This window comes from Pinus tabuliformis, chromosome 5_1 (assembly GCF_031772625.1).
Source record: "Pinus tabuliformis cultivar Carrire ecotype Pingquan chromosome 5_1, CPIR1, whole genome shotgun sequence".
Taxonomy (NCBI): domain Eukaryota; kingdom Viridiplantae; phylum Streptophyta; class Pinopsida; order Pinales; family Pinaceae; genus Pinus; species Pinus tabuliformis.
Window position 1 is genome coordinate 577,443,451 of NC_142305.1, and position 72,089 is coordinate 577,515,539.

A 72,089-nucleotide genomic window follows, 5' to 3' on the forward strand; every position below is an offset into this window, starting at 1 on the left:
TCAAATTTATAATTTTGTACATTATTTTTATTCAAACAACCCACGTGTGTACGCATTTTTAACTAATTAGATCTGCATATATCCAAATTACTAATTTTTCACAAATTCCATCAATGATTTAACTTAACTAGTGCATCATTATTTTATTAGCCATTAACCATGAGAAGTAAGAGAAAATAAACCATCACACATAATAAACACATCAACACATAAGGACACCGGGATTTTAGGTCAAAACCCAATGTGGGATAAAGCCACTGTTGTTATCTTCTTTGTCTTCTTATTCTTATTATAAAGAAAAATTCATTACATTTTGTATTGGCATAGACTCTTATTAGCACGTAGGCTCCTATCTATAGGAGGATACAACCTCCACTCATTCTCCAACACCCACTGGAAGGGAGCTACAACCCCTTGATCTAGTTTACTGGCTCCTACTGGAAGGAAGCTCCTACTCCCTCAAAAATTTTACCAGCTACTATGGAAGGAACCTCTAACTCCCTCACTGAAGTCTCCAAACCTCAACATCCTTTGTGGACCATGTTTCATATTATTTCATACTGGATCTACCTGACTCAAATACACATCAAAGCATGTAGGCCACATTTCATCAAATTTTCACACTAGACCCACACCCAATAATAAGCTCAAACCAAATACTAAGATACCAAATATTGATCACTAAAAAATTGAACATTGAATGACTCATGGAATATTGAACCACCGAATCAATGAATATTGAACCAACCACTGAATACCAATATTGATTCACGAAAGACCAATATTGAATCATTGAATACTAATATTGAATCACTGCAACCAGATCATAGATATACCTAATCACACTTTTGTAACACTGTCAGTGATCAAACCAACATACCAAACCAATCCACTCAATAACCAACCATCAATCAACATTGTCAAATATCAACCATCCTAATCAAGAAATCCTTGACAACTAACAACAAATAATGCAGGATTAATCAACTTTAAAAGCCAAGAAACATTACAAACCCTAATAAAATTCAACTCATAATATATATATATATATATATATATCTATATATATATATATATGTGTGTGTGTGTGTGTGTGTGTGTGTGTGTGACTGTCATAAAATGGATCTATGTATATACACACTTCCTATGCATAAAACCTGCATACAGATCTTAAATCACTGAATGCTAAAACATATTCTCTATTAAACTCTCTCCACATCAAACTCAACCTGTGAATACATATTGCAATAAGTTCATCAAGATGCTACAACCATTCAATCCATCTCTTTAACAAGTTTATCAAGATTCCAAATGCCAAGCCAACAAATTCTCATCAACCCTCAATATAATCATCAACCAAAAAAAAAAATGTTGTCTAAACCCTTTCATACATCACAATGATGTCAATCTATCAGAACCCGGAACAACCAATTAGTTTAATCAACTTGCATTACTTCAAATAGTATGTGCGACTATTATGAAGAAGATATGCATATGTACGCAGTGTTCAAGAAAAACAATTCGCATACAGTTCTTGACTCATTGAATTAAATCATCTCTGCAAACACAACCCATGTAAAACACATATCACTGCATAATGTCAAAATCACAAAGCTCATTCAAATCATAGCTCCAATATAACCACAGATCTTGCATTATTAAATACTTAAACATAAACAAATCAATTAAGCACATCCATTATTTCTCAAAACACTTTCATATCTATTAGATCTGAGCCTTCTCATTTCTCCCTGGTGAACAGTTGTTACAGATTAGATCACACGTGAAAAGTGTGCAATAAGAAATGCTTGTTGAGAGTGCAACAAGATGATGGAGCTTAGTGAAAAGAGTCGCCTTCACTAAGTGGGCCCGCAGGAAAATTTTTGGCACAAGTCTATTTTTAGACATATGGATCATGTCTATGGATTGTACGTTGATGTTTATGGATGATTGATCAAGTTGGGAAAAAAATAGATGGACTTCTATTTTTGATGAAAGTGTGAGTGATCACAGTGTGAGTGATCAAAGTCAAAAATAGAGAAGTCAAATATTATTGTCTCATAATAATATTTGGACTATAAACTTGATCTTATTCTCTTGGAGCACTTCAGGATGAGCTACGGATGTGGTACATGCAGATCCCAGAGGGAAATACGTGGTTACCTATGGGATGACTAATATTTGCATGCATGACTTCAGTTAGAACTCAATCAGTTGAGTTTGGTGGAGTTGATGGAGTTGTGTTCAGTTTAGCTTTGTTAAACTGGTTGTATTTAGTCTAACTGGCAAATAGACTAGAGATGAGTTGGGTGAATTAGTTATTAATTAATTCACAAGTTATTAACTCATAATACAACTATAGAATACATCAGTTAACTCAGTTGCATGTCAGTGCATGTTCAGTTCAGCAGGGACAGGTGTTAGAGAATCAGATTGCTATCAGTTGTGACTATAGTTGTGCACCAAATCTTGCACAATAAAGGGATTGAGTATGCCAATGAGTTTGCTCACGTATTTGCCCACATTATAGCTTGTGCTCACGTCCAAAAAAGTGTGAGTGATTATTTTGAGGTGAAATACGAGTTTGGGAAGCCATTCTCATCAGTTCTTGAGCAGGTATTGAGCTGTGGAGGCAGGCAAGCAGCGGGGGAGATTTGGAGATCAGATCTGAGCTGTATTGTGTGTAACAGGTGGAGATACTTGTGAGAAGTATTATGATGTGTAATGTTACATGATTCAATCTATATAATATACAGATAGTGTGGGGTTTTTAGCGAGATGCTTTCCCCGGGATACATACTGTGTTAATGAGTTTGATTGATGCTTCTATGTGTGCCCGTGAATGTTTCTGCTTCTGTAAATTGATGATCAACGTAGAGGAGATTATGTATTATACATGTTCCGCTTAAAATTGTATGATCAGGATAATCTCTGTGAATATGTGTCATATTATTCAAAATTTCTACATGGTATCAGAGCTAGATTTGTAGAGAATTTGCAGGAAATTTCTACATGGTATCGGAGCTGCTTGATTTGTAGAAGAGATTTTTACAGGATATCAAGCGAGGATTGATCATCAGATCTATTATTCAGAAAGTGTTTACATTTTATTTCTTCAGGCAGAGTCTGTAATCGGGCCAGGTAGCCTCTGGATTCATCCTTCTTTTGGAAGGTGAGATATCCGGTGAATGCCCAGACAGTCAATCTTTTTACAAGAAATACCTTGTTCTCACGAATTTTAGATCGGAAGCAGTTGAGTTTTGAGCTAGTGGAATTCGAATTTAATTCCAAAGCAAGAGTGAAACTCAGAAACATTAAGTGTGAGAATGGAGACAGTATGCCCTAGTATCTCACGAAGTTCACCCAATGCCGGGATGAGCTGGGAAATGTGGGGGTGACTGTCGGATGAGGGTGGTGAGTCTAACACTCCTTGACCTTCCTAAGAGTTGGCATAGCTACCAGGACTCAGTGAATGGAAGGGAGAAACTGCCAGGATGGGAGAGACTTTGGTCGGATCTTGTGCAGGAGGAGATTAGACGGAGCACCAGAGACGGTTCTTCATCCATGCAGGATGAGGAGAACTGTGACTTAGCGAGTAAGGCGAAGAAGGGGAAGGGGAAGGTTTCTCTTTCCGAATCCAGTTCTTCCAATGATGGGAAGAAGGTTGACAAGACAAAGGTGAGATGCTTTCTTTGTCATGAGTTGGGTCATTATGCTACTAATTGCCCAAAGAAGAAGTCCAAGAAGGGATCCGGGGAAGGATCTGAAGGTGAGGCAGCCTCACTTGCCTCACAGTTTGACTTGGACTTCACACTCTTCGCATGCATGATTTCATCCATGGTGGGAAGTGGTTGGTTTCTTGACAGTGGAGCTTCTTTCCACATGACCAATGACAAAAGTTTGTTCAGTACTTTGGAGGAGAAAGATCTCCAGATACTCATAGGGATGGGTAATGATGAGAAGTATAGTGTCTCAGGTGTAGGCACGGTTATTTTTCAGAGGGAGCATGGAGCTCGCCTTACCTTGACCGATGTCAAGTATGTACCAGGACTGAAGAGAAACTTGGTTTCGATCGCGATGTTGGAAGACAGAGGCTATGATGTGGTCTTTAGTAAGGGAAAGGTTTTCCTTAGACACATCATCACTAGACAGGTGAAGCAGATTGGTTCACGGGTCAAGAACCTGTATGCTCTTGAGGTTCAAGATGCATGCAAAGCCTTGAGCAGCGAGGCAACTAATGGAGACTTGGTGGTTGAGAGGGAGCGTATATTACCTCTCAACATGCAGAGCCAGAAGAAGTCTCAGACGATTGTGGAGGAGCCACAACAGGGGAAGCTGAGAGGAGATAGAGTAGAGACATCTACTCATCCAGAGACCTCCAGTAGGGGGAAACTTCGAGCCAGGTGGGTTGAGGGATCGCATGCAGCCATACCTCCAGGTAGGAGGTGGGGTGATGTGGATTGATCATCCCAAGGAGGAGGGGCAGGATCCTTGAGGTACCCAACCTCTTGGATGAGACCTTGCTACGGGAGCCCCGATGTGTAGTAGCAGGAATTGACTGATTGGGTAGAGACAGATGCGGATGGAGCGGCAGAGAGAGCGACAGTGCAGGGAATCCCAGGACAGTGCATAGCTAGCAGGCTGTAGCAATGCGAGAAGCACAAGTGTTTTGCATAGTGCTAGGTGGCACAGAGAGGTGTGCAATGGTGCGAGAGGCATGGAGATGTTGCAGTAGCGCAAATGTCAGAGAGGGAGCACTTGTCAGCAGCAGGTAGAGCTTCAGCATCAAAGGGTGTTCCTATCCCAACAGGGAGGTCAGTTGGGAGGTGCAGTGCGGATGCAATGCTGGGAGATAGAACCAGCAGCAGCACGGATGCAGTCAGAGATCAAAGTGACAGAGGCTAGAGCAGTCAGATACTGAAGAGCACAGAGATTCAGAGTTTCAGTCGACAGAGGCAATAGCAGTCAGAGACTTTGATGACAGAGCAAGTGGACTGGCCAGATGTGTTGCATGGAGAACATTCCAGAGTTACAGGATCGGGTTTGAGAGGAAGCCTTTCTTGTCGAGAGGGAGTGTTGAAAAGTGTGCAACAAGAAATGCTTGTTGAGAGTGCAACAAGATGATGGAGCTTAGTGAAAAGAGTCGCCTTCACTAAGTGGCCCCGCAGGCAAATTTTTGGCACAAGTCTATTTTTAGACTATGTCTATTTTTAGACATATGGATCATGTCTATGGATTGCAGGTTGTTGTTTATGGATGATTGATCAAGTTGGGAAAAAAATAGATGGACTTCTATTTTTGATGAAAGTGTGCGTGATCATAGTGTGAGTGATCACAGTGTGAGTGATCAAAGTCAAAAATAGAAAAGTCAAATATCATTGTCTCATAATAATATTTGGACTATAAACTTGATCTTATTCTCTTGGAGCACTTCAGGATGAGATACAGATGTGGTACATGCAGATCCTAGAGGGAAATACGTGGTTACCTATGGGATGACTAATATTTGCATGCATGACTTCAGTTAGAACTCAATCAGTTGAGTTTGGTGGAGTTGATGGAGTTGTGTTCAGTTTAGCTTTGTTAAACTGGTTGTATTTAGTCTAACTGGCAAATAGACTAGAGATGAGTTGGGTGAATTAGTTATTAATTAATTCACAAGTTATTAACTCATAATACAACTATAGATACATCAGTTAACTCAGTTGCATGTCAGTTCATGTTCAGTTCAGCAGGGACAGGTGTTAGAGAATCATATTGCTATCAGTTGTGACTATAGTTGTGCACCAGATCTTGCACAATAAAGGGATTGAGTATGCCAATGAGTTTGCTCACGTATTTGCCCACATTATAGCTTGTGCTCACGTCCAACAAAGTGTGAGTGGTTATTTTGAGGTGAAATACGAGTTTGGGAAGCCATTCTCATCAGTTCTTGAGCAGGTATTGAGCTGTGGAGGCAGGCAAGCAGCGGGGGAGATTTGGAGATCAGATCTGAGCTGTATTGTGTGTAACAGGTGGAGATACTTGTGAGAAGTATTATGCTGTGTAATGTTACATGATTCAATCTATATAATATACAGATAGTGTGGGGTTTTTAGCGAGATGCTTTCCCCGGGATACATACTGTGTTAATGAGTTTGATTGATGCTTCTATGTGTGCCTGTGAATGTTTTTGCTTCTGTAAATTGATGATCAACGTAGAGGAGATTATGTATTATACATGTTCCGCTTATAATTGTATGTTCAGGATAATCTCTGTGAATATGTGTCATATTATTCAAAATTTCTACATGTGCGACTATTATGAAGAAGATATGCATATGTACGTAGTATTCAAGAAAAAAAAATCGCATACAGTTCTCGACTCATTGAATTAAATCATCTCTGCAAACACAACCCATGTAAAACACATATCACTGCATAATGTCAAAATCACAGAGCTCATTCAGATCATAGCTCCAATATAACCACAGATCTTGCATTATTAAATACTTAAACATAAACAAATCAATTAAGCACATCCATTATTTCTCAAAACACTTTCATATCTATTAGATCTCAACCTTCTCATTTCTCCCTGGTGAACAGTTGTTACAGATTAGATCACACGTGAAAAATCCATTACATTGCACCTTCTAATTTCTTGATCTTCTTCTCCTTATATAGCTATTTACCTTGCCAATACCACAGGAAAATCCCTTGGTAATGTTGTTGGTAATTATTGACAAGATCAAATAGATGTTGTTGTCACAATATTATGGGTGATTCCCATGGTAAAGGCTCCTGGCTTTTTAGTTTCCATGGGTAGGATTTCCGTACACGAATTTTGTTCATAAAACCTATGTATGTACGTGATTATTCTTAATAGGGTTCGCGTATACTTTTCAAATTTCACATTTTCATATTTTCTCAAGTGAAACCTGTAACAAGGCTACCAATACACTTTCTCATTTATGAAATACTTGTACAAATATTCCTGATATCTACATTAGTTCCAAAGCATCATATTATCACTAGGTTGACATCAAGGAGATATTTGACATGCATATTTCCATCAAGGACAACACATTAGCCATAATACCAACATAGGATAAGGAGTAAGGGAGAACTATGTCCGAGTCAAGGTAACTTGATTCATACATTGTATTGTTATTTATTCTACTTAATGAAAAGGATTTATATTATTTCCCTCTTTGAAATTCTTGTTGATTATACATGCATGCTTTATATTATTATTAATCTATGTTGAATGAATAGTTTAGATTTGGTTTCACTAATGATCTAGTATATTAGTAGGATTTGGGAAAAGGCTACTTGTTTGTCTATGTGTAAGTAATAAGCCACAAGAGTCAGAGCTACACTTGTTAATTCCAAGCAAGGGGAACCATTTGAAAAAAGGTGCACACCATACTCTTAACCTTCTTTTGTAGCTTATAGAATGTTTATTCGTCAAATATAGTGGGAAGCCATATTGCAGTTTGAACTTTTGTCTCCCTCAAGTTGTTGGTAAACTCATGGGAGGGATCCCTTATCTAGAGGAGGGTTTTCTCCATTAGCCATGAGATATATAAATAATTATTAGGCCTAAGTCCTTGGTTTTGGGCAGAAAAAATCCCCATGGGAACATGAGACCCATCCATTCTACACTAAATGTCAAAATTATGCATGTAAGCATTTATAAGGCATTATATCTCTATAATGCATAGGGCCTATGTCGCTAATTCTTGGTCTTGAAACATGGCCTAGATCACAAGACACATCCTTTACATACAAAATGTCAAAATTCTAACCATAGGTAATAACTTACATCTTCACATCAACTGTATGGATGGTTGGGGCCCTACGTATGAATTTTGAGTCCTAGAAGAAGCTATCGCCAATTTATATATATAAAGAACATATTGGATCACCAAATACATTACCTCCTATGATCTAAAGCTCTATAATTCATACATAAACCATGACCTAAACTATGTGACCCATCAATGTTATGTCAAACATCAAAATTATTCTCAACTTGAACTTATAGGCCAACAATCCACTTTATAAGGCATTTGTGATAGTACTAGGCCATGTGTTCGTCTTATGAACCCTAGAAGCAATCATTTGAGCCTAAGCATGTGGATTTACATCACCAAATCATAAATCTAGAGTCAAGACCCATGTATAGTCCACTGATAAATGGAATAATTCTCATATCTCAGTTGCAAGCTAAATTTTCCATTTGTGGACCCCTTATGATTATTTATGGCTATGTGATTGCCCATGAGCCCTAAAAGTAAATTCTCAGAACTAATTTGGCACATTTTATCCTTGAGCATGTTGTAGGCAATGAGACCCATCCATCGAAAGTTGTAATGGATAGATCAAATACATCACATCTAAATATTTTTTCCCTCGTGTCATTGAAAGCCAAAGAAGAGCAAAAAAAATATGATATTCACTATTTTCTACTGTCCAAAATGTCTCTAACATAATTGATGTTGTTAGAACTATATAATATTGATATCTCTCTCATGATATACCAAGCGTAAGGGAGTAAAGGAACTCTCGAAATAGTGCATTGCATATCAAATCACTGTCCAAAAATAAATAAACAATAAGATTTTCTCTCAATAAAGCATTCCAATAGTGGTCCCAAAACCACATATTTCCTCATATATGGCTTCTCACCACCACTAGCATAGATTTGCCCATTAAATTTCAAATTCCTATTAATTTAAACCACAAAAAGTTGATTTCAATAACACCCAAAAACACATCTCACGCAATTTTCTCAATATGCCATTTCAAGTTAGTAAGATTGCATGCACATTCTTATAAGCCAAGAGCATGCATGCACTATGGGAGAACCTAAAATAATTTTATTTAAGTCAAATGTCTATACATTTTGGTGAAGTTGAGTGCACATACTTTGTTTTGACCTAATTGACATGTCACGTGACCTATTAGCTGGCGTAGGCTTCCTTGAACCTGACAGTTACAAATGTGTGTAATTTTTTTAAAATATTGAATTACATCTAAAAGGTTTACGAACTTCATGCACTCAGTGATGGTAATGACATATATTTTTCTAAAATAGCATCTGTAAATATGGCACAATAAGTTGATCATTGAAATAACAAACTTTCGAATATAGTGATTTTGGAAAGTTTTTTTGTTTTTTGTTTCACAGTATAAAAATAAAATGTCAAGTAAGGTAATCTAATTTTTAGAATATTTAATATTAACTCAATTAATTTCAGCTATAACATTATTAATTTTAATTTCTATAAAAATTTATCATCAATAATATCAAATAAATATCTTATTAAAAGAATATTAATAACAGTACATTTAACATATTTTATAAAAAAATTGTTAAAAATGGGAAAGAACATAAATATGTCATAAAAATCCATTCCAAGTTCTTTCATGATCAAAATCATGATGGATGAATGTCTATCCCATTATAAAGTTATCAATACCAAGTATACATTTAAATTATTAAAAATTAGTGAAGATATATATTATTAAGATAAATATTTAATTTTTTTAATATATATTATTTTTTAATAATAATAAAATTAATAATTAATATATATATATAATTTTTGGAGGAGTTCTTGTATAGTAAAGATGTTGTACAATGTTTTGTGAACAATTTATTTAATAAAATTACAATAATTTTATTTTATAAAAAAATAAATTATTTGTTCAAGTTATTAGTGGTTTTTGAGTTCTATGTTTATGAGAATCCATGGTACTTATGTCAAATTTGGACTCTTTAAAGGAGAAAATAACCAGCTTAAATCAATCTTAACTCCCGATCTAAAGTTAAATAAATAAAAATTATTATTATTATTATTTCTTGGGTAGTTAAGTAACACTTGACTTGCTCAAGTTACCGGTGGTTTTTGAGCTCCAAGTTTATGAGAACCCATGGTATTGACTGATGCTATTCATGTGGAATATAACCTATTTAAAGGGGGGAATTAAACACGGGATCTATTAACCAGTGAGAGATTTGGTAGATCCCTCTCAACCAACTTTATTTTAAAATTATAAAAAATAAGAAACTTTGTGCCAAGAGGTGCTCTCCATCCTAGTATGGTAGAAATGTGTAACATAATGTAATATAATCAAGTAAGGGTTGAGGTGGGTTGTTAATTCCCTCACAGCTGGTGTATATTCCTAGAAATAATTGCTTAGCCTGTATTGATTAGATTCAATGATAGACAACTTCACTTAGTTGTCTCTCCTCTTTCTTAGTCATTGGGTCATTATTGTAAATAAAACAAAACATAATATGTAATGTTTTATAAATACAGTGATTGGGTCATTATTGTCCAAAAAAAACACATACTATCTAATATTCTCTAAACATTTTGACTCCATCAAAATAAAATAAAATAATAATTAAATATTTTGACTCCATAGAATAAAATAAAAATAAATAATTATTATTTTTATTGTTGTTGTCGTTATTATCATCATCAGTTGTCAAAATAAAATAAAAATAAATAATTATTGTTTTTATTATTATTATTTGAAATAAAAATGTGATTTTTTTATTATTTAAAATATAAATAAATTTTACACCTTAAAATACTCATACTAAAATTATATAAGTTAAATAACTTAAACTAAAACCCTTAAAAAAAAACTGCCAATATTAAAATTATATAAATTAAATAACTTAAACTCAAACCCTTACCAAAAAAGCTGCCCATACTAAAATTATATAAATTAAATAACTTAAACTTAAACCCTAAAAAAAATGATTATAACGACCGCATTAAAAAAGTATTGTTTTAAGACTCTGACTATTATTATCAAACGACTTAAAGAAGGTATTCTTTTAAGAGGCCATGGCCTCGTCTGTTTTTTTTCCCCTAGATTTTAGCCCAAAGAAGCAACACTTCACGTCCTCATATTTTCTTGGATTTTGGATAACGCGAAATTGCTTTCAAAAGCAAGTTCCAGCTGCAAATACACATCTGGAGCCTGCATATTCATATCTATCTGCAATATTATTTTTCATCCCGTATTCATTCTTCCCTGTTCCCACCATACAAAAAAAATGGAAATCCAAGAAGGGAAAGGTGTTGTGAAGGTGTGCGTTACAAAAGCAGGGGGATACATCGGATCATGGCTCGTCAAGAATCTTCTCCAAAGAGGCTACACTGTCAACGCCACTCTCAGAGATCCACGTACTATTTTCTTTACATTCGTCTAAAGCGTAAATTTTAATGCTAGTTCTGGTTAGATTTTTGTATCAACTAGTGTAGGTTTGCATAGATTTCGTTAATTTGAGATTTATCAAACTGTATGAAGGGATTTTTTTAATATATATATCAACACAGTTAATCGATGAATTTCAAGTTTACAGTATGTCAGTACCTATCCGGTCTGAAATTTGCATGCAGAAAATGAGGCAAAAATTGGGCCTCTGCTGTCCCTGCCTGGGGCTGCAGAGAGACTGAAGCTCTTCCAGGCAGATTTGTGCGAAGAGCACGCCTTCGATTCCGCAGTGGAGGGCTGTCAAGGGGTGTTCCACGTGGCCAGTCCTATGGACTTTTCCAAACTCACAGAGGTAAATTATTGTTAATTTTATTTTTCTGGTCATAAGATTTATCATGATTGATGGGAGCTGATATATTTATTTTGATGGTAGATTTTTGAGATATTAAATCTAATTACTGTGCATAAGATATCCTAGAAGTTGCACTGAGATGGAGCAGAACATCTTACAGTTTTCTGTAAATTGTGGGGTAGGATGATTTCGTTGGGCCGGCTGTGAAGGGAGTAATGAATGTGTTGAATGCCTGCTCACGAGCTAAATCGGTGAGGCGCGTGGTTTATACTTCGTCGATAGCAGCAGCTTGTCCGCTTAACGAGGAGGGAGAATTTCTCAGCGGCTGCAGTCTGGATGAATCTAGATGGACTCCTGTAGATTTCATGAGGAGGAAACACCAGCATCCTCTTGGGGTGGGTATAATTCCATTTCTTCCCAAAACCAACATTGCAAATCGAAATAAGAATACTCATTATTATTTAGAAATGTGCAGTTTTATTTCGTGGCCAAGACTTTGGCGGAGCAAGCAGCAATTGAGTATGGGTCAAAGAGCGAAATGGAGGTTGTGACAATTGGACCGAGTACAGTGTGTGGGCCTTGCCTTACTTCTACATTTCCGTTTTCATGCCGATTGCTCATAGAAATGGCAGGATTAGGTATTCGATTTTCCACGCTTAGTTTTGCTTTTGAAGACAGGGTTCCATTTATTTGGGGCCGTAAAAATCTGAAATGACAAGTTTGGTTTAAAACCCACAGGTAATTCCGAGCATCCACAGTCCCTTTTGGGATCCATTCCATTAGTTCATATAGATGACGTATGTGAGGCTCATATATTTTTGATGGAGCAACCCCATGTAGAAGGGCGACATATTTGCTCGGCGTTCTCCCTCACTGTGTCTGAGCTAGCAGATATAGTTCATAAACTTCATCCAGAACTCAGCGTACCATTCAAGTAGGCAATCTGCCCTTCCCACCTTTTTAAGACATATTTTTATATATTTGCATTGACTAGTAAGCTTAATTGGTTTATTTTTGCAGAGGTAGTGATGAAGAGAATGGTAGTGTTTATGTGCCAACTTCGTCTAAAAAGCTTTTGGACATGGGTTTTTCCTACAAATACGGTTTAGAAGACATGATCAATGACACCGTGAAATCAGCTAAAGCGTTTGGATTATTAAAGTAAGAATTTCAAACTCATTTGGTAAAGTTTTATTAAAATAAGAATTTCAAATTCTTGATTTTAGAGTTGTGTGGTTAATTTATGTTATTGTGTGGTTAATTTATGTTAAGTTGTATTTTAGAGTATTCACAGTAATAATCATATTCTGTCGATATTTCAAATCCCAAAAATTTATTATTAAGTTATTTTTTCAAACTCATTTTGTTAAAAAATATATGTAAATAGTATATTTTATAATTTTTTAAATGACAATATTTTTGATAAATTTCAAAGATTAGTTTTATTGGTAAGTAAAGAAATTTGAAAGGGAAATTAGTATTTAAAGTTTAATGGTAAGATGAATATTAAGAAGAGGGGATAATTGTTTGAAATGTTATAATATTTGATTTAATTTTTAAAGAATGATTTTATTAGTAAGTATTTTTGTCAGAAATATCTAAAAAAAATTGAATGGGTAATTAGTAGCAAGAGTTTATATTGTGAAGTGGAAGTAAATCTTTTTGAAAAGAAGAGATAATTGTTTCATATTTCTATTAAATTAAATATTTAATGTTTTATGTTTTATGTGAAAGAAATAGAAATATAAAAACAATTTTATGTTTTTCTTAAAATTATTTAGATTTTCTTTTAAATATGAAGTGTTGATTAAAAATATTAAAAAACATTATTTTTAATAATGAAAAACATAAATAATTTTATTATTGATTTAATAATATTCTCATCGTATAAATTTTGTAATGTACAAATAAAAATTACAATGAATACATGTCATTGCTTTACTTGAATATACAAGAGAATTACTAAATAGTTTGATTTACTTATATGTACAAGGGAATTACTAAATTAACTATTGATTATATTTTATATAAATGGTGTCTTCTCATTCTCAATAAATCTAGATAGTGCTTTAGTAATTTAAAGTTAGTTTATGGACATATTAATAAGATGCGAAAGAGTTCTTTCATATCATAAAATGGTATTGAAAAGACAACAAGTTACATAAATTTTAATATAATATAAAATGATTGTGATTTTTTCCATATCATAAAATGAGATTGAAAAGACTAGTTAAATACATTTTAATATAAGATGATTGTAATGTGTATTGGTGTTAGGAATTTGCATGTATATTTTTCAAACTTTTACATAAAGTTTCAGAATTTTTTAAAAGTGCTTAGGACTCAAAAGAAAAAAATATTTTAAAATTGAGATTATTTGATTCAATACATGTTTTGTTATTAATTGTGGTCATACTTAATCAGTAGTGTGAGATCTATTTTAAAAATATTAAAATAATGTTTCTACGTCTTTTAAATATTTAATAATATTTTTATTTTTCTAAAATAATTAATGAATATTTTATAATTATTAATATATAATTTTATGTATAAGCATTTTTCATCAAAATTATAGTAAAATTTAAAAAAAAACACACAATAAATGAAAATTTCAATTATAAAATTTTAAAAAACACTAAATGAAAAATTCAATTATAAAATTTTGCACTATAGTTTGAGTAAATGTGAGTAAATATTTTGTAACAATGTATTTTAATGCAATTTATAATAGCAAAAACAAAATTTGTATTAAAGGATTAAGGAAAGTACTATATGTAATGATAAAAATATCTATATTATATTATTTCAAAAACATATAATTATGAAGGGATGAATGGAAAATATTTGTAAATTGCGTTAAAAGCTTTAAAAGATATTAATATGATATATATATTAATGTAATTGAATTTTTTTTATCATTTTTAAAAAGAATTTATTATTTATATATAAAAATTTGAGGTGTTTCACATATTTTATGCTTAATAAAAATAATTGAATTAAAAAAAAGGAAGAGAAAGAGATTTTGAAAAGTAATTTTATATGATGTTTTGTATCTTATATATTTGTTATTAATGAATTGTGTTTTGTTGTTAGAGTATACATAGTATCTAAACTATTGTGTATATTTCACTGGATTAATTCATCACAACAGATTTGATAAAATATTGAAATTTTATTATGAAGGTTTATTTCCTTTATATCTCACATTCTTTTAAGTATTGATTTTATGCTTAGTTCATAAAAATAGTAGAAATGTGAAAATTATAAATATAAAAATACACATACACCATTCACAAATAAACATAAGATGAGGCCACTTTGTTCACTTTTCTTTAATATGGATAATATGTAAATATAAAGAAAGAGGTACTCCTTGTGGAAATACCTTATAGATGTGGCTTGGAAAGCTACTACAGAATCTTATCCTCCTCTTTTCTACTAACTAAATTCCCACTCCTAGGTCCTCTATCTAACTATAAAACAATATAATGAAATAGAACAGAACCCCTTCTCCTCTTAGTTTTTCGATATTTAATATTTCCCCTCTTAGTTGTTCGATATTTAACATTTCTTCGATATTTAACATTTCCCAATAGTCATATACAAACAGGTTTTTGACTTCCTCGACTGCCAATTAGAGTTATAATTTTGGACCTTCTAAATTTTTCTTGAAATTCCACACATGGATATCCCTATACGAGTAAGTAATGGGGATTGATGTGGCATCTTTATCATACCATGGTGGTCAACATGGTAGGTCGTGGGAGGCATAATTTTTTGCATACGAGCTCTAATTGACATTATATCTATGTTGTTGGAAAAGTCTATGAATGTAGATTAGTATCAAGGAGTCCCAACATAAGTCAGGAAAGTTTTCACCACAAAAAATGCCTATTTATGTGTCAAAACAACTCTAAAAGGTTTCAAACCCTCATTTTCGAAGCTGAGACCTGTCATTAAAATGAACCTACAAGTTTATTCTTTCAAATTTTTCCCACTCTATAAGCATTGAGACAGATGAGAAATAATATAATTATTCAAACCATATCATACCTTCACATTTAGTGTGGACTTTAGTCCCCAAATTATTTATTAAATAAGGTGATGAAAATTCTCCTCTACCTTCTCCCTAAGTATCAATGTGCTTTGCCTATAATTTTTCCTTTCAACCAAATCTTCCAAACGTCTTGCTACCCCTATCTTATAGGTTTGGACATCTTCTACAAAATTGTGTGCTCTACCAACTTTTCTAAAGCATTTGGTGCTAAGGCTTTTATGAAATGTAGAACCTACTCCACTTCTTGATCCAACATGGAAGGTTCATGGAGTTTTAGATTCTCCACATTAATTATTAAGTATATGTGCATGAATGGAGGTAGACTAGATATGTAGGCATTATCTTCCACCTTTTCCAATATCTTGAAAGGACCATACTATAGAGCCTTGATCTTCTTACTAGAGCATTGTAGTCTTTCTTGTTCAGCTATAACCAAAATTTATCTCCTACTTTCAATGTTTGGTCTATTCTGTGTTGATCATGTCCGGACTTGTATTTCTCCTATGACTTGTTTGACATCTCTTGCACTTGTAAATGGATTTTCCTAATATTCTAAACAAATTTATTAACTCTCAATGCATTTCCTATGGGGTCCTACATCACTCCTCCTTGTTATCCATATACAACATCCAAGGTTGTAGGTGAAAAATATCCAAATATAGTTTCAAAAGGTGACTCAATAGTGGAAGCATGGATTTCTATATTATACTAGGGTTGTATTCATGGTGCTAGATACTGCCAATATACAAGGGGTCTCCCCGATGTGAATTCTCAATTAGATCTTGCACCATTTGGAGTAGGAGCCCCATCTGAAGTATCAGCCTGGCCACCATAAATTAAGGTTTTCCTTGGTTCCAATGGATAGCATAAGAGATTATACACATAACCTTTGAATAACCAAGTAAGTGGACATTATGAAACACCAGTTGCAATGTGTAAAAGGAGACTTTCACGAGCGGGAGACATGAGTGAGTCTCTAGAAGGAAATTAATAGTAATATCCTAAGAGAGGCAGACGAGAGCAAGAAAAGCTTCGGTAATTATCTAGTGAATTAGTTCACATAGGAACCATGATCATTAAAGTGAATACAACATGCATTCAACAAGATAAGTACCAAAGCCAATGAAGTACTTCAATTTCCTTAGTACATATGAATATAGCAAATGCCACAAACATCCAAGGAATAATCCTACAATATTCATGATACATACATGAAAATGTGTTGGCTCATTGAGCTTCAATTATTAGGTGAAATACCCAAGTACACAATTACAATGATGAGCCACTAGCTCCAATAGTGCAACATTAAGTCAATTCTTACTTCTCCAAAGAATAGATTTCTCTCCTATGTCAAGTTAGAGAAGCTGAGACTAGCTCTCCAAAGCCTAAGCCTCCAAAATCCCTTTGCTTGAGTTATGAGGTTTTTTTTATAACAATAGGAATGAACTTTCATATCCCCTAAGACTCTTGAACTAAACTCATGACTCTTGGACTTCTAATGTGACCTTTGGACTTTTCCTAATAACTCTTTTGTCCATATGTGACTTTTCATATTCCACATATGACTCTGGGACTTCTACACATTACATTTTGTTATTTCCATTTTGATAATTACATCATCATATCCATAAGTAATATAGAAAGACACATGGACACATATGACATTGTGATGACACTTGTACAAGCCATGACTTGAATTTCATGATGTTGTGGCAATGCCAAGTTGTTTTCTTTGTCGCTATGTCTTTGACTTCTTCATGATAGATTCGATCAACACTTCATTTTCATGAAGGATATACTTTGTTTTTCATCTTAACTCTCCAAAGGGTCTTGCATCAGCATCAAGGCCTTCTGATTTATCATGCAATGTCTCCTTTCTTTCATGGTTGAGGATTTGTTTCACGCCTTCATTATGGTTTCTCTTTGTGCATCTTCTCTGCAACTGCTTCTTTGTCTCTTCTCCTTAAAATATTTATTAAGCATTATCTTGTCATGCTTAGAAAGTACATATACCCATGAAGATGACTCATGACAAGGAAAAATCAGTCCTAAAATCACCTATTGTATATGTACCTTGCTCATGAAAGAACTTGCTTATGATAGGATTGTGAAAGGACTGAGAAGGAAGGGCTTGATGAGGAAGGCATAGTTGATCTCAATAATGGATTAGGAAAACACCATTTTTCACTAAGACTGTGCCATGCACTCTGAGGAGGAGTTCTTAAAGTTCCATCACAATGGGCAACCACAAGGAACAAGGTTGATGAGTTTGTTGATTAATACTACGCCATGTGATAGGCTCAAAGGAATATGAGATAGTGAAAGCATGGTTTGACTTGACAAGGACTAAAAGGAGGCCTCACTAAGCTCTAGGACTATGCCATGTGATAAGAGGGAGATACTTGAGTTAGTGTTCAGCACAGGGGGGAAGCTTAGTGAACAAGGGTTTAAGGCTTGTTGCTTGAGACTATGTTATGTGCTGGAAGGAAGAGGAGGCTTAAAGGACATCACAAGTTGTTTCAATAGAGGCTCATTATTTGTTGAAACTACACGCTGCACTAAGAGAAGCTAGACAGGACAAGACTTGGGTGCAGAGAGGGATCATAGTCAACTGTGGAAGCAATACTAATCCTTGTCACTGCCCCTTACACTAGGATTAAGGGGAGGCCTCTACACCAACGTAGTTTTTCTCAATGGTGACTATTTTTTCATCAGGAATATGCTCTGCCTCCTATGCTAGCATAGTTTGGCACAATAGTGGATGATTGTCGAAGGAGATTGCGTAGTTCACTGACAAAGGCAACAAAAGGTAAGTCACTTTTCCCAAGAAGGTTCTCAATGCATTGTGGCGGTACGAGGGCCTTTGTATTATGTAATTGATTTTTGCAAGGGGATGGAAGAGGTCCTTGTTGTCAACCAAGAGTTCTCTATGTGCTATGCAAGGAAGAGGCGATCAAAAATCAATGTAGTGAGTTAATACAAGCAAGAACGGTTAGGTGGCCATACCTAGAATATTTCTTAATGTGTAGTCATTGGAGATGGCCTTGAGAAGGACTTAGTACACAAGACTTGGTGGGAAAGGTTGCATAAGTGAGACTCATGAATAGGTTGTGCTCATCAACTGGTAAGAGGTTTAATGCCTTCAGAACTCGCACTAGGTAGGAGGACCAAGAAGAGCTCAAAAATGACCAAGTGTGGGACCAGTAGAGTAAGAGAGGAAAAAGCATCTGAAAACAACTCAAACATGGATCACACACATGAATTCCATCAATACAATCAAAAGGAATACACAAGACTCATGAATAGTAGTCACCTTGAGATGACAAAAAAGTGACACTTATTTCTAAGTGTGACAGTCGAAATGCCACATTATGACACTTAGAACACAAGTTGCAACAAAGGTGTTGACTGTGACCAGAAAGTGCGCTAAGTTGTAGGCATGTGTCTATCACATATTCTTATGATATATAAGACCATATAATACATAAGAGCGTGATAGAACTTCCTCTAGTTATTTGCAAATGTGTGACACAAATAGGAGTGAAAATGGTTGGAAGCGAGAGTTGTGACATTAAGAAAGCACGAAAATGACACTTGGAAAAGTTAAAGAAATTGAAAGTGATACATGTCAGAGTGAATATAACATGAAAATGACACTTGTAAAAGTGAAAGAAAGCAAACATGACAGTTATGAACATGAAAGTGACACTTATAAAAGCGAAGGTGCGAAAGAGAAATAGTCAGGAAAACTAACTAGAATAGAAGTACAATCACAACCAAAGTGAGAAGGAAATTGTCAAATGAAAGTGTGCACTGATTGTCAACTATCTAGGCTTGCATAAGAAAGGTGCGCTCATGCATTTATCAAGGACAGAGCATGTGTGAGAAAGAAACTTTGACAATTAGAATCCGAGAAGAAGACTTAAACATGTAGCATAACGTCAATTAACCATGAAGTAACCATGAGGTGGCAGATTGTAAGATCCTCAATAGGCTCCAAATTCAAGTGTAGGGAAAATTTTGGAGGGTGTTGATTGCAACATCAACGGGTTTATATGGATTGTACTTTCATCACAGGTCTTCAAATTATTTTTATTGTAATACTGATCTGTATACTGTTGTAGATATTCCACTAGACAGCTCGTTACAACAGATATGATAATATTATATTAAAAATATGTGATTCCACACTATTACAGTTTTATTTAATTTCTAGAGCTATAAAATTAATTGTAATTAGTGCATGCATGTAAAAGTAAATGAAGAAGAAAAGTAGAGAACGACAAAATAATCTCACACACACAATACCTAAGATATGCTCTCTGGGAAACCCTTTCAGGAAAAAACACAGCTAGAAGGTGAGGTCGCTTCGCTCTCTTTCTCTGTCTAGAAATATGGTTGCAGATATAAAAAAGTAATGTAGGTGGCTCGTAGGCTGCTACAGTGCACAAATCCTCCCTGTGTGCTCAAACTCCTATCTCTCCTCGCTATCTTTTCTCATCTATGGAATAAATTCTCTCGAAAGAATGGAATTCCTCCTCCTCCTAGTGGGCTGATTATAACATAGCCTGATAGCCTACTAGTGGTTAAGTTTGACTACATAAACTCTTAACTAGAGTTACGAAATAAACTCTTCTAGAGTCTTTTACATCACAAACACGTGAATAGCCTCATTGCCATGAATAATGGGGGATTACGCTACATCCTCCCGAACTATAGGTGTGAAAACATGAAGGTCAACTTCTAAGTGGCATAACTTGTTGAAAAATGTGCAATAGTAAATGCTAAATTTAGAAAGTGCTAAAAATATAATTGCTAAAAGGAGCACTTCTAAAAATAGCAGTTTGGCCAATGAGAATGTTGGCCACCTTGGGTGACAGGTGAAACTGCTAAAAATAACATGTTCTAAAAATAGCATTTCTGGGTCCCTTCCTATTTATAGCAGCCCCTGGTCTATCTATAGGAAGTAAATTCGGATTTGGTCTTACCGGTAGTTTAAAATATTAATTAATTAATCTCCATGAGTTAATTAGTTATGGAAAATTAAACTTGAAGTGTTTATGAGAACATGCAATAATTTATCCACTAATTAGGGAATGTGTCCTTGATTTGCTCCACTGATTGAGGAATTAAGGATGAGTTCTATATTGAGAGGATCAAGTTCAGTTAGATTAATTTAACAAGTTGTTAAATTAATGAGATATAGTTTGTTGATGCTTGCATGCATTTGACAACTATTATTTTCATATAAATGTTTTTTCACTCATGGATAACTGATGCATGTCAGTTCTGTCAGAGACCCAGTTGAGATCAGAGAAGGGACAATGTACTATCAGTTGGATGAATATTTTTCCTGTAAAGGAAGCTCATCCATGATGAGTATTTATCTCCTTCAGGCTTGTGCAGTTATTTCAAAGGTCAGCATTGTGTGTGAGGTGAGAATCACACAGGTTGCAGCTGGAGGACCCAGGAAAAACTGTGCATAGAAATAGGAGGCTTGGAGGGAAGAGAAGAAGGTTTGTGAGAAACCTTTGACTGTCTATGAGCATCAGAGGTGTTGCAGAGAGAGCGGGATAGCTTTTGAGTTGATTCTTTTTGTAATACTCGCTATATTTCCACTTGTATGATAATACAAAGTTGGGTTTTTAGGCTAGGGCTTTCCCCAGGTTATATCTTCTATGTTATGTGTGATTGATTCCTTCTTATCAGTTATATGTGTTCTTATTGATGTTTCTCATGTTCGATTAAGCTTCCGCTCAATTCTTGTAGAAGTAGATCAAGTTTTTTCCTTTAGTACATTGCATTATTAGGTGTTCTACAGGTAGGAATTTCTACATGGTATCAGAGCTAACTGATTTGTAGAAAAAGTTCTACATGGTATCAAAGCTACCTGATTTGTAGAAAAAATTCTACATAATTGTTGCATATGTACTCCAATTGACGTGATTATTGCGTCGTTGAAAATCTTTCTGTGTGTAGAATAACATGAAAAGGTATTTTTCTTAAGGGGAAATGTTTTACCCCCAAAAAACGTCGTTTGATGCCTCAAAACGCTCCTGGAAGGTTTCAAACCTCATTTCACCAACTTGGGTCCCGCCAATGAAAATGGTCCCGTGAGATGATTCCTCGACTTTTTCCACTCTAAATGCATCGAGATGGATGAAAACAAATATAATGATCCAATTTAGATCACACCTCCCCATTTTGGGAGGATTTTGTTCCCCAAAATATTTTATTAAATGAGGTGAGGAAAATTTTCCTTCACCTTCTCTCTGTTGTACCATTTATCTTTTCCTGGAAGTTGTCCCTTCAACCCAATCTGCCAAAGATCTTGTTGCCCTTGTCTTGTAGTTCTGGACCTCTTCTGCAAAACTGTATCTTCTATCAACTCTTCCTAAGTACTAAATCCTCCATAGAAGGTAGGACATGTTCCTCTTCCTGATCTAGCATGTAAGGCTCATAAAGTTTCAAATTCTCTACATTTACAACTCATTAAATGTGTATATATGGTGGTAAACTGAGTCGATAGGCAATATCACCCACCTTTTCTAGTATCTCAAAACGACCATAACTTAGAGCCTTAATTTTCTTACTAGACCCCTATAGCCTCTCCTTATTCAACTATAGCCATACTTTGTTTCCCACCTTGAATGATTTCTCTGTTCTGTTCTGATCATGCTTGGTCTTATACTTCACCTGCGACTTCTGCAGTGTTTCCTGTACCTGTAGATGGAGCTGCCTGATATTCTCTATAACTTTTTCATCCCTCAAAGCATTTCTTGTAATGTTTTCCTTCACTCCTCCTTGTTGCCCCTATGCAATATCCAAAGGTGAAGGTGGCAAATATCCAAAACAAGTTTCAAATGGGGACTTTCCTACAGAAGTGTGGACTGCTATGTTATAAGAATTTTGTATGTGTACCATATTTTCATCCCAGGTCCTGGGATGCTTATGGTTGTAGCCCCTTAGAAGCTGCACCAAAGTCCTATTGTCTACTTCTATCTACACATCTGTATGTGGATGGAATGTTGTAGATCTCTTCAACTTCATGTCTATCTTCTCCCACAATGTAGTCTAGAATGCACTGATAAATCTTGTATCCCTGTCTAAAATGATGCTCCTTGGTATCCCAAAGTATACCCAAACCTGTCCAAAGAAAATGTTTGTTTCTTCTTGTCTGTTGATGGTCTTTTTATAGGGCATTAGAATACACATCTTGTTGAACCTATGAACTACCACGAATAGGTAGTCATGTCCCTTCTTGGTTGGCGGTAAACCTCCCATAGAGTCCATGGAAATGCTTTCCCAAAGACGAGTAGGTATAGGTAAGGGATGATAAAAACCTTGTTTCCTATTTCTAGGCTTGCTAGTACATCAAAGCATGCATCCTCTTCTGAACCTAGATACTTGTTCTTGCATCTTGGGCCAATATAGATACCTCTGCAAGTTAGCCACAGTCTTCCCTACACTGAAGTGCCTTGCGACCTTGGAGGTGTGAGCCTCTCTAATTAGTTGCAAACGCTCACCTTTAGGAACACATAGCTTATCTAGAATGTAGAGTAACCCATCCTGGAGATGGTAGTCAATGGTGTTGTCGCCATCATGCACATGACTCTAACTTTGAAACCACTGATACACCTCCTTGAATTCCTCATCTTTTGAATATGCCTCTCTGTATGCATCATGAGTAAATGGATCCATGTGCATAAGAGTCCCCAAAGTTGTAATATTTAATGTGGGTGGCCTTGAAAGCATATCATCCAACTTGTTTGTGTTGCCCTTCTTATACTTGATCACCAAATGAAACTGCAGTAAAAGCCCCATCCACTTGTAATTCCTAGTCTGTTGTAGCTTATTCTGGGCCTGCAAGTACTGTAACGGCTAGTGATACGTGTGGATTATTTTCTCCTTTCCCATAAAATAGTGCTTCCACTTCTTCATAGCTTGCACCATGGCATAGAGATCCTTATTGTAGATAGGGTAGTTAAGAACTGCCCCAACAAATACTTCAGAATGGTAGAAAACATGCCTTCCTCCTTGCATCAAGATAACTCCCATAGCATACCCACTCGCATCTATATCCACTTCAAAGGGTTTTTGCAAGTTTGGTAATGCCAAAACTGGTTCTTCACTGATCTTGTTATTTAGCTCATCGAAAGCCTTTTGTTGCCCTTTTCCCCACTGGAAACTCTTGCCACTTTTTGTTATGGCATGGAGCGGTGTTGCTACCGCTAAAAACGAGGCTATGAATTTCCTCAGGTACCATGATGCTCCAATGAAACTCCTAACCTCAGTAACATTAGTAGGCACTGATCATTTCATGATGGCCTCCATCTTGGAAGGATCTATCTTCAATTCTCCTCCACCAATCACATATCCCAAATGCACCAAGGACTATTGCGCAAACTCAAACTTCTTGAGATTTTCTAGCAACTGGTGCTTCTTCAATGTTTCCAGGACCAACGTCAAATGTGAAATATGCTCCTCCTAGGTAGCACTATATACTAGTAAATCATCCAAATAGACAATAACAAATGAATCTATAAAAGGGCACAGTACATCATTCATTAATCTCATAAATGTAGTTGGTGCATTACATAGGCCAAATGGCATAACTAACCACTCATACAAACCTTTCCTGGTTTTGAAAGCAGTCTTCCATGTATCTTCTTCTTTGACTCGAACCTGGTGATATCCATACTTCAAGTCCATCTTGGTGAAATACCTTGCTTGATGTAACTGATCTAGCAGATCGTCTATCCTAGGCAACAAGGAAAATTTTAAGGATGAAAATTTTTCTTCAAGTTTAGAAACTTTGACGAATATTAGTAGTCCCCAAATTGAAAAATATAAAATATTGTTTGATATCTTTGTAAAAACATGCAAATTTATAATAGTTTTATATATAGCCTTTATACAATTTTTCCAATATTAAGGTAAAATATTTTTATACTATAAAATTTGGGCAAATCATCTATAGAAAAAAATGGAAATTGGCGAATCTTTTTTTGGAAAAACCATGGAAAATTATCCCACTTGCGAATATTAGCCCTTAAAATTGTCCATGCTAGGCAAGGGGTATCTGTTCTTGAGTGTGATTTTATTGAACACCATGTAATCTATACACATCCACCAAGTCCCATCCTTCTTTGGCATAATGATGATGGGTGACCCACACGGTTATGTACTTGGTCGAATGATACCCTGTTCTAGGAGTTGTTGCAACTGTTTCTTCACCGCACTTGCTTTTATAACAGACTGCCTGTACAACCCAATATTTGGCAATGGGGAGTCTGGAAATAGTTGGATCTCGTGCTCCACTTCTCTCTTAGGGGGTAGCCCTTTAGGCTTTCGAAACACGTATTTGTATGCCTGTAACAGCTCCTACAAAAAAAAATTGTTTCTTAGTACACCCCTCTAGGGATGCCTTGCCTCTTATTTACTCCTGTATAGACTGATTTTCTCTTAAAAACAATAAAATATACTTCTTGCTGGAACTGATCAATTTCTTGGCTTGGTTGGCACTTACTAGTGAAATTTTTTACTTACCTTTGTGCTTGTTGATGATGAGTGATTTTCCATCCTTGATGAGCCGGTACTAGTTAGTTCTCTTCATGAATATTACATCATGCATGTACATGTATGGACTCCCAAACACGACTCCACATACATCAAGGGAAACCATATCCATATCTACTTCATCAATCAAATCAACACTAATAACAAATCTAATTTTACACTATTTTTTTACCTTCAACTCTGCATCCTTATGTACCCATCCCAGTTGATACGGGTTTGGATAATCATGAACTTCCAGCCCCAAATTCTTGACTAGATCTACTTCAATGATATTTTCCTATGACCCTGAGTCAAATAGAGCATCAATCTTCATCTTCTTGACCAGTATCTTTACATGGAAGAGTCTGGTCATTTCTTTCTCTTCTTATTGTTGAAGGCTACTCAGGTTCACCTCCTTTTGCACTGATGTACATATGATCTTCTCATCCAAGTCTAATTTTCTTTCAACTTGGTTGCTCAAATCAATGGCCATGCGATTCTTCTTCTTATTATCTTTCTTCATGTGCTTTGGGTTTAGCTTTGCATGCAAATTCCAGCCCTTCTCCACTGTATGGCCATCAATGTTGCAGCGATTGCAGTGGTTGCTAGGATCTTTGCACTGGTTTGTTGTGGCTGTCATATTTTTATCTTTCCCCCTTTTGGCTTCTTCATCCCCTCCTTAGAAGCATCTTGATTCTCCTTTTTCTTCCATCCACTTGATTTTGCTCTTTTTAGGCCTACGTTCTCCAAGTATTGTGCATGTATACAAGCCTCGTCCACCGTTTTGGGCTTGAACAACATCACTTGCACACGCATATGGCGGTGCCGACCCCCCAAATACTTGAGGAGTACATCTGGGTTCTTTGGAGAGATACCCAACATTATAGCCATCTTTTTGAATTTTGTGGTGTACTCCTGCACGCTTTGGCTCGGTTTTTTCCTTAAGTAATGCCACCGGATCCACTGGTCTTCCACGTACCCAATGTGATAAAACCGTGACTTAATGAGGGTTTTGAAATCCTCCCACTTAATAATTGGAGGTTCTCCCTCCAACCTCAAGGTTTTTCTGTGGCTCTCCCACCAAGTCAGTGCATGGCCCTCCAATTTCAGCCACACGAATGAGATCTTTTTCCCTTCCTCGATCTTTTGGACACTGAAATAAACTTCCAGTTGATGCAACCAATGGTTTAGCTTCAGAGCGTCTATCACATCGTGGTATGCCTTGATATTGACTTCTCCTTCCACTTTAAACAAGGATTGGTTCACAACACTCGAACTGGGTTGATATTTTTTTGGGTTATTTCTTTGGCTAGTTCTCTACATCTTCCTGATATCCCAATCCCACTTCTGATTTTTCCTCCACATTTGAACCCCCTCCTTATCCAAATATGCCCAACTTATTGCTTAGGTCCACTATGAGGAGGTTTACATTGTATTTTATATCCACGACTTGTTCTTTGAGCCGTGAAAACCTCAACTCTGCAGGATCACGAGGTTCATTTACATATTCATCACCCATGATTAGGGTTTTACGATTTTCGGCCTTGCTGATATAGATCCCTGCAATCTCCACAAAATACCCAAAGAAATGTTCTTTGATACCAAATGATCTGTAAACTACCATGGATATTCCACTGGATAACTCGTCACAACATCTAATAATATTATATTAAAAATATGAGATTCTACACTATTACAGTTTTATTTAATTTCTAGATCTATAAAATTAATTGTAATTAGTGCATGAATGTAAAATTAAATCAAGAAGAAAATTAGAGAACAAAAAAATAATCTTTCACACACACAATACACAAGATATGCTCTCTGGGAATCCTTTCGGGAGAAAACCCGACTGCAAGGTGAGGCCGCTTCACTCCCTTTCTCTGGCTGGAAATATGGCTGCAGATACAAAGAAGTAATGTCTATGGTCCATGGGCTACTACAAAGCATAGATCCTCTCTTTGTTCTCTACCTCCTATCTCTCCTGGCTATCTTTGCTCAACTATGGAACAAAATTCTCTCGAAAGAATGGAATGCCTCTTCCTCCTAGTGGCCCGGTTATAACACAACCCAATAACCTACTAGTGGTTAAGTTTAACTACATCAACTCTTAACTAGAGTTAAAAAATAAACTCTTATAGAGTATTTTACATTACAAACACATGGCTAGCCCCTTTTCCATGAATAACGGGGGCTGACGCGGCATCCTCCAGAACTATAGGTTTGAAAACATGAAGGTCAACTTCTAAGTGGTATACCTTTTGCATACGGACTCCAATCGATGTGATTCTTGCGCCGTTGGAAATCATTGTGTGTAGAATAACATGAAAAGGTGCGAAACTTAAGCAACAAAGTTCTACCCCACAAAAAACGTCGTTTTATGCCTCAACGCTCCTGGAAGGTTCCAAACCTCGTTTCACCAAACTGGGTCCCACCAATAAAAACGGTCCCATGAACTGATTCCTCCACTTTTTCCACTCCAAATGCATTGAGATGGATGATAAACAACATAATGATCCAATTTTGATCAAACACCTCAAAAGCTACACCAAATTCTTTTTTCTACTTCTATATACCCACCTATATGTGTATGAAATGTTGTACCATTCTCTTTAATTTGGTGTCCATATTCTCCTACATTGTATTCCAAAATGCATTGAGAAATCTATTATATCTTTCTAAGTATGCTCCTTGGTATCCCAAAGTGCACCTAAATCCATTCAAAGAACATGTTTTCTACTTCTTGTCTTTTAATGGTCATTTTACATGGCACGAGAATGCACATCTAGTTGAAAATTTTAAGTACCACAAATAGATAGGCATGTCCCTTCCTTGTTATTGGAAAAAAATCCATAAAATCCATGGAAATTCTTTCCCAATGTCTAGTCGATACCAATAAGACATGATATATACCTTGCTTCTTATTGTTGGGCTTGTTGGTACAATAAAGCACATATCCTTCAATATATTCTACTACATCTTATTGCATTCTAGATACGTACCCATACTTCTCTAAATTTCCAATTGTCTTTCTAACTCCAAAATGTCCTACAACCGTATAGGTGTGGGCCTCTCTTATAAGTTGTTGTAGCTTACCTTTAAGAACACAAAGCTTGTTGTCACCATCTTCTACATGAATATGGTGTTATAGCGACTAAAACACCTCCTTTAAGTATACTTATTCTATGTATGTCTCTTTAAATGCATCATCTATGAAAGGATCCATGTGCATCAGACATTCCAAAACTATATTTTTTTATTTGCATGGTCTTGAAAGCATGTCTTCCAACCTATTTTTGATACCCAACTTTTTCTTAATGACTACATGAAATTATTATAAAACCCCCATCCACTTGTAATGTTTCTTTTTTATAGCCTACTTTGGGCTTGCAACTACTGTAGTAGTTGGTGATCTATGTGGGTGATGGTCCTCCATGCCCATCAAATAATGTTTCCACTTTTTAACAAATTATAACAAGGAATAGAGATCCTTGTCTTAAGTAGGATAGTTTAGAAATACCCAACAAAATATTTCATAAAAACAATATGTAGGCCTTCCTCCTTGCATTAAAATTGCTCCCATGGTATACCCACTTGCATCTGTCTCTATTTTGAAAGGATTCTACAAGTTTGGTAAGGTGAGAGTAGGTGCCTAACTGATATTTATTTTCAACTCATCAAAATCCTTCTACTAATTCTCCCCCCATTGGAAAATCTTACTACTCACTATCATTGCATGGAGTGGTGTAATTGTTATGGTGGATAAATCTCTCTTGTGGACAAGAGTGATCTCCATATATTCAAAGACAAATCTAGAAACAAATAACTACTACTTTTCCTTAATCTATAACTGAAATATGATGTATGAAATGTGTAAGAGCCTCTTACCTTTTCTGTAGAATGTTTGTGGACTTCCTTTTGATGCTTTCAAAATCCTTTCTTCATTGCTTCAAAAAAATATATGCATAAACATAAATGAACAAGGAATAAAATCACAACAAAGATAAAGAGTAAAACACAAAGTGAATGGAAATTGAAACATAGCATAGAATACCATGTTAATCTAGTATTTAGTTATAAACTATGCAAAATATCAAGGATCTTTGAAAAGAGCATCATAACAAGTGAAAATAGGAAAGAAACAACTGCTTGTATTAACCTTGAATAAGAAGGATAAATACGCATGTCTCTGAACCCGCGATCACCTCGGCCTGGGAACGCCTGAACGAACGAGCTTCAGCATGGATCCTTCGGATCCACCCGGTGGGGATCCGGAGCTGCAAAAAGCCTTCTCCAATCTGGTAAAGTCTCTCCCTCCGCAAAGACCTAGACCAACAGCAACAAAGTTTGTGAAGAAGCTTGATGTATTACAGGAAGTCCAACTGCCTCCTACCATTCCACGCATGGCAGCCATTTCCCTAGCAGAGAAAGGGTTAATCGAGCAAATTACAGGATTGTGGCCATCATCCAGAACAATGCAAAGATGGGTCGAGCGAAACTGGTCAGACAAGATCCAGGGTAAAATATCCATCAGATTCTGTGGCAGAGGATATTTTACTTTTCATTTTGAAACCAAAGAGGATAAAGATCTAATATTCAAAAATGGGCCTTACTTTATGGACTCCAGAGGTCTCTACCTCAATAAATGGACTCTGGATTTTGATCCAGAACTGGATATACCAAATGCGGTCCCAATTTGGGTTAGACTGCCTCACCTTCCCCTTCACTGCTGGGGGGACGACTCGGTTAAAGCAATAGGAAATGCGGTTGGGAAATACATAGATCGCAGTGAACCAAAAGACAACATGCAGGCGTGTGCGCGGATTTGTGTTGAAGTCGATCTGGGTCGAGGACTGCCGGAAGCGATCAAACTGAAAGTTGATGACTGGTGCCATATTCAGCAGTTGGACTACGAGCAGATACCCTTCAAATGCAAGGTATGCCATGAATATGGACACTTTGCAAATAGATGCACTAAAATAGTTAATGTAGAATCTGATGAGCAGGATGGGCAATGGGAAACCGTAAAAAGGAAAAAACCAACTCCTCCCCTCAAATCTACGGAATCTGAGGCCCCTGGTCCTTCCCATCAGCATCCTTCCCGTCAACAACCTTCCCATCAGCAACCCTCCTCCTCCCAGCAACCTCCCCTTCAAAATCCTCCCTCACCTCCTCGGATTTCCAATCCTCCTATCCCTCCATCCTCTAATCCCTTCGTGATCCTCTCTGAGGCAGATTCTGGGCCTGATTTCCCTTCCACAGATCCTCCGCTCCATCTTTCTCCTCCTCACATCTCCCAGCCCTCTCCCGAACCCCCTTCTTCTAGGATTACCAGGAGCTCTTCAAAGGAACATGGAGCGCCCAGTGATGTTCCAAAAAAGCATGGGCCTGGCAGGAAATCGGCCAAGCAACAGAGGGAGGAAAATGCTGAGAAAGACATAGCCATGGGTTCCCAGACTCCAATAGAGTCCTTCATTCTAGGACACTTGGAAAAAGAAAATAGAAACAAAGGAAATGAGAGGCGAGCACCTCTCCATACAACCAGTAAATCATGATGAAAATACTATCTTGGAATAGTAGGGGATTAGGGCACCCCTCCAAGATAGCTGCCCTCAGGGATTTAATACACAGTGAAAACCCTGAAATTGTTCTTATCCAAGAAACAAAGCAAGATCAGTCAGAAATTAGCAGAGTAATAAGCCAGCAAAAGCATTTCAATGGATGTGCAAGCGAAGCAAGAGGAGCCTCAGGAGGCATACTAACTATGTGGGATAACAATAAATGGATCTGTGATTCCACCAGAGTCCATCAGAACTGGATTCGAGTCAAACTGGAAAGCAAAACTGGTGGCTCAAAGGTAACAGTTTACAACATATATGCACCGAATCAGTACAGAGAAAAAGAAGTGTGTTGGAATACTTTGGAAGCAAGTATAGAAGAAGAGCAGAACAATAATCTCATTATAGCAGGAGACTTAAATCTGGTGATGCACGCTAACGAAAAAAGAGGAGGAAACTTCACTCCTGATCCTTTCAGAAGTCGACTTGAGACTATCATGCAGGAGCAAGACCTTGTTGATATCAGACCCAAAAACCGTAGGTACACCTGGAGTAACAGAAGAATTGGTGCCGACAATATCATGGAACGTCTTGATAGGTTCCTTATAAGTATAGCATACCTGTCCACCTTCACTACAAGCTATTCAAATATTCTCAATGTTTCAGCCTCTGATCATTACCCAATAACGCTTACTCTCCATAATCAATGTCAGTTAGGACCCATACCCTTCAAATACTGCTCCATTTGGAATCGTTCCCCAGCAGCAAAAGATGTGGTGCGGCAGGCTTGGATTCAGCATGTGGAAGGATCGCCAACTTATATTTGGGAGACAAAATTGAAGAGAGTAAGGCAGGCTCTAAAAAATTGGGCAAAGAACAACTATCAAGAGCCCGAGGTGAGCAAAAAGAAAATGAAGCAAGAGCTAGAGGAAGTGCAGCAAAGAATTGAAGCTCTTGGGCTATCCCAGCAAACTAAAGAGCAAGAAACTAGATTATATTCTCAGCTGAGTCAAACTATAAGGGATGAAGAAACAAAATGGAGACTGAAATCAAGGCAACTCTGGTTGCAAGAGGGGGACAAAAACACAGCTTATTTCCACAAGCAGGCCACGGTTCGAAAGGCCAGAAATACAGTGAGCACAATAAAGGATAATGAAGGGAACAGTTACAACACTCAGGACTCTATAAAGGAAGCAGCCACCAAACACTTTAATAGCCTTCTGACTGAGGATAAAGATGAGGAGGATTATTCAAGCATGCTGCAGCACCTGTCTAAAGGAGTCACACAAGAAATGAACAGCAGTCTTAGAAAAGAAGTAGAAGAAGAAGAAATCCAAGCAGCAATTTGGAGCTTACACCCAGATAAAGCTCCAGGACCTGATGGGTTCCCAATCAGCTTTTATAGAGAATATTGGCAGATGATTAAAAAAGATCTCACAAAGATGATTCGTTGGGTTCTTAAAAAAGGAAAAATGGGGGGATTTACCAACTCCACCTATCTAGCCTTAATCCCAAAAGAGAACAGACCTTCCACTTTTTCAAGATTTCGGCCAATATCTCTATGCAACTCAGCATATAAAATAATTTCAAAAATTCTAGCATCCAGGCTCAAGCCACACCTCCCATTCCTGATCTCAGAAAACCAAGGGGGTTTTCTCCCTAATAGGCACATCACTGACTCTATCCTTCTTGTGCAAGAGGCCATCCACTCAAGTTTAAGCAGAAAAGAGAAAGGGTTTGTCCTTAAGCTGGATCTCGCCAATGCTTTTGATAGGGTAAGGCATTCCTTCCTGTATGTTGTTCTTCATAAAATGGGATTCGACCCCTCCTTTATCACAATGATCAAAGCTTGTATAACGGATCCCTGGATCTCCCCTTTAATTAATGGGAGACCGTGTGCTGCATTCCAATCTTCTCGTGGCCTTAGACAAGGCTGCCCTCTATCACCTTACTTGTTTATCCTTATGGCTGAATCATTCAGTCAAACCTTGGATTACAACCGGAGAATAGGTCTAATCACTGGCATCAAGATCGAACAAGGAACAAAGAACATCAATCACTCTCAATTTGCAGATGATACTCTCTTAATAGGAGGAGCTTCCACCACTATTGCAAGGCGCTTTAAGAAGATTTTAGACCAATTCATGGATTACTCAGGTGGGAAGGTTAATCAGATAAAAAGTTGTATATATGGTTGGAACACACCAAATCACACCATCCATAACATTGCAAGTATATTTGGAGTCTCCTGCAAACTAGTCTGGAATCATTTCTCCTATCTAGGGATGCCAGTAAGTATGGGGCCGCTAAAAGATGATACCTGGAACGAAATTCTTGACAAAATAAAGAGAAAAATCCAGCAATGGGGCACCATGTGGCTGAATCCAGCAGGGCGACTAGTTCTTCTAAAATCAGGTATAGCTTCTCTTCCCATATATCGTTTCTCCTTATATCAAGCTCCTGTTGTTTTTCATCAGAAAATGGAAAGAGCTCTCAGGCACTTCCTTTGGCAAGGAGGGAAAACGGAAAAAAAAAAAATTCAATCTTGTAAGCTGGAAGAACATCATTCAATCTCAGGAAAAAGGAGGATTAGGCATCAGATCACCAAAATTGCTAAATTTAGCACTTGGAGCTAAAATAGTATGGAGGTTGATCACAGGGCCTGCAGCGTGGTGGAAGAAGGTTTTAGAAGCAAAATACCTGAACTGCACAAGGCATCAACTCCTGGATACTAATATACCCAACAGAGATAGTACAAAAATTTGGCAACTCTGCAAGAAGGCCATTACCTTTATGTCTCATAATATCTCAAAGGTCCCAGGAGAGGGGAGCAACATCAACTTCTCCACAGACAGAATTTTAGGGCAGCATCCGATTGGAACAAACATGGAGGCAATTCCTTCCATAAACTGGCTCAACGACAAAGGAATAACGCACTTGGCCCAAATATCACAATGGGACAATCATTCTCAAGCATGGACAGGTTGGAATTTCCTGGATCATCCCAGGGAGATAGACACTAGCCTCACTGTCCTAAGGAATCTCCTACACAGCAAAGCTCCGATCCAAGAAGGCAAGCATGATGGATATTGTTGGGACCCAATTGGAACTCAATACACGGTTAAATCTGGACACCAATTTCTATGTGATAGCAACTTCCATCAGGAAATATGGAACCAATGGAAACTTGTATGGAGAGCAGAAGCACCCCCCAAAATCAAATTTTTTATTTGGCTGCTCTTGAAAGGAAAAACACTAACAACGGAAAACTTAAAGAAAAGAGGCATAACGGGGCCATCCAGATGCCCAAACTGCTGTAGATCAGAGGAAACAATTCAACACCTGTTTATAGAATGTCCGGTGGCTGATGAATGTTGGAGAAAGATGGCCTTATTAGGGGAAGCTTCCTGGGAACCTCAGGCAACTATTGCAGAAACGATACATAAATGGAGAAAGAACTGTCCATGGAAAAAGAAAAGGAGTAAATTGGTGCAAAGGGTATGGAACACCATTCCTTTAACCCTTTTATGGTGCATTTGGTTGGCAAGAAATGGAAAGGTCTTCCAGGAGAAAGGCTGCAACACCAGGATAATTTGTCACAAGGCAAAAATGTTAGCGGAGGAGACAGTCACAAATCACACCAAAGGCAAGATTGAGGCAACAAATTATAGCGTGGAAGAGAGAAACCTGATCAGCTATGTTTTAGAGAATATTGCTAGCGCTCAGGAAACAAACCAAGGAAGAACACAAATGAAAAAACCAAGTAGCGCATGGAAACTGAGGCTAAAGGATGAGGAATTTTCGAATTGGCTGAGAAATTGTAACAGATTCTACCTATTTTTTGATGGAGCTTCTAAATCGAACCCCGGCCAAGCAGGTGCAGGGGGTCTAATTTGCAACGCAAATGGAGAGAGCATGCTTCACTTCGAATGGGGGCTAGGAGAGATCTCCAACAACAGGGCAGAGGGATTAGCATTATATCAGGGCCTCACACAGCTGCTAAAATTAGGGATACGAAAGGCAGTGGTATTTGGGGACTCAGCAATAATTATCAGGCTTATGGCGCAGAGACAGAGCACGCCGAATATCCTCCTCCAGCAGATAAACCACCGGAATCAGATCCTCCATGCTTCAATGGAAGAGGTCGAATACTATCACATCCTACGTGGCCTGAACAAGGAGGCTGATAAGTATGCCAACAGGGCATGCGAGCGCTCCAAGGGCAGCCTGAGTTGTAACAACACTGTCTCTCTGCAGCCATTACCATGAACCTACAACAGTTAGTCAACAGCAGGTGTACCACGACTGACAGAACCAATGACATCAGACAAGTAATCAGTGCCGATGACGGAGCAGGTAAGGTAGGCAGGATTTGGATCAGAAATGAGATCAGAACATCGATTCAATGCATGGGAATCAAGACAAATCCAGCAGAGAATCGTCCTTGCAGAAGGATCCCATTTGCGGTTCAAGATATGCATTTGACCATTCCGTGGACTACTGCGAGCTGTAGATGGGCATCTTCCCGCCCTCACAGCATGCCAATGGTTTCTATTTATACCCTAGATGGTAGAACTCCCCAATACACTAAGACAGCCAGTTTCTCCAGGCATCCGGCCATTATCGATCCCGTTTATCCCCAATCAGCCCGAGGGAGTTGTTATAGCGCTCAGCAGAATCATAACAATCCTGCGAGAGTCGTGGATGCAGACTGCAGTAAGCAAAGAACTCAGAGGTCCCACGCTAAAGAAACCAACAACGCAGACAGGGAATTTCCAGTCAAAATGGCCCGCTCAGAAGATTGCTTCCACTCCAGAGACCTTCAGGCAGAGTTTGAGGAGTTGAGAGCGCAACAGCGTGCACTGGAGGATCAAGTCTGAAGCTTGGAAACGCGAATGGAAGATCAGTTCAGAGTTCTCAATGAGAAGTATCGGGCAGAGATCAATTTGTTCCTGCACAGAGTTAATTCTTTACATGAATAGTTCAGCAGCTTGGCCAACCGGTGCAGCCACGCAGAAGAATCAATAGTAGTCCTCAAGTTCATGATGGACAAAAAGTTCAAGGAAACCCCTTCTTCCTCCAGTGCAAAACAGAATGAGCCGGACCCATACCCAGAAGAGTCCACAGCTAGGAAGATCAGCCATATAGAGATAGATTAAATATGTTTTGTAGTTGTAAATTTTGGTGCTTGCAATATGTTAGGATTTACAGTAGTATAAGAAGCCTTAGAGGCAGGAATACTAGAACAAGGATCAAGGAAGGGACCCTTTTTGTAATTCCTTGGATCCATGATGTCCAAGAAATATTATATGTATGGCGAACTGCCTCTCCTTTTTTTCAGATTATAATATAGCAACCGAAGTTTGTCTAAAAAAAAAAGGAGAAATACAACCTTATCCTTGATTGTGTAAGCCTCCTCCCAATGGTCTATGTAATACCCTCCTCCCATATTTACCCAATTTAACCAGTCTGTTGGGTTAAATATGTGACGAGAGGCTATTATGACGTGATTCAACTCCCAAATTACATTTAAAGAAGTGGAGCGGAAAAAACCAAACCAATCTGGCAAATTGACATTTCACTAATCTGGACCCCTAGCCGCTCCCATGACAAGCCATGCATGTGACTGAGGCCTTCTAGTTGCTCCCACAGCAAGGTAATTCCAGCGACTGTGGACTTTTTCATCTAGTTCTGAGCCAATGACCCCATATTATGTGCCACTTTTTTAGGGAAAGGACTGAGGCCACTACCCAGACCTTCATGAAACCTTTAGAAATGATAAACGACATTGGAATAAAAGTAATAATGGAAACACTTGATCAATGACTTGAATGGAACCCTACTAACCATGGCAAGCATTTCATCAAACATGTCACAAATATGAAATCTATAGGTCATAACAACATATCTGAGCATAGTGGCCTCTTACTTATTTGAGATTCGTAAAGAAGTAGTATTTCCATATCACAATAGTTGCATTATCATTTATTAGGTTATATATTCATTATACATTCATTTGCAAATCAAAACATGATAAAATCCATACATCAAGTTCATCATAAAACATACTCATAATCATCATATAACCAACTTAAATGAAAAGGATATAACATCCATAAAATCCACATATAAGTGTATATTTACTAATGAAATACCAAGGAGAAAGAGATCTTATTAAGGAATGCAAAAGCCAACCAAGTATGGGACTTCCACGAACCACCCGACCATATATTGGCTGAACCAAATCTTTCTTTCAACTAATCACCCCGAGCCATATTCCAAGCATGAATGTAGGACTCTAAACCGAACCAAACCAAGTTTCCTCAAGCTTTACTGCAATCCCCAACGGATCACTAGGCCCTAAAAAAACATGGATACCACCATATTTATCTACCTACATCGTGAGGAATTTTCTTGTCTCCTAGTCTCTAATTAAGCTTTACTATATATCCCGCCATACAACAACCCAGGATTCATAGGCCTAATCAAGACTCCACCCTCTGGGCTCTATCGTATATCTCGCCATTCACCGGTCAAGGATTCTTAAGCCTGATCAAGGGCACAAATCTCTATGCTTTACCGTATATACTGCCATACAATGGTATGGGATTCCTAGGCCCACCAAGGCACAAAAAATACGGCTTTGCCACAATCCCATTCTAGTTCAAGGATTCCTAGGCCACGTGTTCTTTCTTTCAGACGCCACCTCACTCAGTTTTGAAACCATCCGGCAATCAAGCTCAACCAAATACAATAGTACCCATCATGCCATGGCTATCTTGAAATGGCAAAGGAAAAGATAAAGAACATTGTCGCACCTGGAAAAACCCATGCCAATGACAACAAGAGAACTAAACACACACATGCATGTACCATGGATTACAAATCTAGCAAGGAATTCACACATGCAAATCGATACCTGAAAATAATCCAGTTGTAGATATTTGATCCTGCTCTTCCTTGCTTTATCCTTACTTCATCTTTGCCTTCTTTACTTTCATTGATCCAAAGCTAAAGTGCTCCAAGAAAACTCTAAGTGTCCAAGAGTGTGAGAGAGAGAATAGAGAGAGAGCTCCAAAACGGAACTAACAAAAGGTACCAACTCATCCTCAGAAGCCTTTTTATTAATGAGGCCTCTATTTTATTTAATTTTCCATTATTTTCCTTAATTTTCCTCCTCACTTGCAACCTGTGACCTTTCACCTTCATTTTCTCCTAATTTCCATTACTTTCATAAAGAAAATGCCAATTGATGAGCCCTAGAAATGGGTAACTAATGGGCTCATTATACCTATTATTTTCATTTAATCCACCATTCTCAATATTTTTGTGCATGTTTTTGAATATATGTATGTCAATAGAGTGAATGGGGATGGTCACTTTGCCATGTAGTCTAATGAGTGTTTATTGCAGATTTTTTGGACAATTTTGGACAAGGACCAGGAATTTATGAGCAAAATGATAGCCAAACTCGAGGAAACAGGGATGAGGACTTATAGGAGAGGTGTCTCATTCATTAATGACCCCCTTCCTCGAATTATTCATTAACATCTCAGAGTACAAAGGCCCACATTGATGATTCCAAGGGGCAGCCGAGCAAGTCAAGTAGGGCGGCTGTTATCTTCAATTCTAGGCAGCTGAGTTCCTTAAGTTTAGGAGGATTATTGGGAGTCCCCACTTGTATAAATAAGAAGACTTCAAGCCTCAGTAGGTTAGTCATTTCATAGTATATTTTCACACTTTTGTGCACCTTTGTACCCAGCTCATTTTCAAGCTCTTTTTGAAGACAGTTTTGTGATGTAACTGCGATTTTTGATCAATGAAGATGAATCCAGTTTTGAACCAGCACTGATCTTTTCTAGAGGGTTGAAGCTCTTGGGTTAGGGCCCAACCCAAGTTTTCTAGCACCTCCTCTATGTATTTATATGCTTTTACTTGCATTCATGAGATAATTTCTGTTGTTTAGGTTAATCTTGCTTTGTTAAAATAGGTTGCTTTTGATGGTTAGAATAGTTGTTTTTGCTTCAAGTTGCTTAAGTAGTTTGCTGCAGTAATAGAAAAATATCCAGAAAGGCCACCAACAGGTCTTGATCTCCTTTCTCCCTCCTTGGGACCATGAATTAAGGTCAAAGCACTACTGTTGCCACCAAAAACACAGTTTTTGCTCCTCCAATGCAATTGTTAGTGTGATATTTCGAGTTGGAGAAGTTGATATTAGTTTGGATTCACATGCTTAGATCATTTCATGTTCATTTACCATGGTTTTCTCGCATAATATTCTGTTCATAAAGTTATGTTCAGCATTTTTCTGGTTTTAGGTCAGAATTTAGGTTAAAATAGACAAAACTCTATTTTTCAGTTCTTGCTTTGGTCAATTTGAGAAGTAAGTGTGCAGCTCTCTTGTAGAACATTCCAACTTATCATTCCTCCATAACACAGCCTGTACCAGTTCATCTCTCAATATTTCCCCACTCATTCGCCACATTTCGCCAATTTTCCCTAATTTCTGCGTTTTTCCATAGAATTGATTTCTTGCCCTTTGAACAAATCCAACCATCTCCTTCATTCCTGATCTTCATTGACAAAGTTCTAGACCCCTCAACGACAAAGTTCTAGACCCCTCAACACCTTTATCCAGCCTTCATTTCCCTTTTCCCATCATTTTTCCAGCTTCAAACCTCCAAAAACCACTTTCGGCCTCCTCCTGTAGAACCTCCAGTAGATCCCCTACAGCCTCTTGTAGAAGTTCATGCGAGTGATTTTTCGAAGTCTGATCGCAATGGAAGTCTCTATAAGGGTACTAGGGACTTCTTAGGACCTCTCCACACCTTCCTCACCTTCTGCAAAAGCCAACTCCATCTTCCTTCGCCACCAGACCTCTGCACAGTCACAACTAGTCAAACCATAAGCATAATAATTCCACATAAAAATACTCAAGAGTACAAAAAGATGATTTCTTCTCATTTCTCTTCAGAAGTAGCTTGAATAAATGCAATTTACCTTTTCAGTAGTCAATGACATCCATTTCAGTAGTTTCCATCTCTTCTCTTGCACAACTGGGGTTTGCTAGGGTTTGTGTTTCATTTCAGTTTTCCTTCTCTTTATGCAAGTAGAATAGCCCCTATAGAGTTAGTTTCCTTTCATCACAGTTAGAGCTTCTTCTGAGAACTCATAGAAGTTGGCTTAAGCTCCTAGCGAACTTGCGCCAGCTGATCAAGTGACAACCTGCAGTAAGAGCTAGTACTTGTGCATACAACGTCGTCGCTTCCAAGTTTGTTACAAACTACCAGGTTGATAAAAGTAATGAAGGAAGCCCCAAGAGTTGCAGCATTATTGCTGCAACACTGGAACTCACCACTCTTTTTGGCGCCGTTGCCGGGGAAGCGTCAGAGTATTTTGTGATTACTGCTTTTCTTCTATTTTCTATTATAACATTCTGCTAAGTAGTTTATTTCAGCAAAAGTAGAGTAGTTGTTTCATTTCCATTCTGCAATTTCATGTCTGCAAAAGTAGATTAGACATTTCCTGCTTTCATTTCATTTCAGCAAGTGTAGATTAGACATTTCCCACTTTCATTTCAATTTTGCAATTTCATTTCAGCAAGCATAGATTAGGCATTTCTTGCTTTCATTTCAATTCTGCAATTTTCATTTCAGCAAGGTATTCAATTAGTTGCGATTTTTTGTTCAATCCATTTCAGTTTTTGCAAGTACAAGCAAAAAAAAAAACAAACAAACAAAAACAAAAACAAAAACAAAAACAAAAACAAAAACAAAACAAAAACAAAAAGACAAAAGAAAACAAAAAACAAAAAACAAAACAAAAAAACAAAAAACAAAAAAACAAAAAAACAAAAAACAAAAAATCACCCAAAAAAAGAGATTTCCTTTCATGCCTCGTAGGAACAAAGAAAATTCAGGAAAATTCCTACCCAACACCCCCACCACATCACTCAGTCACCCTTCTCTCTTCTCTGGTGGCAGTGATCCATAAGAACCTATAGGTGAACCTCCAGAGATATATGAAGATCATATAACAGAAGAAGAACAAGAAACCATTCCTCCTGAGACCATGGTTGAAAACAGAAACGTTAGAGGAAATGGGGAAAGAATAGAAGGTGTCTTTCCTATCCGAGAAACCAATGGGGACACAAAAAGGAAAAACATAAGCCCTTCAGCCTTACCTCACTTCCATGGATTGACTACCGAAGATCCTAATACCTTCTTGTTTGAATTTGTTGTTCTCTGCCGGACCTATGGCTATGCAGAAGATGAGCAGAAGTTGAAATTGTTTCCTTCTACCCTCAAGGATGCAGCATTGTGTTGGTTCATTAGGTTACCTAGGAACAATATCACAACTTGGGTTCAGATGCAGCAAGCCTTTAACAACAAATACCGGGACTATTGTAGGTCAAAGGATACCAAGGAAGAAATCTTCCGAATGACCATGGGAAGTGATGAATCTTTAGAAGACTACGAAGAAAGGTTTCAACTCAGTTATAAAAGGGCCAGGTGCACACTTGACCCCGAATCTCTAAAGTTGGTTCTGCTTAGAGGAGTCCTTGAAGACCTTCTAGATACCCTCCATTTGCTGGCTGGGGGAGACATCTACCAACTGCCTTATGATGACATGAAGACTGTGTTTAGAAACCATTCTAGGTCAGCTAGAAAGAGAGGGAGGGGAAGTCAACCTTTAGCCAGTACATCCTCATCTAGTTCATCCCTTAGAAACGAACTTGAGAATTCACTGGAAGACTTCAAGAGCGAGGTGAGGCAGACTCTTTCCATGCAAATGGATACCTTGCATATCAAAAGGAAACAAGAGGAAGCCAAGAGGGCTTTGGCGATCTTTTGTCCCAGGTGCACTAGAAAGAATCATAGGAACGAATGTCCATTGCACTCTATAGAAGTGTGTTTAGTCTGTGAAGAAGACCATCCTACAAATCAGTGCCCTTCCTTGCCCAGAATCAAAGCTACATATCAGGGGGCTGAAGGAGCCACTGAACCACTCTATTTCATGAACCAAAAGAGGCCACATGGACCCAGACCTTACCAACAGGGAATGCAAAGGACATCCTAGAGCTATTACAACCCAAATCAAGCCACTTCCATGCCTTCTTTGGGTCCCCCTGCTCATCCTTCCTGGTCCACACCCCCTCCTTAGTCGTATCCTTCTCAATACCAGGCTCCTCCAGTTGCTCATTCGTTTCACCCTTATGCTCAGCCATAGCCTCAGTGGAATGCACCTCATCAGGGGTGGAGGCCCTAGTATAACTCTCCTCCTACTCTTTTGCATACACCACCTACTCAACCACAACCATTAACTCCTACTCCTCTAAGACAACCTCAAATACCTGCTCAATGGAACTCGAACCCCAACAACAGATAGGCCCAGCAGGTATATAGTGGAGAAACATCATGCTTGACCTATGCTGTGGAGATTCAGGAGATTAACCTATGATCTGGGAGGGTTCTCCCAAATAGCCAACCTCCTCCTAAGGAGGATGAGGAAGAAAAACAGGAAGGTGAACCAAAAGTCACTCCACTCTTTCCTGAGAGACTAACTGGAACCACACAACCGACGCCAGAAGAAACTGAAATTTTGGGAGAATTGAAATAGTTATGTGTAAAGATACCACTTCTCGAAGCCATAAAGGATGTGCCTATATACAACAATATGGTCAAGGAGAAGTGCTTTAGGCACCGAGACAAGCGCAAGAGAGATGCCACAACTATCAATGTCATAGTACAACTGTCTGACCTGATGTTGGGGCAGGTAATCTGTGCCAAATATCTAGATCCTAGGAGTCCTGTAGTCGATGTCCACATCAATGGCACCATAATCCCCTATACATTGATTGATCTAGGGGTTGCCATTAATGTGATGACCAAGGACATTATGCTCAAACTCAACCTTTAGGGTTCCCTGAGAAAGACCTCAACAGTACTGCAGTTAGCAAACCGCTCCCCCGTGACCCCTGAGGGGATTGTGGAAGATGTAATGGTCTCTATTGATTCCTAGGAGTACCCTGCTGATTTCCTAGTTCTCCAACCAAAGGCAAAGCTCACTGGGTGTCCTCTCATCCTGGGAAGACCTTGGTTGGCTACTGCAGATGCCTACATCAGTTGTCAAGCTAGGAACATGAAAATCAAGAACGGGCATATGTCCAAACAGCTAGTCCTCTATCCTCCTGCCCAACCTCTGCTAGAACATGATTTACCTCTATGGTTGGAGGAGGAAGATGAGGATGAAGTCTATTCTGCACCATTATGTACAGAAGAGGCTACCATGGGGGGTCCACAAACCGAGGATGATCTTATTGAAAACTTAATTCAGAATCCACCCCCCAGTGTGTTGCCATTAGAAGAGTTGGTGGAAGAAACCCAGGCCAATCCTGTAGTTGATCTCTATGTGGCTGATCTGACCTCTCTCCAAGTTAAGAATTTGGAATTTGGCCCAGAAAAAACCTTGAAAACCAACTCATCCCTATCCACCTCTCAGGAGAAAGAACTGTGTAGCTTATTGAAAAATCACTTGGATGTTTTTTCTTAGAACTATAAGGAGATGAAGGGAGTCCACCCTTCAATCTTTACTATCACATTTACGTTAAAGAAGATTGTAAACCAGTCAGGCAGCCTCAAAGGAGAATGAATCGAGCCCTTGAGGACATTGTCAAAGAAGAACTGCAAAAGTTGCTGGATGCAGGATTCATCTATCCCATCTCTAACAGTGAATGAGTTTCTCCTTTGGTGCTAGTGCCAAAGAAAAACGGGAAGTGGAGAATCTATGTAGATTATCAGGAACTAAACAAAGCTACCAATAAGGACCATTTCCCTTTGCCTTTCATAGATCAAGTGTTAGATGGCCTGGCAGGAAGAAGTTCTTCTCCTTCCTAGATGCGTTTAGTGGGTATAACCAGATCCAAATCAACCCGAAAGACCAAGATAAGACCACTTTCACTTGTCCTTGGGGTACTTTTGCTTACCAGGTCCTTCCTTTTGGGTTGTGCAATACTCCCGCCACTTACCAAAGAGCAGTACTGAGCATATTTGCTAAACTGGTTCATGATTCAGTGGAAATCTATATGGATGACTTTACCTCTTATGGTTCTAACTTCCAGGAAGCTTTGACTAACCTGGGAAAATTTTTAGCCAAGTGTATTGAAATGAACCTATCCCTCAGTCCTGAAAAATGTGAATTCTTGATGACTGAAGGGACTGTGCTAGGTCATACAATTTCTCAGCAAGGATTACAGGTGGATCCCAACAAGATTACTATCATCCAAAGGGTCCCACCTCCTCAAAAGGTAAGAGATGTTTGGAGTTTTCTAGGCTTAGCGGGGTATTATAGAATATTTATTAAGGATTTTAGTAAGCTAGTCTCTCCATTGTTTGGTCTTGGGAAAAGATGTTGAATTCATATGGACTGAAAACTATCAAGAGGCTCTGGATGCCTTGAAAGGTAAGCTGGTAATTGCCCCAATCTTGAGAGGTCCAAACTGGGCCCTACCTTTCCACTTTCACACAGATGCCTCGAACAAAGCAATAGGAGCAGCCTTAGGTCAAGTTGATGAGAAGCTATCTTATGCCATATACTTTGTCAGTAAAAACCTATCCAAGGCAGAATTAAACTACACTATAACTGAAAAGAAGCTCCTAGTTGTAGTCCATTCCCTAAACAAGTTCAGACACTACATCACCAGCTATCAAACATTTGTACACACTGATCATGCTGCAATTAGGTATTTTATGAATAAACCAGATGTAAATGCTCGTATCATTAGATGGTTACTTTTATTGCAACAATTTGATTTGACCATTGTTGATAAGCCAGGTAAGGAAAATGTCGTTGCTGATTTTCTGTCTAGACTAGATTTGCCTGCAGGTGAACAAGGAATGGTGGATGACCAAATTCCAGATGAAAACCTATTTGTTATTTTAGTACTCTCTCCATGGTTTGGTGATATAGCAAATTATTTGGTTTTAGCACTGTTTCCGCCACACCTGTCCTCAAAAGAGAAGAGCAAGATCGTGAGGAAAAGTGCCCCATTCACTTGGATTGGGGGCAATCTTTTTAAACTTCGCCCAGATCAGATTTTGAGGTGATGTGTCAGGGAGGAGGAAGTTTTTGACATCCTCCTAACCTGTCATGATGGGCCCTGTGGGGGCCACTTTGCAGCAAAGAGGACCGCCTTCAAAATTCTACAAGCAGGTTACTATTGGCCCACTCTTCATCAAGATGTCAAGAGATATATCAGCCAATGTGATCGATGTCAAAGGATGGGGAAACCTACTCCAAGGGATGAGATGCCCCTGCAACCTCAAGTGACTTTTGAGCCATTTGAGAAGTGGGGCATGGACTTTGTGGGTCCTATCAACCCTCCTTCAAAACAAAAATCTTACATCATTGTGTGTACTGATTATCTGACAAAATGGGTAGAAACGAAGGCGATCAAGGCAGCAACAGAAGAAAAAGTAGCTGAGTTTTTGAGGGAAAATATCTTCTACAAGTTTGGTTATCCAAGAGAGTTAGTCACAGATCAAGGGAGTCAGTTTACCTCCAATTTGGTTGAAGACCTGTTCACACACCATAAGATTAAGCACAGAACTTCCACCCCTTATCATCCGCAAGCAAATGGACAGGTGGAAGTCACTAACAAAGCTTTGGAAGGGATTTTGACTAAGGTAGTGAACAGCAACAGAAAAGATTGGGCAGATCGATTGGTTGAGGCCACCTGGGCCTATAACACCACCTGGAAAACCACCACAGGGTTTACACCCTATGAGCTGCTCTATGGGAAGAAGGCTCTTCTTTTAATAGAATTTGAATAGAACACATTAAGGATGGCAGCTCAGCTGGACCTAGATCTCAGCCATGCATAAAGGAAAGATTGCTTCAGCTAAATGGATTGGATGAACAGAGATTGCAGGCCCTTCTCCACTCAGAGGTAGTCCAACTTCAAAGAAAAATATGGCATGACAGACACCTCAAAGAAAAACAATTCCAGCAAGGAGATTGGGCGCTGCTGTATGATTCAAGATATAAAGACTTCAAGGGCAAACTAAGGACAAGATGGTTGGGACCACACACAGTAGAAATATGCAATGACAATGGTTCAATCTTGATCCGGACCATTGATGAAGAAGTCATCCCCATGCTCATCAATGGGCATAGGTTGAAGATCTATAGGAAGCCCCTTTCCAAGCAGTAATTCATTGAGAATCTGGGTGAAATAGTGTTGGTAGTGGAGTAGGTCCCTGTCTCCACTCCACCCACACCCTAAAAAATATATATATATATATCTCTTGGTGAAAACTTCTTGGAGGCGCTCAGGGCAGGCAGTGAGGGTGAAAACCTCCTGGAGGCGCCCCAACTATCTCATAAAAATAAATAAATAAAATAAAAAAGAGAGAAAAAAGAAAAAAAAACCTAACTTCTTTTGAATGAATTGCAGGTTGCAGGAGGGTCACACAAGAGAAAAATACATGGCCAGACTTCATACAACCTTCATATTCCATCCCTCCATCACCATTATCCTTTCCCAAGCCTTGGTCTCATTTGTTCTGAAAATTTCGCATCCTACAAGAAACTCTATGTATTCTACAGGAGGCTCATGTAGAAACTACAGAAAGCCCAAAATCAAGTTCAGAGAAGAACCCGAGAGCTAGAAATTTGTCTAGAAGGCTTGTGGACCTCCCTGCCACCATCAATCCACCTAACTCTCCATTCCATCCCTGCACACCCATATTTCCACTTGCTTTTCTTTCCCTACATAGACAAATAAAGAAACTCTGTTTCTTTCATTCTTTAAACACAAAAAATGATGATAAATAAAGCAGCAGTGTTCTTTACTTATTATTACCTAATGCCTTCCACTTGTTATTCCTTTCATTCAGAACCTTCTTCAGCTGTCTTTTCATCCCCTGCTAAAGCATCAGCCTGAAATTTCAGAAGGAGAAGAAGCTACAGGAAATCCTGCAGGATTCTTGTAGCAGCTAATCCCTTTGAAAAACAAACTCCAGAGGCAGGGTCAGCGTAGCCAGGATGTATGCAACATGCAAGGAGCAGAGCCTGATCAAAAAATCACCAGCATAAGCCAAAGGCCGAGCATGCAAAGCACCAGCAGCAACAACAACGAGGAAATGAAGTGCCAAAGTCCGAGCATGCAGAGCACAGCAGCGACTAACAGGTAAGTGGCTAAACCTATTCCTCGATTGCATGAATATTATTTAGGAACTGCATGAACTATTGGAATGGTCACGATTAAATGGAATCGGTGGCCAGCTAATTGGCCACCCTCGTTCAGTTCAAAACACCCTTATGGAGTTCAAATGAGCCTCGTCCAATTCAAACCGCAGTTCAGATACGCAGTCAGCACGTGTGGCCCGTCAACTCGGGAAGAAAAAACTCAGAACCGGTAGTGGTGGCAGCATATAATGGGAATAAGGGAGGTGATGGCAGTCAGGCAACATGAAAAACCATAATGACACTAGCATAGGACCAACGGTCTGGATGGGGATAACATACCCATCTGGCCACCTCACCTCGTCACCGCAGATTACGCCATCAGCTTAAGTACAGTGCAGTCTAAGCCTCCACCACCTTTTGTTTCATTTGAGTCGACGAGTTCTCGACTGCAGCACTCACCTACCACCTTCAGAACAGCGAACCAGTCATTTTCTGCCAGCTTTTCAAAACCCTCCCACTTATCAGGCTCTATAGGAGCACCACTGCATTCTACAAGAGCAGGAACACTGTCTACAGGAGGCTCTCTATAGGAAGGCCAGAGAGCAGCTCTGCAGAAGAAAAATTCAAAATTTTTGTCAAATTCGAGCTTGAAATGAGGTAGGCTCAGAAACCCACTCTGCATACGATATATCTATACAAGGTGGTGGGTTAAAAGTAAAGTATTGGGTTGAAAAAGAAAGGAAAGAGAAGCTCAAAAGTCTACCTATGTTTTTCTGAGTTCTACACAGTCTCTCAATTTTCTTCTCTGCATTCAAAATCTGTCTTTTTATTCCTCGCATTCTTCTGTAAAAAAAGAGATGCAACCATAGAAAATCAAGCCTGGGAAAGAAACGAATTTGCAAGTCTGTTTACTCTGTGAGAAGAAAAAACATTGTTTTATATATTCTTTGTTCTATTAAAATATTGAGTTCCTCCAAAAGCCCAAGAAGTAAATTCAGGTTGAAAATGCTTTGAAGGGGGGGGGGAATTACAATTTGATGTTGTGAAAAAAGAAGAACATAAGAAATTCCCTCTTTGGTTTCAGAAAGACAAACATCAGCTATTCCTCTATTTCCGGTTTTGAAAATTGTTGCCTTCTTCCTCACCTGAGCATTTTCAGAAGTCACTAAACACCATGCCAGGAGGTTTTATGATAAAGGAGCCTTTGAATTCCAACAAATTGCATGAGCACCCTGAAGTGGTGGCCCTCTTCACTAGGGAAAACTGGATGTCTTTCTTTGAGAGAATTCATGGATATGATGAGGAGGTGACTGAGGAATTTTTACTGTCCTTAAGACCCCATTCCAAAACACATGCTACAGTCAGTTTCAGGGGTCTGACCCTAGAGCTTACACCAGATTTTATCAGTAGAATCACAGGTCTTCCACTTGGGCTCCCTTGGAGCAAAGAAGAAAAACCATTAGGACAGGTTGCTAAAAAGACATTTTTTCAGCCTGATGAACATCCTGTAGAGGATAAGAATGGGGTCAGAAGGACAAGTTTACCTCATCCATGGGGTGAGGTCAGCTACCAGATCATGAAATATATCACTTGTGAAGGAAGATTCAATATAATTTATGGTTATCACTTCAGGTTATTGCATGAATTGAGATATGGGATGGACCTACCTGCAGCTAGAAAACTCAGTCTCCCATATTTCATCTTCCAATATTTGATAGAATGTGGCACCAAGTTGAATGCAGGGGCCCCAGACTAGCTGGCCCACCATGGCCTCATTAAATTATTGGTGGAATATTCCCTACACACATACACCATCCCCATAGCTTGGGAAATTTTTAGGAACATGTCTAGAGAAGATGACATCAAAACTCTAACTGATGACCTTAGCCCATCCAGCAATGAAGAGGAGGAGCATAAAGAAGAACTTGAGAAGGAAACTCATGAGGAGGCACAAAATATTTAGACAAAAGGAGAAACAGAGGAGAAACAAAAAGAAGAGGAGAAATTTTACAAAACCACAGTTGAACGTAAGGTAGAAAAGAAAACAGCATCAAAAGCAAAGAAGAGGAAGAGGACAAAAGCTGAGAAGAAGAAGCCCAAGAAAGCTCAGAAAAAGACTACCACAGGAAAGGCAGAGACTCAGCAAGAAAAGGAGAAAACACCACCAGAGATAGCAGAGACAAAAACAGAAACAGCAGACACAGGAAAAATTGCAGAGGAAGAAGAAGAAGACCAGCAAAAAGAAGTGTCCCCTAAGACACTGGCAAGGGAAGCAACAGTTGTGCTTGCTGCATTGAGAACTCTAGCTAAGCAAAAGGGAAAAAGAAAAAGACAGACATCTATGCATTTCAAAGCCCAAAGGAGCACCGGGATTAAGGTGGGCAAGCCCCAACCACCATCAAAAGAACCCATTATCGCTGAGGATGCACCTACTGTGAAAAAGGAGGAATCTCCCTCCAAAATCTCTATCACCTACGAGAGAAGGAGTTCCAAAACCTCCACCTGGAAGGAAAGAATCAAATTGATGGACTCCAAAGCAGTCCTACAGGAGGCACAAACCTCTCTACAGGAGACACTGGCTAAGCTTAAAGAAAATGAAAAATTGGAAAAGAAGGCAGAAGAACAGTCACAAGAGGAAGGTAAGGCAAAAGAAATAGTTGAGCCAAGCCCTCAGCCTAATTTAGGCTCCTATTACAATCTTCTAGAAGGTGGGAAGATCATCCCACAAAAATTCGCAGTACCTCTTTTCTTCGAATTAGAAAAAGAAAGAGTCAGGACCCACACCTGGATGCAAATTGCTAAATCTAAAGGAGTTGAAGATATAGGGCACATGGAAAACAAGTTGAGAGAGTTGAGCAGGGAGTTGGGCATGGTAAGGCACACAGAGAGCATTAGAAGAGCCCAACTACAGGAAGAAAATGAACTGTTAAAAAAGTAGTTACAGGAACGGGAACCTCAAGGGGGAGACAAGTTTCCAATCTTGGAAGGGCAGCAACAACAAGAAGGACCCCTAGCAGATAATGAAGCAGCAGAGAAAAAGCAGTAAGAAGAATAACGATAGACCGATGTTGAAACATTGATAAAACAACAGAAAGAAAAAGAATCTCAGACAGCAACTGAAGTGTTGATTTTGAAAAAGCAGTTGCAGGAAAAGGAAGCCCAAATGGCCTGCATGGCCAGCTAGGCAATGGAGGCCTTGCAGTGTAGACAGCTAGCTAGATCCTATGCATTGTATCTCAAAGACTAGTGGCTCCAATTCCAGATTAAAACATTGGCCCAGAGGGGCACAATCCCATTTCAAGATTATGGCCAATTTATGCATTTATGTGATAATAGTTCAGCCAAGGATAAAGCCAAGCTAGCAGAATTTTACCTACACAATATGGCACTTCCTGACATGAATTTATGGGATCCAAATGCTGCATTGGGAGACCTACAGCTCATGGCTATGGCTTCTTGGTTGAGCCATGAAGAAAAGAGAGCAATGGAAATTCAGAAAATCATGGAAAAAGAGCTAAGTGAGCCCCTCATGATAAGGGCAGAACCAGTAGAACCATTAGCTCTCATTTATGCCCACCAACACCTAGCAACCAATCCTCAAGTTCTTCCTGACTATGTTGACAAGCAAGCATAGGCTATCGCTCATTTTGAAGATATGGAGAGATTATTTGGCGATGACTGCCTTCATGCTTGCATGAGAAGGTGGAATACATTGTCACATAGCCTAAAGATCAGGGAGTATCACTCCCCAACCAGAATGAGGGAAGCTATGATGAGAGTGCCCCTATATAAGCAATCAATGCAAAACTTGAAAGCCAACTGGATTGGTCTTAAATTCAGTCCTCCACTGCTGCTAGGACTGTTGGAAGGGGTTAAGGAGGAGGAAGAACATAAACAATGGGAAGAAGTGGACAGGAAAGCAGGTTTCCATGACAGAGAGGAAGACATCACATCATAGGCTTGGGATGTTAGGGAAACTGTTAAAGCTATTAAAGTTGAAGAACTGGATTAGTTGCTCAGAGGATGAGTAACCCATTCAGCAGGGGGGTGATGATGAGCCCCAGAAATGGGTAACATATGGGCTCATTTTGCGTATTATTTTCATTTAATCCACCATTCTCAATAGTTTTGTGCATGTTTTTGAATATATTTATATCAATAGAGTGAATGGGGATTGTCACTTTGCCATGTAGTCTAATGAGTGTTTATTACAGTTTTTGTGGACAATTTTGGACAAGGATCAGGAATTTCTGAGCAAAATGACAACCAAACTCGAGGAAACAAGGATGAGGACTTATAGGAGGGGTGTCTCCTTCATTAATGACCCCCTTCCTCGAATTCTTCATCAACAGCTCGGAGTACAAAGGCCCACATTAATGATTCCAAGGGGTAGCCAAGCAAGTCAAGTAGAGTTGCTGTTATCTTCAATTCTAGGCAGCCGAGTTCCTTAAGTTTAGGAGGAATATTGGGAGTCCCCACTTGTATAAATAATAAGGCTTCAAGCCTCAGTAGGTTAGCCATTTCATAGTATATTTTCACACTTTTGTGCAGCTTTGTACCCAGCTCATTTTCGAGCTCTTTTTGAAGATAGTTTTGTGATGTAACTGCTATTTTTTTATCAATGAAGATGAATCCAGTTTTGAACCAACACTGATCTTTTCTAGAGGACTGAAGCTCTTGGGTTAGGGCCCAAACCAAGTTTCCCAGCACCTCCTTTGTGTATTTATATGCTTTTACTTGCATTCATGAGATAATTTCTGTTGTTTAGGTTAATCTTGCTTTGTTAAAATAGGTTGCTTTTGATGGTTAGAATCGTTGTTTTTGCTTCAAGTTGCTTAAGTAGTTTGCTGCAGTAACAGAAAAAGATCCAAAAATGCCACCAATAGGTCTTGATCTCCTTTCTCCCTCCTTGGGACCATGAATTGAGGTCAAGGCACTACTGTTGCCACCAAAAACACAGTTTTTTCTCCTCCAATGCAATTTCTAGTGTGATATTTCGAGTTGGAGAAGTTGATATTAGTTTGGATTCACATGCTTAGATCATTTCATGTTCATTTACCATGGTTTTCTCACATGATCTTCTGTTCATAAAGTTTTGTTCAGCATTTTTCTAGTTTTAGGTCAAAATTTAGGTTAAATAGACAAAACTCTGTTTTTCGGTTCTTGCTTTGGTCAGTTTGAGAAGTAAGTGTGTAGCTGCCTTGTAGAACATTCTAGCTTATCAATCCTCCATAACATAGCCTGTACCAGTTCATCTCTCAAGATTTCCCCACTCATTCACCACATTTCACCAATCTGCCCTAATTTTTGCATTTTCCATAGAATTGATTTCTCGCCCTTTGAACAAATCCAACCATCTCATTCGTTCCTGATTTTTATTGACAAAGTTCGAGACCCCTCAACACCTTCATCTAGCCTTAATTTCCCCTTTCCCATCATTTTTCCACCTTCAAACCTCCAAAAACCACTTTCGGCCTCCTCCTGTAGATTCTCCTGTAGAACCTCCAGTAGATCCCCTGCAGCCTCCTGTAGAAGTTCATGCGAGTGATTTTTCGAAGTCTGATAGCAATGGAATTCTCCAAAAGGGTACTAGGGACTTCTTAGGACCTCTTCACACCTTCCTCACCTTCTGCAAAATCCAACTCCATCTTCCTTGGCCACCAAACCTCTACACAGTCACAACCAGTCAAACCATAAGCATAATAATTCCACATAAAAATACTCAAAAGTACAAAAAGATGATTTCTTCTCATTTCTTTTCAAAAGTAGCTTGAACAAATGCAATTTACCTTTTCAATAGTCAATGGCACCCATTTCAGTAGTTTCCATCTCTTCTCTTGCACAATTAGGGTTTGTGTTTCATTTCAATTTTCCTTCTCTTTCTGCAAGTAGAATAGCCCCTGTAGAGTTAGTTTACTTTCGTGATAGTTAGAGCTTCTTCTGAGAACTCATAGAAGTTGGCTTAAGCTCCTAGAAAATTTGTGTCAACTCATCAAGTGACAGTCTGCAGTAAGAGATAGTACTTGTACATACAACACCATCACTTCCAAGTTTGTTACGAACTACCCGGTTGATAAAAGTAAAGAAGAAAGCCTGAGGAGTTGTAGCATTATTGCTACAATACTGGAGCTCACCACCAATTAATGCCACATGCCCTTCCAAATCCTTTTCCATTTCCTTTTCCATTTCCTTTTCCAATTTCCTTATCCATAATAAACCAAATGAACACCCACACTGGGATGCCATGTCCAATATTCAACTTGGAATAAGTGTCCCATGACCATGGTTATTATTTTTCCTTTATTAACTTTATTACATGCAATTTTTACCAGGGTTGTTACAGTCTGCAATCCTCCACTTAGGTGACAAGTTTCCAACCCTAATTCGACAACATAAGTTTATATTCCCAAGTCCCCCTTTACCCTCTGGTATGTGTTGAATTTATAGGCCAAGAGGAGGAGGTTTGAGATCTTCTTCTCAAAGGATGAGATCCATAAAGAGAGGGGTTAGGGTTCCACAAAGACAGGTAATTCTCTCCATGAACAGAGGGATGAGGCCCAAGCATGTAGGGGCTCGAGGCCTTCAGTTGGGAAATATTCCTCCAAAAATGCCTTCTATAAATCACTTTTATTTTTTACCTTCATTAAGAAATTTTCACATTTTTTAGTGGAAGATAGAGTGTAAAATTGTGCATGCCACAATGGTCAAAACCGCACTTGCACAGGAAATGGCTAGGGAAACTGTGCAAGTGCTTAAAAATAGGTTTTTGAGCAATGTAATATAGGATTCTTGTTGTCTTTGGGATTGTTTTACTTCCAACATTTTAAGGGAATTCTTGGAACACTTCATCAGATAGCGAGAGATTTGGATTGGCGGTCATTTTCCTAATGATGAAAAAATGGTGTGTAACAAAATTCTCCCTAAAGTGCAAAGTCAAAAAATATGTTTGAGGATGTAAGCACTTTATCATACCAAAGTTTTGATTAGATACCATGCTTGGATACCCGAGATAAACAATCAAGGGTTACAATTAAAATACCTTTATATAATCATCACTGAGGTAGGCATCCCATAGTCAGAGTAAAAATATCTCGAAAATCAGTATGGAAATATACTAAGTCCATGTCAATAGTAGACACAGTATGGACGCAACCACTAAATATGGATCCATCTTTACAATCATGAATATCTTGAAATTTCATGTAGCTTGGATGGATGAAACTAGATCCAGGGTCTTGGTTTTCATCTCTATCGATCTGTAGTATGAATCTAGCCATGTGGGTGAATGTCTCAAAGTCAAACATGGTAGAAACCACCTGATTATCGACCAATGATGTGAATCATTAACAAGTTCGATAGAAACCACCAATAATGGAAATGGTTCTCAAGGTACGCCAGTACAATCTATGAAGTCTGATTAAATGTCTTGAAGTTGAATACTTATAGAATCACTCGATCGAAGGAAAATGCTGAGAACCTGTCGTCGAAGCCGAGAAACCTACCATTGAGGTATGTGGGTTTTAAGGTACTAAAGGAGGTTTCTAGATCAAATTTCTAGACAATGAGTTGAAGTCGATAGGAAGCAACCCATTACAAGAGTGCTTACGACACAAAACTCATGTCCAGTTTTGAAGAACAAATTTGGAGTGATTCAAGGCTAACTCAAGGATGGCCAACGTGATTCAGAGCTATGAATTGCAAAGTAATTTTGATTGAGGTTAAAATTCTCTTGAACATATCAGCAACACGACATTTTGACTTAGCAGCGTTTGAATCATAAATAAGACCAAAAATTAGTTTGAGACTTTAAATAAGGTGTGATCAAATGAGAGGTAAATGGATTTTCCAACCCAGACACAAAGGTGACGGAGTGTCATGTTCAAGAGTGACATACTGCCTTTTTACAATATAAGAATAGATATTTCTTTCCAATTCCCCCCCCCACCATAACTAGCAAGTACATCTTTATTTTTATGCAATATTGAGGAGGATAAAATGTATTTATCATGTAAGCTCATCCTTTGTATGAGTCCTTTGGAGTGTTTTTAATGAAACCTAGGAAGGAGTGGTTCGATCTCATCATGATTGACAAGTTCTACATTATTTACATTTTACCAGTCCAGTGAAGGCCCGATAACTCGATGTCGTTTTCATATTTAAAGAGTTTGAAAAAGACACAAAAGGAAAATCATATAGTTCTTTCATTGTAAAATTTTAACGATCGCAGAGAAAGTAAAGCTCGAAGTTTTTCATATTAGGTCATCAGGAGAAAAACATAAGTAAACTCTAAAATGTCCTTTTTTGTAGATTTAGTCTCCCATGTCTGGAAAAGGGTAAAATCATGCAAGAGAGAACTCTTTTGACCATGATTAGTCAAAGAATACATTTTTCGTAAATAATCTATGTGGTTTGTAAATGGGGTAAACTTATACCAAGTAGACATTTTTCGTTTACTTTAACGAGTTCGAAATAAAAAAGAAAACTCGACAATCTTTTCATATTTCGGGAGTCAGAAAAGAGCTTAAATTTAACTCTAGGGTTTCGCTTTTTTGTAAATTTTAAGAGCGTGAAAAAAGTCATAAAAGTTTACTCATCGCCAAAATGATACGTTTTCATAAATAATCCTATAAACTAAACACTCAAACTCTAACATTATCATAACTACTCGAAAAATAGTAAAAACATTAAAATATTTTGAAATTTAGAAGCTATAGGAAAACAATATTATTTTAATAGGCCTATTTTGCTTATAAAAAGTCAAAAAGTAAAAAAAAAAAAACAATTACCATTTTTATTTTACCATTGGGGAGCTCTTGAGATTACATTTTCACCAAAATCTTCAACGACAGATTGTGTTCAAACCGGTGAACCATTTCACATGTCGTCTTCTCTAGGTAAAAGATTAATATTTGCTCTTAACATTAACGGTTTTTATTTCACAATTTCATGGTAGTTTTAAAGTTTCTGAGCACATTTATGAATTTAGGGGGCACTCATGCTCTTGCATGGTCGCTCTTCATCAGGCGTCCACAACCCCAATTTTCCCAGTATAGTCGCCAATTTGTTATGGCAGACAAATCACTCTTTCATACAAGAGTGATCTCCCTATATTCAAAGATAAATATAGAAACAAACAGACAAGTAACTGCTACATTTCCTTAATCTATAACTAAAATATGATGTATGAAATGTGCAAGAGCCTCTTACCTTTTCTACGAAATGCTTGTGGATATTATTTCAATGATTTCAAAATCCTTTCCTCACTGCTTCAAAAGAATATCTGCATAAACAGAAAGAAACAAGGAATAAAAGCACAACATAGATAAAGAGTTAAACACAAAGTGAATGGAAATTGCAACATAGCATAGATTACCATGTTAATCTAGTATTCAGTTATAAACTATGCAAAAGATCAAGGAGCTTTGCAAAGAGCATCATAACAAGTGAAAATAGGAAAGAAACAATTGCTTGTATTAATCTTGAATAAGAAGGAGCAATACAACCTTAGCCTTGATGATGTAAGCCTCCTCCTAATGGTCTCCAATCCTCCCCTTAAGTGACAAGCTTCCAGTCCTAATCCGATAGAATAAGTTTATATTCCCAAGTCCCCCTTTACCCTCTGGTCTGTGTTGAATTTATAGGCCAAGAGGAGGAGGTTTGAGATCCTCTTCTCAAGGGATGAGATCCATAAAGAGAAGGATTAGGTTTCCATAAAGAGAGGGAGTTCACTCCATGAATAGAGGGATGAGGCCCAAGTATGTAGGGGCTCAAGGCCTTCAGTTGGTAAATATCCCTCCAACAAAATTTTTAGAAATCACTTTTTATTTTTACCTTTGTTAAGAGATTTGCGCAATTTTTAGTGGAAGACAGAGTGCAAGATTGTGCATGCCACAGTGGTCAAAACTGCACTTGCACAAAAATGGCTAGGGAAACTGCGCAAGTGCTTAAAAATAGGTTTTTGAGCAATGTAATCCAGGATTCTTATTTTTTGGGGGATTGTTTTGCTTCCAACATTGTAGGCGAATGCTTGGAACACTTCATTGAATAAAGAGGGATTTAGATTGGCATTCATTTTCCTAATGGTGACAAAATGATGTGTAACAATAACTACTACTAAAAATGAAGTTCTGAACTTTCATGAATATTGTGTCACCCCAACAAATCTCCTAACTTCAAAGACATTTGTAGGAACTAACCACTTCATGATGGCCTCCTCCCCTCCACCTATCAAATACCCCAAATAAACCAAATTGTTGGCCAAACTCACATTCTTGAGGTTAGTCAGTGCTTCTTCAAAATTTCTATCACTCACATAAGATATGAGATATGTTCCTCTATTGTAGCACTACAAACTAATATATAATCCAAATATACTATGACAAATGGATCTAGATATGGATGTCATACATCATTCATGAGTTTCATAAAGCTTGATGGTAAATTGCATAAACCAAATGACATGAAAATAATTCATACAAACCTTTCCTTATTTTTAAGGTAGTCTTCTAGGTGTCTTCTTTTTTTATTTATACCTAGAGTTAAGGTGAATTTGGTGAAGTATTTTACATGTTGTAATTGATATAATATATTATCAGTCCATGGAAGAGAGTATTGATTCTTGATTATAATCGATTTTAATTATATGTAATCGATTCACATTTTCGAAATCTTATCCTACTTTGGTATAATTATGATGAGTGATCAACAAAGTGAATTTCTTAATTAAATCACACCCTGCTACAACAATTTCTACAACTAGTTCACTTCACTTCATTTGCTTCTAGAATGAATTATTTATATACCCTAATGAATAAATAACTAACGCATATATCCTCATTTTTTTTGGCCCAAAATATACTTCTTCGCTTCATTTGCTTCTAGAATAAATTGTCTATATAACCTAATGAATAAATTATTAACCAACTAATCATGTCCTTGTTTTTTAATGAATAATCAACTAATCATGTTCTTGTTTGTTTGTTTGTTTGTTTGTTTTTGTTTTTTAATCAAATATTTTTGAATAATGCTTTGATTTTTAACCAAAATAAACAACAGTTCACGTCCTTTTATTCATATATATATATATATATATATATATATATATATATATATATATAGCTTATTTGAATTTTGGATAAATCCTTTTCAAATGCAAGTTCCAAATGAAAAGAGATTTGTAACCAATCGATGGATTCCAATCGATTTCTTTCTGCCATATCTACAGGGAGCAGAACTCATATGAGGACTAGCTATCGAAGAGGGGGATCTCTGTGCAGGTCGGACTGATAAGATATGAATGCACTGATCAGGGATCATCCATCAGTCTTTTGTTTTTGGGTGAAGGAAGTTTCTCTTTCTTGAAAACTTCTTCTCATAGGCTACACCATCAATGCCACTCTTTGAGATCCGCATACTTTCCTTTTATATTAATAAGTATAAATTCTGGTAAAAAAAGTAAATTTTAATTCTAGCAGTTCGTGGATCTTTAATATCAATTAGTGCAGGTTTGTGTATATTATAATCAATTTTAGATTTATCAAAGTATGAAGATTGGTTTTTGCCCTAGCTTTAGAAGGTGCAAGGAAAAAACTACAAGGATGGGATTCATCTCCATACTTATATATCTCATATCTCTCATGTAAAATCAATATATACTAATATATGTAATCTTTTTATTACACCTGCAGTTCAGTGAAAGAGATTGTAAAAACACATGGGATGGTTACAATCTCTTTCATTAATATTAGTAGTTTTTTTATTACACCTGCAGTCCAGTGAAAGAGATTGTAAAAACACATGGGATGGTTACAATCTCTTTCATTAATATTAGTAGTTTTTTTATTACACCTGCAGTTCAGTGAAAGAGATTGTAAAAACACATGGAATTGTTACAATCTCTTCTATTAAGTTGTTACATTAGCCTCTCAGCATAATAATCAATAAATTTATCCATTTATGGTATCAATTTGCTCTAATATTTTCTTGCAAAAAAATAGCAAAAATTGGGCCATGCTGTACTTTTCTTTAAGAAAAATAAAAAATAAAAAACTTAATGAAAGATAGTTACATTTTCGAGGAACTGATATCCACCATTAGCTCCAATAGTTCATAAAAATATTGAATAAGAAACTAGAGGCATTGATATTCGAAGGGAAAAAAAACCTTTGACAAGGGACAAGACCCCCTGAAGAGAAAGACATGTACAACCTCTTCATGAAGCCATCAAAGAAATAAATATTTGGAGAAACAAAATTACTCTTGACAATTAAAGCCCTTGGAGTGAAAGCAAAACCATTAGGACTAGTTCAAGTGTAATATTCTCTTTTCTTGATATGGTCAAAATGGACGGAATATGCACACGGTATTTACCATGGTATCCACCTATGGTATTTGCCTTCATTTTCGAAGGAAAATAATAAAATAAGTTTTTTAGAGAGTCCATCAAGCCTATAAAAGAGGATAGAAGCTAGCCATTTGGATCATTATGAGCTTATCTATTTTATTGTGTTTTCCTTGAGAACTTGGTGTGGCCAGTTAAAAGGGGGTAGAAGTTAGGCATTTGGATCATTCTGAGTTTATCCAAGTTTGATCCGAGGGACTAAAACCCTGTGAGTGTGATTTGTCATGGATCCATCTAAAGTCCATGATTGTGCTCGAGTGTCTTGATTTCTCATTTGATGGGCATCCTTGCATGTCATTAGCAAGGGTTTCTATGTTATCAATTTAGAATGTATTATTTGCAGTAATTAATTAAATAAGTGGTTGCATTTTTTCTAGATCCCTTGTGCGTTTGGTGTTTTGTTGAAGATATTTTATTAAAACACTGAAATATTTGATTAGAATCTTACAATGGTATTTTGTAATAGAGTTGTGCATCATGTCAGCGCACAGTGCCATTAGAGTTGTGCATCATGTCAGCCTGAGAAAGCTTTGTTTGCAAAATTTTCATAACCTCAATGATATTTATTCTCAGCCTAATTAATAGTCTCCGTCTTAGGTGATATCTGGTATCACACTAGTTGGTCTCATACTTTCAGTTAATTTTGAAGTTTTTCCTACTGCAAGTTCGAAGAACGAATCTTGATCTATATTGGTGATATCAATTTTTTGGGTTTTGCCGTTGACAGTTTTTTGGGGCTTGAGGGCATGGGTTTCTTTGGTTTATCTATAGGGGTGAGCAAATTCTTTCGTTGTGAAGGCCGGAAGGCCATTGCTCTCGTTATATATTGTTAGCACCGGTCTGTTGCGGTCAAAGGGATCATCAATCATATTCATATCATTTCGCCTAAGAATCCATATTATATTAAAACTTGTGCGCATCATTTGATTCTTAATTTTGCCGATGCCTTCATTGCGGGCAAGATCTAGGATTCATATGCAGGGATGTTTTCTTGAAGTTCAATATCTGTCGGATCTAGAGACTGATTGTCTCATCTAGGAAGTTATTTATTGTTCGAGGTTTTTTGATATATTTCAGAGAACAAATTTGGTAATCGGAGGGCGAAGATCATAAAATCCATTGTCGGAGAAGTCTAAGAGAGAAGACCATGAACTTAGATCTGTAAGAGCCTGGGGCTGCTTTTTTCCTGATTTGAATGGTAATTCACTCATGGTCTTTAACTATGATAATGTAACTAAAGTTTATAAATAATTTATTTATGATCCTTTTTCACTTAGGGTAATGTAACTAAAAAATTCACTCATGATATTTTATTACCATGATATTTACCAATAATAATGTAACTAAAAAAATATAAATAACAAGCCTCTTTTATATGAGGCAGATGGATCCACACAATGTAGATGCAACAATGTTCTTCCTATCATTTAATAAATTATAATAAAGTATTGGGTTACATGGGTTTTATGGTATATCTTGCTTTTTCTTTTAGTATTTTTTGTTGGATGTATTCAATTCATGCATTATTTTATCAATGTTCTCTCACTGGGTTCTCTCCTCCTCTCTCAACATTCTTGGTTGCTAGATCGGTGATATCAGAGCGGTGAGGAGGGTTCTCTCTTCTTGGTTCTAGATCAGATCAGTGATATCAGAGTGGTTAGTTCTTGGTTCCTAGATCAGTGATATCAGAACGGTGACGATTCCATAGTGAGAGGGGTTTTATTGGTTAATTTCTGTGAGTGTGGAGTCTCTCACAATTCTCGGAGAGATAAATGAAACATTGGTTTTTTTTTCCTCTGCATTTTTGTGTAGTGCCGCCAGAATTCGAATGCAACGGATCGCACACATGGATTTTGTGGCACGTTGAAGATCTTACCCTCTCTCAGCAAAATTTCCCTCACCATGCTGCTTCTCGCTATGGATGGCACCCACCAGCTCATATTCCGCAATTCGACTAAGAATTTCTAGCATCTCCATTGCAGGCCACTCATTGATAGTGTGGGCATCAAAAAAAAATGTTGCCTAGAAAATATGCTATCGAAAAGAAAAAACAAAAACAAAAAAACCACGGAGTGGGAGAAATAGCGAGTCAGGTTTCCCACTATGAAAATAATAAATATGTATCAAAAAAATCAATCCACAGCACAACAATGGTGATGTCTTTCGCACTATCTTTAGCCGTGGTTTTTAGGCCTACAACAACAATGCATCGATGTCCATGCTGGTATCATGATCGGGAAAAGCAGCTCAACGACTTTTGGATTGAAATTCGAGTTTTCAAACCTAGGGTTAGATTCTTCTCAGTTCTATGTTGGGAATTTCTAATAATTCCAAAACAAATAAATAGAGAAAAAAAATGCTCTGTTTTTAACATAGGAAACAGAGCTTTTCACACACACAAAAGGAAACTTGTATTCATTAACAAGACTGATGTTACAAAATTCTTCCTCTCACAGAGGGATTACCACAAGAACACTTCAGATGCAGTTCCAAAAGAAATTTCACTCTGTCTCTGCTTGCAAATTGACACTGCTGTGTGTAAAAAAAAATATTTTTCACTTCTTACATACGCGCTGCTGCGTATTACATTTCTTTCATTTTCTAAAAAAAAAGTCTCTATGTTTAAACGATCAAGTTATCAAAATACAAAGTAGGAGATGATATTGAATACATCCAAGTTGACATATAACATTAATCCTTGAAGCCACAGAGTTTCCGCATATTAACATCAAGAGCCTCAGGCTTTTTCAATGAATGGAGTGTATATCTAAAGATTAAAAAAAAAACGAGCAAACCCCAGAACGAGTTATCCTCAGGCGGAGCTAAGAGGTCGGCGCTACATGTGTACAATAATCTTTAATTCTCAAAATTACTACAGGTATAGGGAACATTCTAAAGCGCACAACGACCCATCTGTACTCTTCTCAAAAATTTGCACACAACCCATTTATCATTTAACAACCGCAGTAAATTACCTTAATTACTTCACATGGCGATATATATTTTTTTATTATTAACAGTAGATTTTACTCCAGGTTAATCGTACGACTGTCAGCAATATCGCACGGCCCTTTCTTACTGAATTTTACCCACCGGGGAAAGTTGTATTTGCAAAACCACTCAGGCATGTGTCAGCTGATTAGTGTGCTTGCTGCCCTCGGAAAAATACCACTATTCCGTAAAAGTGGTGCAGGGAATCCTTAGACGGTTTTCCAAACAAAACGCTGCAGTTGAAAATAATATTTCAACACTCCCCTTTAATTTCAACTGCTGGGTTATCAGTCATACCCAGACATTTCCTCAAAAACTCAAAACTTTTCTGCCCCAATGGTTTGGTCAGAATATCAGCAATCTGCTCCTGAGTTCTACAGTGTTCTAAAACAATTTCTCCATTGTTTACCAATTCCCCGATGTAATGAAACTTTGTGTCAATGTGTTTCATTCTCTTATGAAACACATAATTCTTGGATAATGCAATAGCTGAGATATTGTCACAAAAAATCACAGTTCCTTTTGCTTGCTCTTGGCATAAGCTCCTTAACATCCTTCTCATCCAAATTGCTTGACACGCTGCTGTTGTAGCTGCCACATATTCTGCTTCTGTTGTAGACAATGCTACAATAGGCTGTTTTTTAGAAGCCCATGAAATGGCTCCTGAACCCATATGAAAAACATAACCGGATGTACTTTTCTGATCATCTACACTTCCAACCCAATCACTATCAGTGTATCCAATTAAATCTGAACATTCTGAAGAAGTATATAAAATGCCAAACCTTTTAGTACCTTTAACATACCTCAGAATCCTTTTTTCTGCGTGCCAATGTGCTTCTTTTGGCCTTTCCATGAATCTGGAAATCAAACTAACAGCATGCATTATATCTAACCTAGTTGCAATCAAATACATGAGGCTACCAACTATGCTCTTGTACAAACTAGGATCAAATTCCTTGTTGTTGTCCTCTTTGCTGAGTTTTAATCCCATCACTGTGGGAGTGATTGCTGCTTTGCTCTCTTGCATATTAAATTTTTCCAACACTTCATTAACATGTTTCGCTTGTGAAATAAAAATCTCATTTCCATTTTGTTCTACTTCTATTCCTAAGAATTATCTCAGCAAACCCATGTCAGTCATTTCAAATTCTTCTTTCATGACTGTTTTGAAATTTTCAATAGATAATCATCATTACCTGTGAAAATAACATCATCAACATATAACACAACAATTAGTATTTTACCATCCTTTTCTTTGATGTAGAGGGTGGGTTCTCCCTCACACTTTTCAAATCCATTTTCCAGTAGATAGGAATCTATCCTACTATACCACGCTCTTGGTGCTTGCTTCAGCCCATAAAGAGCTTTCTTCAATCTGCACACTTTTTGTTCTTGGCCTTTCTTTTCATAGCATAGAGGTTGTTCAATGTAAACCTCTTCCATTAACACTCCATTTAGGAATGTTGACTTCACATCCATTTGGTAAACTTTCCACTTGTTTTGTGTTGCTATGGACAGCATTGCTCTCACGGTTTCCATTCTAGCAACCGGTGCGAAATTTTCCTCATAGTCTCTCCCATACTGCTGCTTATATCCTTGGACAACAAGTCTTGCCTTGTGTCTTTCTATTTTGTCTTCAGCATTACTCTTGGTCTTGTAGACCCATTTAACTCCAATGACTTCCTTTCCTTTTGGTAGTTCAACTAAACCCCATGCCTTGCTTCTTTCTATGGCATTGATCTCCTCATCCATAGCTTCTATCCATTTCCTATCCTTAATTGCTTCTTCGAAATGAACAGGGTCATCAACATGACAATATAAAGCAAACAAATAGTTCATACCTTCATTTGTTGTCTCTTGTTCATAAATGTCACTTAAATTTCTAAACTTCTTACCTCTTTCATTTGGTGTACAAGTGCTTGAAGAAGCACTTGAATTTCCTCCTTGTGGTGTGCATGGAGAAGCACTTTCATTTCTTCTCAAGGGTGTCTCTTGCTACCCTTGTGTTGGTGCTGCTGTTTTGGGATGTATTTCAGCCATTTCCTCATCATCTTCATCATGAGACAAAGAGTTTTTAACATTCATTGTTTTCTCTATGCTTCCATCCCAAGCTTCCTCCTCAATGAACTGAACATTTCTACTCACAATAAGCTTCTTGGTGGATGGGTTATACAACCTATAAGCTTTGGATTCTTCATTGTATCCAATAAAAATACATTTCTCCCCTTTGTTGTCCAACTTCTTCCTTAGTTGATCTGGAATGTGTGCATAAGCCACACATCCAAAAACTTTCATGTGGGTGACTCCTTGCTTTGTCCCATTCCATGCTTCTTCTGGCACTCTGTTGATGACTACTTTTGTAGGGAATCTATTCAAAATGTACGTTGCTCAGTGTATAGCTTCAGCCCAGTAATCATATGGCAAATGCTTTGCCTTTAACATACTCCTTGCCATATCCATGATTGTCCTATTCTTCCTTTCGGCAACTCCATTTTGCTGCGGAGTGTACCTAGTGGTAAACTGCTTATGAATTCCATTTTCTCTACAAAAACATAGAAATTCTTTAGAGATATACTCACCTCCTCTATTAGTTCTTAGAACTTTGATATGCAGCCCACTTTGGTTTTCTACAAGTGCTTTGAAATTGCAAAATCTTTCAAACACTTCACTTTTGTTCTTCAGAAAATAAACCCAATTTTTTCTAGTAAAATCATCAATAAATGTTAGAATATAGTGGCTTCTTGCAAGTGATGGAGTTTGCATCGGTCCACATAAGTCTGAGTGGACAATATTTAAGGGTGATTTTTCCCTTATGCTTTTCCCAGATGGAAAACTTTCTCTGTGTTGTTTCCCCAAGATACAACCTTCACAAAGGCTGTCGGGTTTCTCTATCAATGATAATCCTCTTACCATTCCTTTTCTATTCAACAAGTTAAGACCTCCAAAGTTGAGATGTCCAAATCTCAAGTGCCACAACCAATTTTCATCTTTTGGTTCGCTTTGGAAAGCCTCTTGTGTCACTGCTGCTATTTCTTCTCCATTTTTTAAATCTGCTTTCATTCTGAGAGGGAACGTCCTGTTCCTTGTCATCTTCAATTCAGCAATACATTGTTTGCTGTGTGTTTTATCCATGATGGTGCATACATCATTCACCAAGAAAACATTGTACCCCTTTTTAATAAGTTGTCCAATACTTATGAGGTTACATTTCATTCCAGGAACATAATAAACATCTGTTGTGGTTTTCTTTTCACCTTTCTTTATTAAGACATTTACTTCTCCTTTTCCCATAACAGAAACTTTACTATCAGTCGCTAGTGTGACTTGTGACTTCACACTCTAATCTAACATAGAAAATAGGGCTATGTTTCTTGTCATATGGTTACTGCAACCGGAGTCTAGAAACCATACAACTTCACTCTTTGCTTCAGCCATATTACAGGCTAAAAACAAATTATCTTGGCTGATATTTTCTTAGTGAAATTTGCACTAGTTCTATTACTCATATCATGTTACTTCTTCCTACATTCATTTGCATAATGCCTATATTTTTTACAATAGTGACATTGGACATTGGATTTATCATACCTTTGTCCTTGAGCATGATGTTTTCCACTCTGTTGGCTGCTGCCTTGGCCTTGGTTCTGATTTGGATTGCTGCCTCTTCCTTGAGCATTTGCTGGACTATTTCTTCCACCTCTGTTTTGGCTTCTGCCTCTTCCTCTCTTGTTTCCTCTGCCTTGACCTCTTCCTCTTACAAAGAACATCTGGGTCTTGAAGGCATGTTCTAGAGATGAGTTTTCATTTCTACTCAATCTCTGCTCATGTGTTATCAGTGATGCATGTAGTTCATCAACTGAGAAGTTTGTGAGATCCTTTGTCTCTTCTATGGTGGTGACAATCACATCGAACCTTGAGGGTAGGATCCTCAATAGTTTCTCCACAATCCTCCTTTCTTCAAGAATCTCTCCATGAGACCTTATCTGTGTGACCAGACCAATCACATGTGTGAAGAATGAGTCAATATTATCTGACTCCTTCATGCAGAGAGTCTCAAAATCTCTCCTCAGCAACTGTAGTTTTGCTGTCTTCACTTTCTCCATGCCTTGATAGGCTATCTTGAGAGTTTGCCATGCTTCTTTGGATCTCTTGGCTGTTGCTATCCTTGGAAACACACTCTCATGCACTGCTTGATACAAAAAGTAGAGGGCTTTAAAATCCTTCTTCTTATTGCTCTTCAACAGATCTTTCTCTGCCTAAGTTAAATTATTAAACTCATTTTCATCTGTTGGTTCTTCAAAACCATCCTCAACAAATTCCCATAAGTCTTGGGAAGCAAGAAAATCTCTCATAGTTGTTGCCCAATAGTCATAGATTTTCCCATTAAATTGTGGGAGTTGAGTATTACAGATACCCATGCTAGTGCTGGCTCCAACGATTCTTGCACTCTTAACTATGCTTCAAAATACTTGACTATGTATTTAAAATAACTGACTGTCCTCAATAGTAACACAAAAAACTAACTTGAGAAATACCTTGGATTCTTTCTTGACTAAGTCTTCACTCTGTTGGAGAAGCTGCTGCAAGAAGAAATCCTTCCTTCAGCTTCTTTGACACCTTCAAAGAGCCTGGACAAGCTCTAATACCATGTTGGGAATTTCTGATAATTCCAAAACAAATAAACAGAGAAAAATGCTCTATTTTTAACACAGGAAACAGAGTTTTTCACACACACAAAAGGAAACTTGTATTCATTAACAAGACTGTTGTTACAAAATTCTTCCTCTCATAGAGGGATTACCACAAGAATGCTTCAGATGCAGTTCCAAAAGAAATTTCACTCTGTCTCTGCTTGCAAATTTAATCTTGTTGTGTGTAAAAAAAAATTCTTTTTCACTTCCTACATACGCGCTGCTACGTATTACATTTTTTTCATTTTCTAAAAAAAAATCTATGTGCTTAAACGATCAAGTTATCAAATACAGAGTAGGAGATGATATTGAATACATCGAGGTAGAACAGTCGAGTTGACATATAACATTAATCCTTGAAGCCGCAGAGTTTTCGCATATTAACATCAAGAGCCTTAGGCTTTTTCAATGAATGGAGCGTATATCTAAAGATTTAAAAAAAATGAGCAAACCCTAAAACGAGTTATCCTCAGGCAAAGCTTAGAGTTCGGTGTTGCATGTGTACAATAATCTTTAATTCTCAAAATTACTACAGGTATGGGGAACATTCTGAAGCGCACAGCGACCCATTATGTACTCTTCTCAAAAATCTTCACACAACCCATTTATCATTCAACAACTGCAGTAAATTACCTTAATTACTTCACATGGCGATATTTTTTTTTTATTATTAGCCGTAGATTTTACTCCACGTTAATCGTACGGCTATCAGCAATATCGCACGGCCCTTTATTACTAAATTTTACCCGCCGGGGAAAGTTGTATTTGCAAACCACTCAGGCATGTGTCAGCTAATTAGTGTGCTCGCTGCCCTCGGAAAAATATCACTGTTCCATAAAAGCGGTGCAGGGAATCCTCAGACGGTTTTCCAAACAAAACGCTGCAATTGATAATAATATTTCAACACTTTAATGGCAGTTAGCGTTTATGGAGGAATGCAAAGCTTTCATATGATTTCAATTGCAATCATAGACACAAAAGGGCACACCAGTTTGTTTTTATGGCAGGTGGTTACTACGCAACTTTGGGGTTATCAAGGTCTACAAGCACAAAGGAGATTTGGTGCCCCCAGAAAGATAATACTGAAATATATTGTTGTGGGGAAGTTGATTCAGTGATCCTGAATTTTCTGTGGATTCAGAAAAAAGATGAAAGTTCAATGCGACGCATGCCAGAGCATGGAGTAATCTATGTTTTGTTGCGCAAAGGAAGCTACTCTCTATATGAAATGTGACTCCAAAGTCCGTGATGCCAACAAGATCGCCATCAAGAACTGTAAACTCTCTCCTTGAGCCCAGTTCAATACTGGGGATGATAATTTCAGTGTCTCGGACATCGTGTTCACCAAATCTACAAAGCGAATGAGGATGTCCAGCACCACCTTCTTTCCTAACAGAATCAAGGATTGTCACTCCTATCTACGATACGAGTTTGTGCAACTGGAGATGGTGAACGTGATGCGTTTTGTGCATAGGAAAGACCCGCTAAATGTCCTATTCAAAGGATACGACATTCCTGTTGGATGGAAGTTTCTTCCTGTAATTTATTTTGTTCTCTTAGATCCAGATGTATATGACAATCCTCTTATGTTTAACCCCTGGAAATGGTCGAAAAGTGGTGAGTACATATTTCACACCTTTTGGAGGGGGGCCAAGGTTGTGCACAAGAGTAGAACTTGCAAAACTAGAGATTGTTGTGTTCCTCCATCGCCTCATACTAAGCTATAGTAAGCTATAGATGGGAATTGGCAAAACCAGATTGTTGGATGGAAGTTTCTTCCTGTAATTTATTTTGTTCTCTTAGATCCAGATGTATATGACAATCCTCTTATGTTTAACCCCTGGAAATGGCCGAAAAGTGGTGAGTACATATTTCACACCTTTTGGAGGGGGGCCAAGGTTGTGCACAAGAGTAGAACTTGCAAAACTAGAGATTGTTGTGTTCCTCCATCGCCTCATACTAAGCTATAGTAAGCTATAGATGGGAATTGGCAAAACCAGATTGGTGGGCTCCAGTATTGTAGCAATAATGCTACAACTCCTAGAGCTTCCTATCTCTAATTTTATCAACCCGGTAGTTCGTAACAAACTTGGAAGCGACGGTGCAGTATGCACAAGTACTAGCTCTTGTCGCAGCTGTCACTTGGTCAGCTGGCACAAGTCCGCTAGGGCTCAAGCCAACTTCTACATGCTCTCAAAAGAAGCTTTCTAAATGATGGACGAAGACTACCTCAAAGGAAATTAACCTACTTTGCAATAATGAACTAAAAGCCAACAAAACAGGGAAACCCTAGTAAACCCTAATCTGACTAGTCTAATCTCTATGATGCTAAGGTGGGTGTGCAAACTTCTAGAAATGATGCCATTACTTCTAGTGATATGAGATGCATGAAACTAAGCTATTTCTACTGAAAAGAACATTGTTTTTGTATTTTTTCTTAAGTGGTTTGGAGTTATTATGATTTTGTTTCTTATTAGGGTTCGACTGCGCATGGGTAGTTCGAAGGGAAAGAAAGCTTGGGAAAGGTCAGGAGGGCTAGGAGAGGTTCCAGAGGATCCAAAACATCATTCCATAGAAGTCCACAACATTCAGGTGCTCGGCAACCGAGGTTACAGGTTTCTACAGGATGTCTGCAAGGGATCCTACAGGAAGCTTGGGATTTCTACAGGAAGTTTGCTAACTTCTACAGGATGTTCTGTGGTTGGAGTTTTGGGTGTTGGAGGAGTGGAGGAGTGGTACAGGTGGATAGGTAGGATGGGAAGGGGGCTTATGATGGCTCAGGGACAGAGATATGAGATGAGGAAAGAGTGCTTGCAGCTAGTTAGTGAATGGAAGGGTGGAAGCAATGAAAATTCCAAAAAGATGGAGCTACGTGAACAGTGGAAGTGTTGGAAGGCAAACAATCTGAACAGAGGTTGGGTAGGTGGCTTTAGACGTGGTTGAGAAGAAGAAGAAGATAACAGAGTGATGCAACGCAGTGTAAAGGAAACAAATCTGCACAAAACCGAGAATTCATCAACTTATCCTAACTGTGTTATTAAATCAACGAACAGCAATGTATACTTCAGAGAAAAATCGTGCATGGAGTTGGAATGAGGAAATACTGCTCAAGATCAGAATGCATGGATGGATCTAAATTGAAATGATTGTCTAGTCAATTTAACGTCTTAAATTGCTCTACATAAATTATCAATCCGGGTATCGTAAACTGATGAAGTGTGGTGCACTATATGTGCTTAGTTAACCTCTTTCTTACTTCGTTGTTTTATAAAGTTATAATGTTCAACTCTTCCTAACCCTCTGCTTCCAACATATAGTACTATGTTAAGCACGATTAAGAAGTAGTCAGAAATAAGTCCAAAAAGTAATCAAGCTCTAAGGTGACAAGTAAGAAAAACCACTTTAAAGACCAGTTATAATGTTCAACTCTTCCTAACTCTCTGCTTCCAACATATAGTACTATGTGAAACACGATTAAGAAGCAGTTAGAAATAAGTCTAAAAAGTAATCAAACTTTAAACTTGCAAAGAAAGAGCTTGAAAGAAATAACTTGAAATGAAACTGAAAGCAAAGCATAAAAACCACTTTCTAATGGCACTAGACACCATTCATGCTGCTGCAAATAAAAAGGTAAGAAAATCACTTTAAAAACCAATGATAATGTTTATCTCTTCCTAACTCTCTGCTTCCAACATATGGTACTATTTAAAACACGATTAGGAAGTAGCTAGAGATGAGTTTAAAAAGTGATCAAAAATGAGAAAAATCCACTTTAAAGACTAGTTATAATATTCAACTCTTTCTAACTCTCTGCTTCTAACATATGGTACTATGTAAAGCACGATTAGAAAGTAGTTAAAGATTAGTCTAAAAAGTACTCAAAGCCAGCTGTAATTTATTAGTATTCTGATCTCTAAAAGATAAACAATTTATGATAAAGAGACCATCAATATGTTAACATACAACTTTGAGAAACTAAACTAGAAGTAAGCTAGAAAATCAAAGTAAAGGCAGCAACTTTGAATCTGTCAACTGAAAATACCATCAGATATAAAGCAAATACAACAAAGACACACAATCCCAGGAGAAAATAAAATGCAGTAATTCAAACTGTACAAGGCAGGGGCCCCCTACTACCTATGAAATCAAAGCAAAATTAAACACACTTGCATAAATTAAAATTGCATGAATGAAAATCTAATCTACCTTACATTCTACAAAGCAATATTTACAAAATGAAATCTAATCTACTTACATCCTAATATGCTCCATGACATCTACTTCACATCTCCTTCCATGTTGAGAACATCAAAGCTTTATTCAATTTCTTCAAAAGTGAAAAGTACAACAAAGCTCTCCAAAGCTTTCAAAAGCCATGGGACTAACAAACTAAAAGGACTAAGAAAAGACTAAAGGAAAGACTAGAAGGGAAGACTAGCAAATGAAGGAGAGAGATCTCCTATTTATACAAAAAGATGAGAGCCATCTCATTAATGATAGTCCATGAATCTCTCCCTCTACCTCTAGAGTCCTAATCAAAATAGGAACTGATAAGACACATGTCTTTTTAGAGTTACAATACAATTAGGAGATGTGACACATATCCTCATGATCCCATGATTCTTTCCAACCAAATTCGAATTTGGCCTTAGAGTGCCACATAAGGGTCTTCTAGAAGCCTCCTTTCAACCTACACATGTCAACAATCTCAACCCATTTGTTAGGTATAAGCATATGCACATTATTTTCTAATGTTTAACCACAAATTCACTTAAAAGGCTTAGAAATAATAAATATTGGAAAAACATAAAGGTGGCCCAATGATAATGAAAGTGGGATGAATGTGGTGACATAGTAGTGAAATGGAGGTGAAATGGAGGTGATATAATGGACATAATAGTGAAAGTGTAATGAAAATGAATGACATTTTCAAGACTCAACAATGACTGTGTTGCAGCTTGAATGAAAGTGTATGACTGCGTTTTTGGTGGCTGGTACGGTCTACACCCCCAATCTCTAAACAGAGATGGCAGTGAGTGCACTATCAGCCTTTTCTTGGAGCTCTAAT

General features: G+C 37.8%; 1 protein-coding gene across 1 annotated transcript; it reads left to right on the plus strand.

Annotated features, from left to right (window-relative positions):
- Positions 1-10,916: 10,916 nt before the first annotated feature.
- On the plus strand, positions 10,917-58,313 carry LOC149166153 (putative anthocyanidin reductase). The gene is made up of 7 exons (XM_089431295.1): positions 10,917-11,192; positions 11,409-11,575; positions 11,758-11,970; positions 12,051-12,213; positions 12,314-12,509; positions 12,596-12,736; positions 58,161-58,313. The coding sequence occupies exons 1-7, from the start codon at positions 11,063-11,065 to the stop codon at positions 58,183-58,185; spliced, it is 1,035 nt and encodes a 344-aa protein (XP_089287421.1). The 5' UTR covers positions 10,917-11,062; the 3' UTR covers positions 58,186-58,313.
- Positions 58,314-72,089: the final 13,776 nt, after the last annotated feature.

Bases quoted from the DNA above. Each gene is read 5' to 3' on its own strand.
- LOC149166153 (XM_089431295.1), top strand. From the start codon at position 11,063: ATGGAAATCCAAGAAGGGAAAGGTGTTGTGAAGGTGTGCGTTACAAAA. The intron at 11,576-11,757 runs GTAAATTATTGT...ATTGTGGGGTAG, and splicing joins ACTTTTCCAAACTCACAGAG to GATGATTTCGTTGGGCCGGC. The intron at 11,971-12,050 runs GTGGGTATAATT...AGAAATGTGCAG, and splicing joins AACACCAGCATCCTCTTGGG to TTTTATTTCGTGGCCAAGAC.